Below are 71246 nucleotides of genomic sequence, written 5' to 3' on the forward strand. Positions count from 1 at the left end.
CAGGAAGTAGCGCCAACATCATCACAAAGACGGTCTTTGAGCAGCTAGAGATCCCGTCATCATCTATTCGACCTACCTCCAGCCCGTTGATGGGATTCGATGGCACAAGAGTAGATCCCCTTGGAGTAATAGACTTGTCTGTAACTGCGGTGAAGAGGACTCTGAAGGAGAACTTTGTTTTAACAGAAATCCATCATTCTTATAATCTCATCATGGGAAGAGACTGGATACACCGAATGAGATGAGTTCCGTCCACCCTTTACCAGGTGATGCGGTGCTTATCTCTGGACGGAAAAGAAGTGATTAATCTATGGGGCGATCAAGTCGCTGCGAAGGAATGCTATATGTTGACACAAGCTGAAGCAAAGAAGGTGTCTACTCAGCAGTAACCGGGTGTGGCTTCCAAAAATATACCCAAATAGCAATTACAGAGCCTTCTGCCCAAGTATCTTAAGGTAGAGGAGGAAAAGGAAATTGCGAAGCCCACCGAGGAGACCTTTGAAGCCGTGGAAGTTATCATCGGCGACCCTCAGAAGGTCACTTATTTAGGCCTTTACTCCATGTCCGAAGAAAATGAGGCGTTAATTGATGTGATTCGAAGCAATGTAGATACTTTTGTATAGGATCACTCGGACATGGTAGGAATCAATCCTTTAGTTTCCTGCCATAGCCTGAAGGTGGATCCAGAGTTCAAACCGGTTAAGCAGAAACACCGAAGGTTTGCCCCCGAACGCAACCGCATTATAGCTGAAGAAGTGAACAAGTTGTTGCAAGCAGGTTTCATTCGAGAAGTGCAATATCCACAGTGGCTGTTAAACGTGGTGGTCGTACAAAAGAAGAATGGAAATTTGAGGGTTTGTGTAGACTATACCAACCTTAACAAAGCCTGCCCTAAATATAGCTTCCTTCTGCCCAGATAGATCAGATGGTTGATGCTACCACCGGCTACGAGAGGCTAACATTCTTTGATTCATACTCGGGATACAATCAAATTCCTATGAACCCTGAAGATGAAGAAAAAACGGCTTTCATTACAGAAAAGGGGACTTATTGTTACAGGGTCATGCCCTTCGGACTGAAGAACGCTGGGGCTACTTGTCAACGTCTTGTCAATAAGATCTTTGACAATCTATTGGGAAAGACAGTTGAAGCATATATAGATGACATGGTGGTCAAAAGTGTGAAGAAGGAAGACCATCCGAAGCATCTCCAGGAAGTTTTCAATACCTTGAAGAAGTACAACATAAAGCTGAATCCATCCAAGTGCTCTTTTGCGGTATCATTAGGTCAATTCCTCGGCCACATAGTGAATAAAAGAGGGATAGAGGTAAGTCCAGCTCAGGCTAAGGCCCTCATCCAGAATCAGGAACCAAAAAATCGTAGGGAGGTACAAGTTCTTCCTAGTCGGATCGCAGCCCTCAGCCGGTTTATATCCCGATTGTCAGATAAGTGCAAACCATTCTTCGATGCTATAAGATCTAAGAATAAAGATATATGGGGACCTCAACAGCAGGAGGCCCTCAACCAGTTGAAAGGTTATATGGTCAAACCACCAATTTTATCCGTTCCAAAACCCGGGGAAGTTCTTATTATGTATTTGGCGATTTCTAATATAGCGACAAGTGCAGCATTGATTAGAAAGGAAGGAAAGAGGCAATATCCAGTCTTCTACATAAGTAAGACAATGACAGATGCGGAGACACGATATAGCAAAGCAGAAAAAATCATCTTAGCCTTGGTTTATGCCAAAAGGAAGCTTCGGCATTATTTTGAATCTCACAGCATTGTGGTACTCACCAACTATCCTATACGGGGTATACTCTCTAAGCCTAATATATCTGGGAGAATTACCAAATGGGCTATCAAGCTCAATTCCTTCGATATAACTTATGAGCCGAAGGAGTCGCACAAGGGACAAGCCGTAGCAAACTTTCTTCTCGAATATGAAGACACTCCCAAAGAGCCGGAACCCCCTGAACCACAGTGGGAGCTTCGGGTCAATAATTCCTCGAATCAAACAAGTGCAGGGGTAGGGGTTGTTATGTCAACACCCGAAGGCACCAAGTTGCAAAAGTCTATTTGCTTGAAATTCCCTGCTACGAACAATGAGGCAGAGTACAAGGCGTTACTTGCTGGTCTTCGATTGGCCAGCAGACTCCAGGTACGTTGTTTAAAGATTTTTAGTGACTCACAGCTTGTTGTAAATCAAGTGACAGGTCAGTACCATCCCAAATAAGAAATAATGAAGGCATATAAAGAAGCTGTAGAGAATGTTACACAGGGATTCGATCAAATAGAATTCTGTCAAGTACCTCGTGTTGAGAATGCCGAAGCAGATCAATTGGCCACAGCAGCGTCATCCTTAAATGAAGATCTGACTCGGATTGTGTCGATTAATGTCTTGGATGAGCCCAGCATTAACCCTCAGCAAGAAGTAATGGTGATTCTAGTTATTCCTCGAGAACCATGCTGGATTGATCCACTGGAAGCCTACCTCAAGCATGGAATTCTTCCAAACCAGAAGCCCGAAGCACGGAATCTCCGACTCACCGCAGCTAAATATGCCATCATTAACAACCAGTTATACTGGAAGTCATTTTCAGGTCCTTACCTGAAATGTTTAAGCCCTACTGAGGCTCTTGTAGCGTTGAAACAAATCCATGATGGAGATTGCGGCAACCATTCTGAGGGTAGATCCCTTGCACATAAAGTTCTAACTCAAGGCTACTTCTGGCCGTACTTGGCCGGAATGCAGAAGAGTATACTCGGAGATATGATAAATGTCAACGCCACGGTCCCATGAAGCATCAACCTACTGAAGATTTGCATGCAATGGCAAATCCATGGCCATTCGTACAATGGGGGATTGATATGGTGGGCCCTTTACCCAAGATCGTGGAACAAAAGGAGTACGTGCTACTGGTTACAGATTATTTTACTAAATGGGTAGAAGCCGAGGCCTACTCAGAGAAATTGATCATCTGTTGAAAAGGAAGTGCATGATGTCTCTGTAAGTCCAGCTCCTTTCTAACCTTCAGTCGATGTTGACAAACCAAACCTTTCTTTAGGCTATTCCGCGAACCTCACTCTACTAATTGTTGGTTTTGCTTTTCTGGGGAATTCGCTTCTCTCTGGAAGAGATACGGTCCCTCAATCAAACACGGCTTCTATGGCAAGTGTAACCCATGAACAGGTAAAAAGTTTCCTTTGGAACAACATCATTTGCCGGTTTGGGGTTTTAAAAGTCATTATGATGGATAATGGTAAGAACCTCGACAATAAAAGTACAAGAAAATTCTTTGCTGAACATGGAATTGTACAAAAGTTAGCTGCAGTAAGTCATCAATAAGGGAATGGACAAACTGAAATAACTAATCGAACCATTTTCAGTTGTTTAAAGAAAAAGCTAGAGAGACTCAAAACAAAATGGTACGAGAATCTCCCTCAGGTGCTTTGGGCGTACCGAACCACACCACAGCGGCCCATGAGGGAGAGTCCTTTTACCATGGCTTATGGATCCGAAGCTGTGATCCTAACCGAAGCGGCAGTTCCAACCCTTCGGACATTTTTGTTGCCTGAAAGAAACAATAGTCAGCAGCTCGAGCATAGTCTCGATCTCCTGGATGAAAAAAGGGATGCTGCAGTAATTAGGCTTGCTTTATATCAGCAGCAGCTGCGCAACAATTATAACAAACGTGTCAGATTCAGGAGCTTTGTGGTAGGCGATTGGATTCTGAAGCAAGAGACAGCTCATGTAAAGAAACTGGAACTTAATTGGACCGGACCCTACAGGGTTACCGAAGTAGTGGGGAAGGGAGCATATCGTTTGGCCAAAGCTGACAGACGTCCCATTGCGCGTCCTTGGAATGCAATACACCTTAAAAGGTATTTCCATTAGATAAGTTTGTCAATTTTGTTAAGAATTCTTCACAAATAAGGCTGCATATGCCCACAGTCAGCCAAGCTTTTCTTTATTTTGCTTATATCATATTTAGTACGATTTTACTCCATTTGTTTCTTTCCATAAAAATGGGGGTCATACCATTCTATGATTATGCAATTTTGCGTCGCATTATGCATTATTCAATTTTTATGCAAATAAGTTTTCATACTACATTGTGATTATGCAATTTTATGCTTTTATGCAAAGCAATGTTGGAAGCAAGTTATTAAAAAGCATGCGTTTTGGCCTATGGTTAAAACTCTCTGTCCCACATCGACAAGAAAGTGTGAGTTACATTCTATTATAAATGGGAATATTTAAATAGTTGATTGCGGTGTAAGGAATGCCTCTGGTATTGAGCTTAACAGCACCAGTGGGCCTTCCTTACACTGACCTTTTTGACAAAATTTAGTTTATGTCCCACATCGGATAAAAATAGAAAAGAAATGTGGTTAATATATGCGTAGTCCATTACATTTGGTTGCCAAGAAGGGAGTATCAATGGAGGAAAGTCTCCAAAACAAACAAATAGGAAACTTCCCAGCCATTGTTATTTGCTTTCTTGGTCTCCTATCATTTTTGAGTCCTCGGCTTCATGATAAGTTGTTTGAAAAAAAAAGAGAAGAATATATATATATATATATATATATATATATATATATATGCAAACTTTTCCGCAGGATCAACGCCGAGGAGGAACCAACCCGTCTCGGACCCTAAGTGTCTAGCTCGACAAAACCTCTCCTCAGGCTCGGCGCCGGGGAGTAGTTCATTCGCCTCGGACCTTTAGTGTCCGGCTCAGTAAACCTCTCCTCAGGCTCGGCGCCGGGGAGTAGTTCATTCGCCTCGGACCTTTAGTGTCCGGCTCAGTAAACCTCTCCTCAGGCTCGGCGCCGGGGAGTAATTCATTCGCCTCGAACCCTAAGTGTCCGGCTCCGCAGACCTCCCATCGGGCTCAGTGCCGGGGAGTAATTTATTGACTTCGGACCCTACGGATCCGGCTCAGAAAACCTCCCCTCAGGCTCGGCGCCAGGGAGCAATTCATTCGCCTCGGACCCTAAGTGTACGGCTCGGCAAACCTCTCCTCAGGCTCGGCGCCGGGGAGTAATTCATTCGCCTCGGACCCTAAGTGTCCGGCTCCGCAAACCTCCCCTCAGGTTCGGCGCTGAGGAGTAATTCATTTGCCTCAAACCCTAAGTGTCCAGCTCGGCAAACCTCCCCTCAGGCTGGGCGCTGGGGAGTAATTCATTCGCCTCGGACCCTAAGTGTCTGGCTCTGCAAACCTCCCGTCAGGCTTAGCGCCGGGAAGTAATTTATTCGCCTCGGACCCTAAGGATCCGGCTAAGAAAACCTCCCCTCAGGCTCGGCGCCGGGGAGTAATTCATTCGCCTAGGACCCTAAGTGTCCGGCTCGGCAAACCTCTCCTCAGGCTCGGTGCCGGGGAGTAATTCATTCGCCTCGGACCCTAAGTATCCGGCTCCGCAAACCTCCCCTCAGGCTCGGCGTGGGGGAGTAATTCATTCGCCTCGGACCCTAAGTGTCCAGCTCGGCAAAACCTCCCCTCAGGCTCGGCGCCGAGAAGTAATTCATTCACCTTGGACCCAAAGTGTCCGGCTCGGCAAAACTCTCATCAGGCTCAGCGCCGGGGAGTAATTCATTCGCCTCGGACCCAAAGTGTCCGGTTCAACAAACCTTACTCTCACGCTCATATTCACTGATTCTAAGTTCGGTAATATGAGCCACGAGATTGTCCCACACCGAAAAACTACAAGAAGAAACAAGTATAAATATACTTGCTTCACACGAATCCATTTCAAGAAGGGTTCCCTTGACGGTTAAATCACCAAAGGAAAAAACAATCCTTTATTATCAGATAAATCGTTAGAGGATATCTCTTTTTCACATCTTATTTATTTTGCTTTGGACGAAAATAGATAAGGAACCTTCAGGCAGGGTACTTTCCTCAAAAAAAAAAAAAAAAAATCTCATCCAACAGAGTGTGTGCAATATCAAAAGCATATAAACATACTCAGTCGAAGCAGAATAAAAGTGACACGGCTTAAGAAACAAGGTTATATCATTCATGTTTATCATTCCCAATATTGTTTCATTACAAAAGAAAAAAGGAAAAAAAGTTACTCGATCCTACTCCCTCTTCGGATCAAACGGGGTAGATTCGAAAGCATCTACCATAGCTGGACTTACAGGTGGAGGATTTGATAAGCCAGTTGCAGGAGTGGAGACACTTGGAGCTGAAGGAACCTCAGGATGAGCTTTCACTATCTCAGCGAAAAGAACCTCAGCTTCCTGAGCCTTCGGACCCTCATCATAAAGGAAAGACACTCCCATATGAGCATCAAAAGCCTCGGGATCTGTTGTTTTTTCCCCTGAACCTTGATTGAAGCCGGACCTGAAGGCCTTGACGCTAGATAAGCGCACCAAACTGGAGTAACGACCTTGCATCTGCCTCCCGGCAATGATGCAGGTACTAAGGGCATCATTCAAACGCTGGACTTCAGCCTCCAGCGATTCCATTTTTGAGTCAGAAGCAGCCAGACGTTTCTTATAAACATCCCGAGCCTCATATGCAATTTGTGCATTTGCAATGGCATGGGATGCCTTCTTCTCAGAATTGCTGAGATCTTTCTCCAGCTTCTGAATGGAGAGAGATTGAGCCTCAACAGTGGCACAAAGAGCCATGGTGTGATACATGCCCTGCGTTATCAAGATAGAGACAATAACAATGTAAGAAAATTTGTAAGATAATTATGACAATGGAAAAGAAGGAAGGGGCAAACTTCTATGGCTCGAACAGGGGCAGATGGGAGTAATTGTTCCAACCCCATTCTACCAATAATTTCTTCATCCTTGGGGAGCTACATTCCCCGAGCAACGGCAAGCGCTGCAGATGGGTCAGTGATCATAGAATCACCAACATGGAGGATGGACTTGTCAGCCCTCGAGAAAGAAGGAGTCCAAGGTGCCCCAGCCTCAACAAGGACGTAAGCACTGACCTCATCTTCAGGGTTAATCTCTTCAGCTTTCTTCCTTTTGCTTTTTGGGTTGGAAGCACCCTTGGGTTTCGTGGTTGAAGAAAGTTCAGCCTCGCCTTTTTGTTCAAGGGGACTTCATCAATCTCCTTCTTCTGTTCGTTTGAGCGCAATATAGTCAACGGGGCACTCTCTGCAGCCTTCCTCTTCAAGGCTTCAGCCCTCTGTTTTTCTTCCTCAGTCATAGAGAAGCTGTCGAATGATGGAAGTGAGAGGTCCATGAGATCAGCGGCTACAGCTACGGAAACAACTGCTTTAAGATTTGCAAAAGTAAGCAAGTTCTCAACCGAAGGAAGGTCGTTCCAAACCTGCCCTTCTAGGAAGGAAAGCCTCTTCTTGGCAGCCGAATAAGGAAATGTCGCTAAAAAAATACCAAGAAACTCATAAATATATCGAAAGAATAAGACTCGACATAGGAAACAGCCAGAACAATCTTCATGAAGAAAGGGGGGATGTTCTATACCTAACTTCCCGAACTTGTGAAGGATTGGGAGTTTGCTCGATTGAGGCACGGCCCATCTCCCTTTAACGATTATCATCATCTCTTTCCACTTCTTCTCAGAAGTAGGGAGGTTTATACATATCCTTTGGTGCAAGGGGGAGGTGAAAAAGAAACGATCAGGTTCAGTCCAGTGCTTAGAAATGGAATAAGTAATCAGCAAGTCAGCTAGAGTCAGGTTAAAACTCTCCAGCCATCGGCGAATGAGGAGTGCCGAGATTACTCGAAGGAAGTTAGGGTTTACTTGTAGGGGTGCAATCCCTAATTTGTTAAAGACTAAGTGGTAGAAAGGATGAAGGGGGAACCTAAGAGCGTTGAGATGCCCAACAGAGAGGAGCAACTCATTTTCTCCGACACCTTCACCGGCGCAAAAATCGGCGCCCTTGGGGTATTCCGCAATTTCTACCCTCTCGGGAATCTCAAACTCTTCCATTACGGATTCAATAGAAAACGGGATACGACGAATAGATAAAATTGCATTCTTTTCTTCCTTAGTGAAGATATTATCTGATCCAGAGGTGGATGTTTCAGCCTGGATCGGGGAAGCATCCGGCTGATTAACCGAGTCATTTGCAGGCTTAAGAAAGTTCGAAACCCTAGGAGGGGGAACCCTAATGAGATTAGGGGAAGACGAGGGCGTGGACTCAGAATCTACGATCTCTATACGCTCAGGAGTAGTCGAAGTACTCATAATGTAAGATTAGAAGAAGGGAAAGAAGAACTAACCTGGAGATATGAGAGTATGAAGAATGTAGTAGACAAAATAAGCACACTGAGAACAAAAGCGAGTCTTGAAGAAGCCCTTGAGTCAGAATAACAATAGACGCGAATGGAAACGCCTCGTGCAAGAATGGCAACTACACGACTTCAATTCCCCTTTAATTAGGAGCCGTAACCCAATTAAAGTGGAATTAGGGGCAAAGTGTGGAGGGAAAAATTTCCCTCTAATAAGAATGAGACACGTCACCATTATACAAATCTACATTTAGGAGATCTCAGAAGCCCATCCGGATCAAGCCCAAGTTACGTTGTGCTTTAACCCATTATCATTTATATTGGGCCTCCAAAGCCAGACAAAAGTACCGATCAGCCCAACATCATCGCTGTTGAAGTTTTGATCCATTAATCAAGTCACTTACACCAAACCGCATCCGGCCCAAGTATAATTAAATATGGCTCAGTCCTATTTAACAAAGGAGTCAACCCAGAAGGAAAGTTTTTATACAAAGCAAATTCTACATAGGAAATATCATACAATGGAAAGAACTCTATTTGTAAAGAAAGTCATATATGAAAAGAATTGGAGGACAAGTAACGTGAGTCCTACCATAATTCTACCAACTTTTGTGTATAAATAGAGGCCTGACCTCCAATAAAGGGGCAAGCAATTCAATTCTTCAATAGACACTGTTCTTGTTAATTCTTACTGTTCGTTGAGTGTGTTGTGTTATTTTCTCTCAATCGTAATTGGTTGAGCGAAATTTTGCACCTACACTATTCTTAACAAAAAAACAAATTTTATTTTAGAAATTTAAAATGGGATATAATTGAAATTTAATATATTTTCCTCAAGAAAGTAAAATTTTTCTAACGAAAATTTTGTGGGAAAGTTAGGTGGTTTGGAAAGTTACTTTCCCATAATATTTCATTTCTATCCAAACTTTTAAAAGTTGAAAAAAAAAAAAAAAAAAAAAAAACATTACTTTTCCTTTCATGTTGTTTCCGTCTAGCCACGCTAAGGCAAAATAAAAATTAATTTCTTAAAAAAGATTTATAAATTTATAATAATACCCTTTCTTTTATTGTAAGTTTATTATATATGTTATTCAAACCATAAAAAAAATAATTTCTCATAATTTTTTTTAATATTTCTTGCTAAATAAATACATGATAGAAATTTATATATCGACAAGAATTGTTTACTCATTCATTATGTTAATGTTGTCCAATCACAAATGCACAAATAATAAAATTAGAAAAATGATAAATAAATAAATCAGAGAGAATGACTGAATTTATTCCAAAAAAAAGTTATTATCCTTATTTATTACTTACCTAATTTTGTACTTATGAATTATTGAACAATACTTGGGTTCAACTCAGGTAGAATAAACTTCATCTAACCTGTTAATGTGGCCCAATAAAATTGCCACAAGTGTTAAAATTAAATTAGGCATTGTCTAACTTTTGCTTTTAGACATGTGTTTTTAATCATAACTTTTACTTTTGGACACTTATTTTATATATCAGTAAGTTGGATGAAGTTCATTCAACTTCGGTTGGACCCAAGTATTGTTATGAATTATTTGTACATTTGTGCGTTACTAGACCACATCAGCGGTCACTATAGATGGCCTACTCACCACTGAGTAGGTTATCACTCTTCACCGCTGATGTGTCCAATCACAAAATTAGGAAAATAATAAATAACAACAATAAGTTCTTTTTTTGAAATAAATTCAGTTAGCCTATGTTATTTCTTTATTTATTATTTTTTTATTGTATAATTATAAATTATATGTGCATTTGTAATTGAACTATATTAACAGTAATTACTCAATAATTAGGCAAATAACAAGTCACATAAAGTGGGAGCGAGAACGAATTCGAGAGCGGGAGCGTAAGAGCGACATAATTTAGTCATATATAGTGAGAATTTGAATCATAATGCATACGGAACGTAAGTACGAGAGCTCGCTCGAAACGTAAAAACGATACCCATTAAAAAAAATTATGTGACTTAGATAACCTGTTCTCCAAATTTATTTTCAGTAGTAGTTTTCGTCAAATTAAGCAGAGAGCCCATTAATTATTTTATTCATTATTTTGTTTTGTACGTTTTCTTTCCTATTTAATGTTTTCTTCTTCTTCTTCTTCTTTCCTTTTCCTTTTTTTTTTTTTTTTTTTTGATTTGGGATAATCTGTGGTCGGTAATACTCCACTACTCCACTATTTTCAAATGCCAAAAGGGCATAAATTGTCGTACAATTTGTCAAAATTCAAAAAAAATCAATCACCAGTTGTTAAAGTAACAATTATATATGCTTTCATAATCATTACATACGTACAAAATGTTATATATTTATACATATGGTGCAGCCACACAATAGACTAGACAGCGAGCCCACAGAAGATAGTACTATATATATAGTTATATATAGCTATCCTTCGAAATGTATATATATATATATATTGAAGTTGATGAAGTAATATAAATTTACGTCCTTAAGTACTAATGTAATAGTAGTACGCCATGCTTGGCCAGCTAGTATTTACTTTAGTAGCTAGCCTTAAATCTAGGATTAAGCTAGCAGTATTTACTGTTCATGGCCATCTTAAATATATATTGTAATGGTACATGACTTTTAATTATTTCACGGAATTCGCCAAAAAAAAGTCGAAATAAATTTTCCAGAGAGATAAAAGTGAAAATTTAGTAATGGACTGTGCACTCACTTTCACCCATATATAACTATATATATATATATATATATTTATGTGGTGTACTGCCATCTTTCTCATTGATAGATATCTTGTCCTTTGAAAACTACATCAAAACTACCCCCGCCACTTCATGTCTCCCTTGAGAGAGAAAGAGAGCATTTGCAACTGAAAAGGAAATAGTGGAGAGGGAGAGTCAAATGGAAATTATCTAATGCAAGGACACTGTCTGGTAAGTGAGGTCAAATTAATAAAGAAGCAAAGCAATATATATGGATAAGATATACTCCGTATAACATAGTTTAATATGTTCAACCAATATAATGATGAGTTTTAAAAGATTTAGGGTGTTTTTTTTTTTTTTTTTGGATGATGATAAAGAATTATATCCTCTTGTTGTTTGTATCCCTAGTTCATCCTAATATAAGATAGTTTTTGTTAAATAAATAATTTAGTACATCTTTCAATTGAGGATTATGGAGAACTTACATATCAAGAGTCCTTTTGATAGCATAACTCTTTTACAAGAGTTAAAAATATCAATCCGAACTTAAGCCAATCCAAACTCGGATTTTAATATTATTTATATACTCTATCCGTTTCAAAATAGGTATCCACATATTTTTGGACGTAGGTAGTATATTTTTAAATATACCATATATAATATTCAAATTATGATCATATTTTTATTTCTAATTTTGTGTGTTACATTTTAATTTATTGCATGTTAATACTTTGAAAAATTAACTTTTTAAGAATTTGTTTGTAAATTTGTAAAAATTTGCATTAAAATTTTAAAACCTTTTGTGGTTTGGAGCATTCTAATATTAAACTAACTCAAGCTCATATTAAATTCTAATCCGAATTAAACTAACTTTCTAACCTGAAATCTTAACTCGAGTTACAAATCTGAATTTAAAAATTTAAAAATATATTGTGCTCGGATTAAATAATTAGGATTGGAGGTCGAATTGAACATTTCATATGTTAGATTAGGAGCCTCAGTTATACCCCCAACCTGCCTAAGTTGCCACCCTAATTGAGAGTTGACCAAACATATGTAATAAAGTAATTGATATGTGCATTATATACACTTTCATATATCTTTCTTACTATATATATATAGCAAATACGAGAAAAACATAGGGAGATCTTATTTGTGCTTCACAATTTTCCTCCAGTGGTACATCTCTTTTCCTTTGAATAACTAAAATGACAAATTTGTCCTCCCTCTCTTCTTACTGCAACTATTTTTAAAAATAATATTTGCAGTACACATTTTGTTCAACATTTACATTCCAATTGAACCATTTATAAAAATAAAAAAAAAACAAAAAAAAAAAAACAAAGTTATTCTTCAAAAGTGAAACAAAGGGGTATTTTTTTGCAATAGCTGCAGAGTTTTAATTTGTGGAATGACAATTATGTCACTCTCTAAAACAAAGTGAAGAAAATGAAATGAAAATATAATCTCTCAATAATGAGTTAAAATATCATTTCCCATCATTATTAATTATCATTCATGCTTTTGTCGCGGAGGATTGGGTGAGAGAGATGAGAGATGTGGTGGGGTTTATCTTTTAGAAGAAAGGGACAGTTGATGGCCACCCGAAGTCCACAATGAGCAATGGCTTCCATGGCACAGCTCAACTCGTTTGTCGTTTTCCTAGGGTTCACTCATAGACATACCATGCCACGTGTAGCCATTTTCACGGCTTCTACAAAAACCTAAAAGCTCTAGCGTTAACCCCTCTTCTCTGCACCATATATACTGGTATATGAAGAAGAATACCTACAAACTTAAAACCAATTTGTGCTCTCTCTCTCTCTCTCTATATATATTATGATTCTCTTTGTATTTGTGGGTTAATATTCATTTTTTGATCAATGCAGGTCTATACCTGTATATACACATATACATTATACAGTGGCTTGCCATCAATCTCCATTAATCCTCTACACTACTCCTACTTGGGCGCAAGTTTATATATATATATATATATCCGGTCATACACCTCTCTCTCTCCTCTTCCATAAAAACTGTAGCTAACTTTGTCCTCGATCTCTTCTTCCATTAACACTGTACGTAGCTAACTTTGCCCTAGATCGAGAAGAGATATAAGTGAGATTTGAACCCAATAAATGTTATCTTCAAATTAGCCTTCAGAAAAATGTTCTCTTCAAGCGACAGTGCTAATCCTTTTCCTCATCTTCCTTCATCTTTCCACCTCTCTCCTCCTTCCCTCAACAGCCATGAAATGTTTCTTCACCACCACAATTACAAAGATCTGCTTTTGGGTCACTACTTGTCATCACCAGCCAATGCTCATCAAGTCCTAGATAGAACTCTTTTTAGCATGAATGGTTCAAACCAAGGTGTCAATAATGGACTAGATGATGGTCATGACCTCTATGCTCAATATTCCAACTCATTCCCAAGGAAGAAACCTGTGAAGAAAGACAGGCATAGCAAGATCAGTACCGCCAAAGGCCAGAGGGAACGGAGAGTCAGATTGTCCATTGGGGTTGCTCGGAGGTTCTTCGACCTTCAAGACATGCTTGGTTTTGACAAGGCTAGTAAAACCCTTGATTGGCTTTTCGCCAAGTCCAAAACAGCCATTTCTGAGCTGGTGCACATGAATCACAGGATCAATGGTGGTTCCAAGAGCTCCTCCGTCGAATGCCTAGTAGTGTCGTCCAGAATCAATGAAGCTGCTGCTGCTGCTGACAATGGAGACACAGTGCAGGGGATGATAGCTTCAAACAACAAGCTGTTGAGTCGGGATAAATCCGCACTTCGTGTGCTTTCAAGAGAGTCTAGAGCAAAGGCAAGAGAAAGAGCAAGAAAAAGAACTAGAGAAAAGATGTGCACTAGATCAAGGGTTGATCAATCTGATGATAAAAAAATCTCCAATTCAAAACCCTCTATGTTGAACCAATTAGGTTCTCATAGAGACATCACAATATCTTCTATAAATCTGGATGCTGAAATTGAATGTAGTACTATGTCTCACCCACAAATAGTACTTAATCAATTAGCACCAAGAGATCAGGACATAATTGATGAATCTATTGTGATGAAAAGAAAGTTTGAGCCATCTTTGTTGTCTGATAATTATGAGCAAGACCTTTCAAACTATTCTTCAAATGTCGCGCAACGTTGGGACATTGGTACTGCTATTGCACGCTCTAGCTTTCGTGTTATGGCCAGCATGAATCTATCCACAGGTATCATCCCAATTATGTACATAAGAACCTACCTGAATTGATTCTTTGAACCATTTTATTATTTAATTTGTGTCACAATTAATTTGCAGAATTTCAAATCTATGGCAAACCCTGGGAGGTCTACAACAACCACAGTCAGCTCTAATATGGTACATGAACTCTAATATATATATGTATATTTAGTTCTTTTGAAGTGCCTTCAGATTGAAATTAATCTCTGAATAATTAAAAGTTGTATTATCTTCCGATGCTTATTATGGTTTCGGATCACCCATCAACTGCTGAGCAGTTAAAATGATCATGGGGAAGATATATGTATGTTTCTCTATTATTTATGTTTGTTAATTAATTTGTGCCTGCGTTTTATTTTTCTTCTTCTTTTTGGATATAACATATTTCTTACTACTATGGTTTTTGCTCTATTAGTACTACTTTCATTTTGCTTTAAAAGAAAATTCAACAATGAGACTTCTAAAAATATCTTTTAATTTATAGGAGTCTGGAAAAGAAATTAATTTTTGTTAGTACACCTACCTAAACATTAGAAAAACAAATTTGATGGTAGCAGTCGAGACTTGGCATAATGACCAGGATGATCGATGAATCTTACTACAGATAGCCAAGCATGATTTATCCAGGACAATGTAATCAAATAACATATTTTGAGAACAAAAGAAATTATGAGGACCTTTATTCTCAGTATATTTAAACCTAGTGTTACTGGTAGTACTAATAGGATATGAGGTAATATCCATGACTACATATAAGCATATAATCACTCTCTATATATATCTTTAACATGGATTTTAGGTTGATTTGTAAATCAACCTAATTTACACGAGGTGAATATTTAGATCATAGATTGTTTCTAAAACATTTATATCTCATTGTATCATAAGTAGCAAGAGTTCCAGAAACAACTTTTCTGAAATAAAATTATGTCACCGCATTGGATGAAAATATATGACACTATAAAGGAGAAATGGGAATGGTATATTACTGAGTATTCTTCCTTCACAACCTTGTATACTTGTTGAATGTTATGGATATGAATCTTAAAAAAATTCATTTGGTAAAAGAAGAAATGAAGTTAAATGAGGTTGATTTGAGTGAATGCATGTCACATTCAATTTTGCATTATTGCGAGTATGATCTCAATTAATCGAAGATGTTGGGAGGAAAATGTCACTAGGTTACAAAAGACACTCCCTACTTATAGACATTGGACAAGGATCCCCTCCAAGAAAGAAGAGGTCCCTATTGGTGAGTGTGCAAAACCTCTCATTTCCTGAAGAAGATCCTTATCTGTAGACATCCTCCCTACCTTCTCAGATCTATCCAGTACTCCATAACTCCACATCAATCTGGAATATTCTATAACTTCAGTCATGTCATTCCGCCAGTCCAAGACATGTAGATTTTCCATGCAACTTGACTAAGCGTGACACTGTGCTTACAAATATATGAATAAAAAAATGCAACCCAATGAGTGCTCAGGCACATGACAATGGCGAGGATTTATCAGGAAAAAGAATACGGAGATTTATGAGTTAATATATTAAGCAAAGAGTTTAAAGCTTAATACATATTTATGAGAAGCAACTAGGAGTTAATTCTTTGGGCTCACTATAAAATTTTGGGATTCTGCTATTGTTTGGGATATAATAATATAAGGAAATAAATCTTTTAAAATGTGATAATATAAGAAAATATTTTTAATTTTTGGGGATTCTGATATTGTTTGGGATCTAATAATTATAAGGAAATAAAATTTTTAAGAAAGTAACCATATATAAAGAATATATATATATATATATATATATATATATATATATATATATTTGGATTATTGGTTTAGGGGACTAAGCCTTGATAATATCTGTTAAGTCCCCAATCAAGAGTGAAGGCTATAATGATAACTCTGATATAGATTGAGAACAATTATTTAATAATCTCGATCATTTCATAAGCGGATGTTGAGAGAGAAAAATCTAAAGTGTATCTTAGTCCTTTGCCATGCTAATTGATATTAAAAGTTTTAATTAGCACCGAAGTCTTATGTTAGATCTCATTTTTCCAAGGTGCATAAGAATATGCAAGTTTCAGAAAGAACTAAATTTATAAATTAAGGGACTATCTAGGTTCGCTTACCAGAAGCTAGTTGTTCTGTTATATAACTTCATATATATTGCTTATATATGCTTGTTCTATGGTTATCTTTTTTTATTTGCATAAGAATAGGTTCCTGCCTCTCATAAATTAAATAGCTGATGATTTTTGTCTTCAATAGTGATCATCTAATAGCTTGTCATCTTTGACGAAAGAGTTGTGCTGCAGCTAGCTAGCTAACTTCAAATCCGGATGTGAAAGATATTGGGTATATATAGCGGGTATGCAACACTACTCAACAACTTAGGCTTTTGACGGAGAATGTAAGGGCCCGACCTGTTACACATATACAGTACTACATTGAGCTACATAACCTAAGTTTTGATCTTAGATTGTGGTTAAAGTAGTTTTTCTTTTCCTTTTGTGTTGTTAATTTATTTTAGGTAAAGAAAATACTAGTTTCATGATGAAGTAGCCACCTTAAAAGTAGGGGAAAAAATTTAGCCACCTTAAATCATTGTGCTAGCTGCTCCCACATAAAATAGTTTAGTATGTTTTGAGTCCTAATAAGTGTGAACTCCATGATTGAGACCTTGAAAATGCAAAATCTTTTTTTCATCTGCTTCCGTAGTATTAGAAAGCTTTTAATTTTGAAGTATTTATTACATTAGGCTTTCTTTTGTAATTATTGTTACCGTGCATATATATAAGCTAGCCTCGAGTACTGCGTATGGTTCTAAGCATTTGGATGATTTTATATGATGCTTGAATTTTCAAAGAGCTGGAGTCAATATCCATTGGAAAAAATCTAGTGTGAATCTGCATCAAAGAGGTAAATCACATAAGGTAGGAGGATACAGGAAGTTTGTTGAATGAGTAGATAGTTAAGTTCTCTGAGGCAAGTCCAGTTATATTTATATTGAATACTCGATGCCCTCAATAATGATGATCGAGCTACTTAATTACAGAAACAGAGCTCCAATTTGGAGTGTGATGAGTTCGTGTTTTGGTGAAAGAAATGATTATAGAAGAATTTGAATAGCGCGCTGTGTATAAACATGTCATTTTTCTAGTGAGTAATGCTAGCTACTTGAAAGTGAAATTCAATGTTGGTAAAAGCAGAATAAGATATATTGTGATGTTGCTAGTTACAATACACAAAGTTTTGAGTATATATATATTTTGCTTAGAGAACACAGGTTTGCAAGAAATACATGGACATGTATGGTTACGCATTCAGCTGAGAATTGGAGAAGATCTGCTTTGAGTGGAATCTGACTTCACAGAGAGAGAGGTAGGAATTAAGTCTCACACCCAAAACTTTGTACCCGGACAGAAAGGAGTTGTTCTGGTTATGCTGAGGTGGAAAACAAAAACGTTATTAATTAAAAATTTAAAATAGGTTTAGGTATTTTTTTGGTAGAAGATATTTTTATGACTAATACTGGGGTCCTTTACTTGGATTCTCTGTGATTCCTAAAATCACCTAATGTGCAGTGTACGTGGTATATGTTTCTCACTTATGATAAAGAACTGATTGAAATTTTCGTCAATATACCTGCATGATTTAGAGATTAATTCTGGCTTTTCATGTGTATCCATAAACTCAAAGAAAGGAGAATTTCAGATTAGATACAGAGACCTACCAATGGCAATGGATACTAGACCGACATGATTAGCGCTTCATTTTAGTCTGATTATGAAAGATTGTGCGACATTTACATCTGTGTGTGACATTCTTGAATAGGAGCATATTTTTGGTAGGTTTTGATTGAATATATATTAATCCCAAGATGGGCTATTTAATTTAATTTCTACACCCTAAAGTGGTAGGGTTTAAGTTTTCTCTAAATTTCACTGTCTTTTGAGAAATCTGCTACCATGACACATGCTGCTCTGATGGACTTATGCCTGGTACACTTTTCGACATTACTTAAGCCATTATTAATAAATACTAATAAATACAGTTTGCCTAAACATCACTAAATATTGGAAGGAATTATTAATTTTTTTTTGTTGGAAGGATTTCAAAATAAATTTCCAGGGTCCTGTCTTTTTTTCTTTTATTTTTTAGTAGGTAAACCACACACATCCCCTGCCCGGCCCATTGCATGTTCCATTTGGAATTTGAACCTTCACCTCTCATAAACACAGTTTGCTTGCTAGAGCATGCACATATATATATATATTGGATACAAAGCTAGAGCATATGATACTTGGTTGATCTATATGTATGCCACTTTCATGGTTTTGTTGATGAACAACTTTATCCTTAACTTGCAAAGAATTGTAATAATTTAAAAAAAAAAAAAAAAAATTTAAATCCCATGCACAAATATAAGATTATCTATAGGCCTATTATCATCTTTTAAAGGGTCAGTGACCTAACGGTATTAGGTCCTTACTTTTTAAAAAGATATTAAGGATTCAAGCCTCCATAGAAGCATGTGTGCATGAATATCTTATATATATCTTATTAAGAGAGAGAGCTAGAGAGAGGAAGTATGTGAATAAAATATGCAGTCTTCGCAGGTAAATGCAGTACTCTATTATCACTGGTTCCAAGTTTAAACTTTTATATGTCAGACTACCTCTCTCAAGAAAGTAAATTTTACAAGAAGGAGAAAGAATATATATATATATATATATATATTGCATCACTTACCTGCTGCTGCATGAACTGGAAGTCTGGAAATACTTTGACTTTAGCTCTCAACAAGGGAAAATGGCTGTCTTGAAACAATGTAAACATGGTAAAACTACATAATTTGAGAAATAGACAGTGAAGAATGTCATACCCAAACATTCATATATCTGTTAAACAAAAAAGTACACGCTGAAAGAGGTTTTAGTTTTATAATTTTTTTTTTCTTTTCTAATCATCATTTTTCTCAAAAGCCAAACAAGACATGGTAAGTAAAAACGTGTCGATTGATGAATGGTCCATGCACGATCAATTCCCTTCAAAGTCATTGGAAAAGGTAATACAATGAGAGCAGTAGCTTAATGGTGAAAAGCTGCAACATTAATATTATTCACTGTACACTGCATGAAAAATAGTGAAGAAAAAGGGTCAGGAGAGAGAGATGCATGAGATCATCAGCGATGTTACTAATATATATATATATATATACACACACACACATATATGTTTGTGTGTGTAAATGGCAAGGCCAAGTGGCCTAGATTGCCCCGCAGGAAGCTGCTAGTTGGTCGATAAATTGTTTGACCATTTGTAGGCCAGGGTGGTTATATTAAAAAAAAAGGTACTGTCAAGAATCTCAGACTGCAGGCAGGCTTGCTAATTGCGTGTTGAAGTAGTTGAAAAGGACTACTGGGACTCCTCTACTCCTTTATATGGAGAAATCAATAAATCTTACAATCCCCTATCAATTTGTGTATGTATATATATTTTGTAAATACATTCACACCTATATTGACAACATTTTAACAACTCTCTTAAAAGTGAAAAAGTTGTCCAGAATATGCAATTTTAATTAATTTAGAACTTGTACAATGCACTTCTCTTTTATGCAATTAATATGCATGTAATGTACGCACACTTCCACTTTTCTTGATCTTTCTAAGATTTGATATGTACTTATAGTCAAAATAACAAATCTAATCCTCCTTATTTTAAAGGATCTTCTGTGATGCATCTACCCAATAAATTTCTAGGTGTGTAGTAGTACCTAAATGAGGGTGACAAGATGACTCAGTTTAATCATCAGCAATTCAATTGACCTTAAATAGTGGTTACTTAGGGTCTATTTGACTTTCGTATTTTGTGTTGTGTTGTAAATTGGTGTATTATAACAAAACAAAACAACTCAATACGCAACCCTTTTTTGTTACTGAATCATGCAATACCTTTTTAGCAAACATGTTTTGGTGTTATTGTTTCAAAAAAAATTGCAACAAATTTTTATTATCAAACATACTTCCTATCACAAATGAACATACTCCATGATAAATATATAATTTTTATTTTAAAAAAAAAAAAACAAAAATGCAAAACGGTTTCCAAATAACCCAAAGATAATGGAAAAAACTGATAGTTTAATTTGATAAGATAATTTTTAAAGTTATTTTTACCATTAAACCCATCACTACTTTATCACATATTTATGATGGGTGATGTAATAATTTAAAACTTCTATAATAGGTTCAGTCATCTTCTCTCCTATCTTTCGCCCATATTTGAGATGAAAATTTGTAAAAAAAAGATGATTCATCCTTCTATTATACTTACTTTCCTTATATCATCTCTACCTAAAAAAAAAAAAAGTAGATTTGTTCCTCCCTTTTTATTTTTCTTCCGGTTCTCTTCTTCTCTAGCCATTTGGGCTAAAAGAGGCCCATAATAAACCTTGCGATATCAAGTAGCGTATCCATTTCCGATTTCCATGTGTTGGTAGGTTTTCCTTTACTAGGGCCCAAGGCCCAAAATTTGGCCCAATAAAACAACGACGTATTTGCTTCTTACTTGCTCTAAATTCGTCTTCATTTCTTGTCTAGAAAGCCAAACGCATCGCCGCTATAAAGTTCAAGACAGAAAAGAGTCCAACAGAGAGAAATCAACAAGAGAGACATAACAATGGAAACTCCAAAGACAATAGCGCACGAAATCGGAGGAGTCCGAAACGATGCACTTCGTTTTGGAATTCAAGGCGTCAAGAGTGAAATCGTTGAATCTCATCCCCTCCAATCTGCCTATCACTCTGTACTTTCTCTCTCTAAAACTCCTCTCTATATAGATGGGTATATATTTATGTATAGGTCGTCTAATTTGTATGCTTCTCTATATGTATTTTTGATTAGGCAAGGAAGACGCAGGAGGAGATGAAGAGAAGGATCCTCGCGAACACGTACGGGTCGGCTTTTCCGATGAAGATGGAACTGGATCGTCAAATTCTTTCTAGGTATTAGTTTTGAGTCTCCTCGTTTTAATGTGTAACCACTTGGTCATTGTTTTGTTGTTTGATACGATTTAATTTCTTGCAAAATTAGAGAACCCTACTGGGACTTTGGCTTTGAATTAGGGTTTTTTTCTTTTGGGCTTTTATTCTCTGTGAACTGGTGAAATTGATACTTTTGACTGGTTGCTGATAAAGTGTAGGAGAAGATGAAATTGGAATATTGAAAATCTGGGATTTCATAGTAATTGGGATTTCTGAAAACATAAAACAATTCTACTGATTCAAAAATTAGTTGGCATCTGTCATGAGGGCTATGAGCTTTCCTCCTATTAGTACATTTAGAGCGCTAAGCTGGAGACACGCACATAGCCTGGTGTTGGGCACATTGTAACTTCCTTGAAAAAATTCATTAAAATGCATTAGTCATACTTGCTGGTCGAAGTTAAGGATAGTTTAGTGATTGCTCCAGCAAAACTTAGTCACAGTAGAGAGGATAAATATTTAACAAGCATGCATTACCTTTTTTTTTAATTGAAATTTGATACATTGAATTGTCATACAGTCCTCTATTTAACGCCAAATTTTAGTTGGTTAACCCAATTTCATGAGTTGATGTTTGTCACAATATTCGTGCACTACCAAATTAAAATGGAGGTGGAGGTGCTCATAAATACCTTACATTAGGTTTCCTTCATGATAGGGTTTTTGGTATGATTTTTTTTTTTTTTTTTTTTTGCCATTTTGTTTTCTTGGGAAGTCGATGGGAGGTTTAAGTTTGAGTTGGAGGAAGGTTGCACAATATCCCAGGTTCCCTCTTTGTTGCATTAGCTTATTGGGTTTGCCACTTCTATAATGTCAAGTAATAATGTTTACCTCTGATGTTAGATATTTGAAAGAGTCATGATATGGAGTCCGACTGTTTTGATGCGAGTGAGGGTTGGCGTCATGATGACGTCAGCCACATTACAGATGTCAAACAGTCAGATTAGTCCGACTATCGGACCACAAATCATTTTCCTATTTGAAGAAGCAAACAGATAAGTGGTTAATGTACTATTGTACTGAAGAAACAATCAAGTTTTTGTTTGCAGTTTTAGTAATTCTTATCATATATTCAACGTCATTTCATATGTGTGCATACAGGGAAGTGAATTTTGACATGTAACCAAAATGCGCAAATAAAACATTGGGTTAACCAAATTTGATTTGGCATGTATAAGTAGGCTTGTCAACGGATTGGATTTGATCCAAATCCAGAATGAATATTTAATAATCCTTTAATGATTTGAATTCGGTAATCTATTAAAAGTTTAAACTTACAAATCAGATATCAATAATGGTCAATCTAATCCGATAGTAATACGATTGACCAAATATAATATATAATACTCAAACACCAAATTACATCTCTTAAGAAATTGGGTTAGTGCATTGAAAATCCGATAAACAGGAAAAACCGGATATGGATTCAATAACAGATAATCTGGGATAGGATTACATATATTCCTTATCGGATTAAGACCATATATCAAGATTCAAGCCAAATCCGATCTGATTCGTCGACAGATTTATGTATAAGAACTCCAAAATAGATTTCTGACATTTTCTTTTTTGTGTAACTAGGAATAGAAGCTGATCAAGCTAGGAGAGTCACTTAGTTTTGGCACCTTAAATAATGGAGAGTAGATGGTAACTAAGTTTTTTTAACTTTTTGATTAATTTAAATAGTTAAATATAAGGGGCTCTACAATTTCTCCTTTAATTTAAAATGGAGATTGAATTTGGAAGTAGCCATCCTTCATAGCTGGGGCAGTGGGAGGAGTGGGCGAGGGGAGGCCATCGACACTTTGGCAACCTTATTTATTGGCTGTCAACTATATTCTCTCCATTTTTTCTTGTCAGGGTCTTAAAAATATACATCTAAAGTACTGCATGTGCCACATGTTTGCTCTTTTCTTGTTCCATCCAAGGCCCAAGCTGATTGGATTTATGCAAGTAGCAATTAAGCTAGTGGTATCTGGTCTCTCATTTGGCTTAATTTAGGATTTTATTTGCATGTTGAAGGTTATGTTGCTCAGACACTTCAAAAGCTGGTAAGCGCCCATGTCCGACACACATAGCTAGGTGTAACAAGGGTCATTGGTCCCAACCCCGTAACACTAGGGCATGCATTTGAGATATGTATCGGACACTTTTGGTTGGACATGCACCTAAAGACCATGTCTAGTAAATCAATTTTATTATATTATTGCTTCAGAATGAGTGAAATGCCTGTATCGAACACTGTGTTACATAAAGACATTATTTTACTCTAGAAAATAAAATAAAAAATTATTTTACTCTTAGCAATTTTATTATTTTATTGCTTCAAAACATGTTCGTGTTTCTTTTTGTTTGATATTTTGACACATGTCTATATAACATAGGTTGAAGGTAATACATTCAGCATTTTTGGGTGTTGAAAGAAAATACCAAAGTGACGGAGGCATATTACTAGTTTACCTATTTAAAATAAACAAATATATAAAGAAAATTATTCTTTGGAGGATGCGCATCTAGGGATTATTTTGTTTCTTATTCATGAGGTCTTTTTAAACAATAAGTTTAATGTGAAAATCGTTTGAGTTTCATTTTGATTAAGGCCATGCTAGAATTTCAATGAACAATATTAGGTGAACATATTTGGAGGATACAACGAATGCTATACTGGGAATTATTCTAGAACTAAAATGCTTTTTTTGTATAAAATTTAAAAGTACTGGTGACTGGTTTTAATCTGATGTCACTATTAAATACACCGTCTGCTGCTCTTTGCCATTTTTGAAGAAAGCGAGATTCCAAGCCATGGTATTCGTTTCAATCCAAGGCCCCATTTGAGTTATCCTAGCATTTGATTTAGCATTTTTTGAGTTATGCTAGCATCTTGCGTCTCCATGGGTGAGATAGTTGTTATAAAGCAAGTCCATTATTGAGACGTCTCTTACTGTGAATTCGGGCTCTTAGGCCTTGGTTTGAGAGTGCCCCCTTGCAGCCTTTTGATATCGGGATACATGATTATGAGCTCTTTTACTTCTTGTTTTCAGAACTAATTTCCATTTCAAAATTTTCCTATTGGTAACAATGAAAGTTCTTTAAATGCAGCGCTTCTTGTGTTGTTTCTATATTTTCATGAACTTGGCTCTTCACATAACATGGAGAAGTAATTTGAATAGTTACTTGAGAATAGCCCATCTTGAGAAAAAAATTCAAACTTGCTCCACGGACATGCCTTTTATGTTGTATTCATATTTTTCGATTTTGATAAAACTGATTTAAAAGGCTTCAATCTGGGCCTTATGATGTCAGTCTTAAATATTGGTAGCAGGAAATCGTGTATGCTTAATTTGCTATTCTTGATTCTATGATTACATTAGGCACTTGGGCACTCACTTCTGCAAATTTTCCATTAACAGTTGTTTATTTTATGAAATTGCAGATGTGCGAGCATGTGCACATGCGCCCTATGGGATTGGAACGATAGATTTGTTATGTCAATTATAATATTGCATTAGTAATTATGGTAAATATGTACAGCATGCTTTTGTTTTAATGAATTCAGCATTCATATGAATATACCATGTAGATTGTTACAATTGTCATTATTGTCATATCCATGTACAGTGAGTTTCAACTTTTGACCTGAACTTCAATATTTTTTCCTTAGCTTGTTTATATGCTAATTTAATTGTAATAATGTGGGAAACAATTTTTTTTTTTTGCTTAGTTGTGCATAAGTTGGATTTAAATTCTCCTCACATTTTTTCCCCTTAAATATTTGCAGATTTCAAAGGCCTGCAGGAGCTATACCATCTTCTATGCTAGGATTGGAGGCTATGACAGGAGATTTGGAAGACTTTGGTTTTGAAGATTACCTCAACGGTAACAAAATACTAATTAAATACAAATCAAATATTAATTTAATTTTTATAGTTCCTTATTAAATATTTTTGCATCAGTTTTTTTTTTTTTTTTGGAATAATTAAGTGTTAGGATTCTCTCCTTTACTGCATATATGTCCTTCAAATTATTCATTGAACTTATCTTACAATGGTTGGTAAACTTGTTTCTACTTTTCAAAATTTTATACTAGACTTTTACTCCTGAATACCAGCCAAATTTGCCTTAATAAGTTCTGAGTTGAAATTTATTTAGTTAGCCATTTATCGAGATGTTTGTAAATAACGATAATATATACATATCTGTGTTTGTGTATATATGAATAGTTTTCCTTTTACGTAGGTAAAATTCTAATTCGACTAGTAGTATGTGGCTTAGTCGAGATATTTTCTCAATTGTTTGGACATTGAAAGAGGTCAAATCAAATTTTCAAATTTTGTACTCTGTTCAATTTGGTCCCACATGCTAAGTTGGTGGTGAATTTTAGATACATGCTGATAGACAAATTTTTGTTCATATTTCTTTATTTGATGCTTCTTGCAGACCCACGTGAGTCTGAAAGTTTCCGACCTGTGGACATGCATCACGGAATCGAAGTTCGTCTTTCCCTCTCCAAGGGACCAGTTTGCCCCAGTTTCATTTGAAGAATTTCATCAATGCTTCCAAAAGCCTATTATGTGATGGTGCTTCATGAATATTTGTTTTCTTTTTCTGAATTCAAATGTATAAGACAAGTAAAAATGAATGCCTCCCGTGTGCCTGTACTTCTATTAACTTGCAACTATTTACAGTTGGGACTTTTTTTTTCCCCTCTTCGGGAACTTATGAGCTTGTTAGGCTTCGACAGGATAAAAATCATATGGAGGATCGTTTGAGTCGCCTCTTTGATTGTTCGGGTTTTCATAATAATGTTGTGAATACCAGAATGGTGACAAGAAAGACCAAATATAAACTCAAACTGGTATATACATATACATATATATATACATATACATATATATATTGGGATTACTTTGTTTTATTAACCCAAACGACGGGGAGGGGCCTTTTGAATCACTTTTCTTAGTTACATGCAATGTTTGGTTTTGAAACTAAATGGCAGGGGAGCGGCGTTTCAGTTGACATCACTGTTGAGATGAGTGTAAGTGGAAAAAGGTGCTAATGGTGGCATTCCAATTTACATTATAAAACACAAATTTAAAAATAAATTTTAATTTAAGGAATAGGGTTGGAAAAGGAAGAAGAAAAGGTAAATACCAATCACGCCGCTGCTATCTGCTATTATTTGAGAAACACTCTCCCCGGGGAGCTCGTGTTTGCCTTGCACCCTCCCCCTCCTCTCTAATCCTTAATATTCTTTGCCCTTGCCCTCCATGCAAGGAAGAGGCTAGAAAGTTGCAGCAGATTACAATTTTTGTTTGCCTTTTTAATGACAAACAATTAAAGTTGATGATAGCCACCTTTTGAGATGCTCAAGAAAATCAAGTTTTGTCCAATAGCCAAGAGATTCAAAAAATGGAAACACAATATCTCACAACGCCCTACCTGTTTCCGGATTAAAACTATAGCTGTTATCGGATGCCGTGTTTTTGTCAACCGTTTACGGATTAAAACTATAGCTGTTATAAGATGCCGTGTTTTTGTCAATTTTCCTGTATTTATTTGGAAATCAAAGAACCAGTAAGGGGAAATTTTATTGAATTTCAATTCTGTTATATCCAAATCTTTACCACTGCAAGCCCCACAACTCAAATGTAAAATAAGATTCTCTGTCACTGCTGAATCTGGAGAGACACAGGCTTGTGCCTATTCGATTGACCCTCTGGGAAGGTCACCTTTGCCGTTCACAGGAGAAACAACCGCAAGAATAACAAAACCACCCAGGGCAACAATCAAGATGCCCAATGAGTTCACCAACAATGCTTCAGTGGAATAGCGTGATATTACCTTGTTGGTTTGAAGGAAGGTGGCTTTTTCTAAAATACCAGTGGTGCAAGTTGCAACAGCGAGGGCATAGATATAGACCCCAAAGAATACATGCCATGGCAACAGGGTTGCCCTGCCGTTTCTTGAACCACCTGGATACCAAAAGGTCACAAATCCAGAAGCCCACTGTTCAGATGAAACAGTAGAAAAAAAGGTTAGATTCAAGTTTTTTTTTATAATGAATTTCTTAATTTTATTATAAGAATGATGTGATTTTGGAAGCAAGTGGTTATCCTGGGAAAAAAAATATATTAAGAGAGAGAGAGATACAGGTAAGAGGGCATTTTAAGAAAATGACCTGGATGCTAAATAGAAATACACAAGCTAAGCCTAGCCATGAATGCAGGCTGTAGAAATTGTCGATGCCTTTATCGTTGTGAAATTTCAAAGCCGCCCATACGCCAATTATGCTTAAACAGAAAGCCAGGAATTGCAGCATTAGATGAACCAACTTTTTATAGCTCTTTGTTCCTGACACTGTCTTGTATGCTAGCATGGCTGCATAAATCCGAACCAAGCATTTAAAATAGGTTTCTAAAAAGTACCAGCAGGCAGAAAGATAATTTGAAATCAAATTTACAGACCAGTTTTGGAACTTATAACTCAAATCCATAACTCATGTTTTACTTCTGCGTTTTGAGGGCACATATAAATCGTTTATATATTACTGCAACACTTCCTCGGGTGTACAAAGCCAGTGAGCAACACAACAAAATAAGCATTGTATTCTCACAGAAAAGAAATCAAGGAAACACGTATTTAAACTAAAAAAAAAAAAAAAAAAAGAAGAAGAAGAAGAATTAGAATAAGCTCTTAGGGCATAATTAGCAAAGAGAACTTAATTTGTTTAAATATATGCCGAGTATAAGTGTCCCATTTTTTTTATATTTGCATTGACCAAAAATAACAATCAATTTTAAGATCATCAGAACAATTCTCGTATTCAAGTAAAAGCAATATTAAGGATAAACACATGAAAGCAATAAATAAACAAATATAACAATCTGTTCTCAGTGTTATCAAAGGTCCAAGGCGCACTAAGGCTCTAAAGGTCCTCTGGATCCTAGGCGCCAGGTGAGGTGAGCGCCTGAGTTAAGTGAGGCGCATAATGGAAGAATATTAAATTACTACTGTATTAAAGTATTCATATTCCATATAAAAAGCGCAAATGTTGTCAAAGGCACCACTGGGCACACAACAGGCGCAAGTCAATGTTGTCAAAGGCACCACTGGGCACACAACAGGCGCAAGTCTTGCGCCTGGAGCCTAGATGCCTTTGACAACAATGTCTATTCTCAAATTTTTTTGAATGCTGAACTTGATTTGAATTTATAAAAATGCACCTGTGTTCTCGGGAATCTCTATCAATTAAAGGTAGCTAGACAAAAGCTATTTGATCCATGAAGGAGATCATTTTAAAAACATTTAGACTCCATTAATCTAAGGGCAACTAAATTCAGGAAATATTTCTACAAAAGCCACACTAGTTCTTCGTAACCAGCACATAGGTTGGACACATGATAAAGTGGCTTTCTTTCCAAATAAAAGTTATTTTTCCTGGAAATAGGTTAGCTTGTCAAAATTCATTCAACACCGTACGAAAATACTTCAAAATGTATCCTTGTTCTTAATACCAAATCTTTTTCCCCCTAAGTTATGTAGAGCCTTATTTTTTTTTTTTATAAGTAATAATTGAATTAAAAAGGCGTTCAAGAGGGGAACGCATCCCTTATACAAAACTTATGTAGAGCCTTATAAAAAAAACATATATAATAGAGGACCATAACCTTTAATAATATATGGTAAAATTGCTGAAGAATGATACGCCTTTAAGCTTCCTGTAATAAGGTCTAGAACCACCACTCGTTCAAGTGTGCTAAAAATCTCCAAACTAGAAAACGGAGAGAAATTGTATTGCAATCAAGAATATAGTGAAACTTCATCAAATCACAAACGTCAATAATATGTCAAGCAGTTCATCACATGCCATATAAAAAAAGGTCTAAAGAAGCAAAAGGAATGGTAAGGTAGAGAGGAAAAGATAATATAGCTGATAGCATAAAGAAAGATCCCACAGTAATAGCAGTGCAGATTTCTTGAGCTAAGAAAAGTGCATTAAGCTATCCCAAGAAGTCCCAAAGCTCCCAAGTTGTCCAACTACATAGATAAAAGATGTAGGACAAGGAGGATAGAAGACTACTATTTTAAAAATAAAAAATAAATAGAATAAAACTATATAAATCCTAATACTAAGCTAATCAAGAAGAACAAAATCTATTATATCCTTGGAGCCTAAAGAAGGTTTATTACAGTAGAATATATAAAAAGAAGAGAAATAAGAGAATTGCGTAAAGGCTTGAATGATATGAATTACTCATTCACAGCTCTAGTATTTATAGATAAAATGAGCACATGCTCATATTACAAGAAAGGAAATTAAATCAAATCAAAATCAAATCACAACTTATTTTAAAGCATATTCTATGACATATTCTATAGCATAGTCAAATCTCTGCTATTATAGTAAGTCATACCATAAATCGTAGTAACATATATGCTAACATATGTATAGTCAAATCTCTGCTATAATGGTAAGTCATACCATAAATCGTGGTATCATATATGTTAACACTCCCCCTCAAGTTGGTGCGTGGATATCTGAAACGCCTAACTTGGACAATGTATTCTCAAACACAATCTTGTTGACGCCCTTTGTAAAAATGTTTGCAAGCTACTGAGAGCTTGTGACAAATAGAGTGCAAAATTGACCAGAGATGATCTTCTCTCGAATGAAGTGACGGTCCACCTCTATATGCTTAGTCCTGTCATGTTGAACAGGATTTGCTACTATGCTAATGGCAGACTTGTTGTCGCAGTAGAGTGAGAATGGAAGCGACACTGGAAGGCACAAGTCTGTCATCAAGGTTTTCAGCCAAAGCAACTCACCTACCCTAAGAGCCATAGCCCTATACTCTACCTCTGCACTAGATCGAGAGACAACATCCCGCTTCTTACTGCGCCAAGTAACCAAGTTACCACCAATAGTGGTACAATAACCTGAAGTAGACCTCCTATCTGAAATTGATCCTGCATAATCAGCATCTGTCCAAGCCTCAACACGTAAGTGACCATGATTGGCAAACAAAATACCACGGCCTGGACACCCTTTTAAGTAGCGAAGGGTCCGAATAGCTGCATCAAGGTGAGGGGCATGAGGAGAGTGCATGAATTGACTCACGACACTCATGGCATAAGCAATGTCAGGTCGAGTCATGGATAAATAGATGAGCTTCCCCACAAATCGTTGATACTGACCAATATTTGACAACAACTCCCCCTCAGAATCAGTCAACCGATGATTCTGCTCAATCGGAGTATCAGCAGGACGAGCGCCAAGCTGACCAGAAGCAGAAAGCAAGTCAAGAACATACTTACGTTGAGAGATGAAAATGCCAGTCTTGGAGCGAGCCACCTCAATGCCCAAGAAGTACCGTAGGGGACCAAGATCTTTAATCTCAAACTGACGGCCAAGATAGCTCTTAACCTCATCAATTCCGGTAGTATCATCGCCGATAAGAACAATATCATCGACATACACAATGAGAGCAACTGTCTTACCGCTTGAATGACGTAAAAACAAGGTATGATCAACTGCACTTTGATGGAAACCAAACTTGAGCATAGCAGTGTCAAAGCGATCAGACTAAGCTCGAGGAGACTGCTTAAGGCCATACAGAAAACGACGAAGACGACATACCATACCAAAATGAGCAGGAGAACGAAAGCCTGGAGGAGGAACCATGTACACCTCTTCCTGCAAATCACTATTGAGAAAGGCATTCTTGACATCTAACAAAAATAAAGGCCAAGATCAAATTGCAGCAACAGAAAATAATACACGGATGGTATTCATCTTGGCAACAAGGGCAAAGTCTCCTGATAATCTATGCCATAAGTCTGAGCATAACCCTTAGCAGCCAATCGGGCCTTTTAACGAGCAACTGACCCATCTAGATTATGCTTAACTGTAAACACCCAACGACAACCCACAGCCTTTCGTCCAATATGAAGTGGAACCATGTCCCAAGTCTAATTTTTCTCAAGTGCTTGTAGTTCTTCTATCATAGCTTTACGCCGTTGTGGTTATGCTAGTGCATCTGCAACACTAGAAGGAACAAGAACCGAGGCAACAGAAACAAGAAAACTCCGATAGGAGGGTGAGAGAGCATAATCAGAAACAAAATTAGAAATAGGGTAAGTACAAGAACGTTTACCCTTTCGAAGAGCAATGGGGCGATCATCAAACGAAACAATAGCTTGAGAAGGCAGAGCTGGTGCCGAAGGAACAGGGCAGTCGATCGTGGGAGTAGAAGCTTGTACCTGTTGTCTCCGACTATAAACCTATGAAAAAGGAACAATTCCCCCTTGCTGGAGGGGTATCACGAGGAGGAATCGTAGAAGAAGAAACAGGTAATGGTAGAGGAGTTGAAGACGGAAGAAGGTGATCATCCATTATATTCAATGGGAACCATTCACTCTGAGAACCAATTGAACCACTATAGTATGGTGTATGCTCAAAGAAAAAAACATCCATGGATATAAACCGCCGACGACTGGGAGGATGGTAACACCTACAACCTTTTTGAGAGTCAGAATAGCCCAAAAACACACACTTCAAAGCCTTGGGGTCAAGCTTTGTACGAGTCTGCCCCAACTGCTGAACAAAGCACGCACACCCGAAGACTCGCGGAGGAATAAAAAAAAAGAGATGAATTGGGATGTATGATTGAGAGTGGGGCTGCAAAGTTAAGAATCCTAGAAGGATTCCTATTAATGATGTAAACAGCGGTAAGAACTACATCTCCCCAACTTGGGAACATTCATGCCAATGCAGATTGCTCTGGCTAAGTCAAGGATGTAGCGATTCTTTTTCTCAGAATGACCATTCTGTTGAGGAGTTTTAACATTAGCCATCTGATGCTCAATCCCAAATTATGTACATAACCATTGTACCTCCCCATAAGTGTACTCTGTACCCTGGTCAGATCGGAATTTTTTAATGGTACGACCATATTGAGTCTGAACCATTGTCATAAAATTTTTAAAAATAGTGTATACCCAAGTAACACGACTATGATCATCAATGACAAACACGAAATATCAAAATCCAAGACTAGAAGTAACTGGGCAAGGACCCCACACATCTGAATGAACAAGATCAAAAGGTGTTAAAGCAGATTTATTACTACTAGCAGGATAATTGGAACGAATATGTTTAGCCATATGACATGTTTCACGGGATAAATCTGACACTACCACGTTACAAAATAAGGAAGGAAATAAATGTTTCAAATAAGTAAAAGAAATATGTCCTAAACACATGTGCCAACGCATAAGCTGGGCTTTATTAGATGAAATAATATTAGAAAATGAAGCTGAATGTGCTTGAGGTGACAAAGGAGTATCCAACAGGTATAAACCGTCCACTTCACGCCCACTGCCAATCGTCCGTTTCAACACCAGATCCTGAAAAATACAATGAGAGGGCAAGAACGTTACACTACAATTTAATTGTTTGGTAACGCTACTAACAGAAATAAGATTTGTAGTCGACTTTGGAACATGAAGTGTATTTGACAAAGTTAATGAAGTAGTAACTGATATGTGACCCTTCCCAGCAATGGAAGATGGAGAACCATCCGCAAGGCGGACCTTGCAGATACTATATTGGAAGAGTGAGGATATACCAGTCATATTGTCTGAAGCACCAGAATCAATGATCCATGGTGTTGAAGATGTAGATACGTTATGTGCAGACGCAATAGTACCTGAGTGGGCATAAGTGGAGGTTGGTTGAGATGATGCCTCCATTTGGTTGAAGAATTGCTTGAACTTGTCCAAATCAGCTTGAGTCAAGGTAACTGTGGCAGAAGATGTAGAGGTAGGGTTGTCCGGAGTTGACAACGAGACTGGTTGTGTAACAGAATGTGCAGAGGATCGAGGCTGTTATTTCTGTTACGGTGGACGTCCATGTAGAGCATAACAACGAGATTTGATGTGACCAATTTTTTCGTAATGGTCACACCGTCCATGTTGTCGTCCCAGAGGAGGACCGGTGGTAGTGCTCTGAACTGACTGGGATGGTGAAGTTCCTGAAAGGTTGGGAACCCGAACTGCCATAGCAGAACGATCAACAGAAGCAACACCTAATGGATGAGTCCGGCAGCTCTCATCTGACAACACATAGGAGTATGCATCCTCAAGAATAGGGAATAAAGATAAGCCCAATAAATGAACACGAGCATACTCAAACTCGTCGTTCAACCCGGCAAGAAACTGAAACACTCGATTCTTCTTCACAATTCCTGCATATAAAACTGCATCATCTGGATCCTTCCAAGAGTGGAAGGAATCATAATATGGCATCTCCTCCTAAATAGCACGAAGCTTGGTGATGTAACCTGAAACTGTCAAGTCACCCTGAGAAATCCTGGTGATATCTCGCCCCAGCTGGAAAATTTGTGCATTATTTTGCCTCTGAGAATAAGTGCGTTGAACTGAATCCCAAATCTGCTTAGCAATCTTCATAAACATATAGCCAACAGCTATGTTTGGTTGCATCGAATTGACTAGCCAAGACATAACCATAGCGTTATCTGCAAACCATTGTGGATATGCCTCCGCTGACTCAGCTGGCTCTTTCTCAGAACCAGTAATATAGCCAATCTTGCCTTTGCCACCAATGAACATCTTGGCAGACTGTGCCCAAATCAAATAGTTGGAACCATCCAACTTCACTGTTTTGAAGTCCTGGATTTTCTGATGAGTTGGTGGGAAAAATGGCACCACCACCCACAAAACGTGAGCCAAGAGAATTAACAGTCGAGGACCCTGACTCTGCCATAATCTATCACACGACAATAAAAAAAACTCCAAAAACACCACGAATTCTGTTAATAAATCAAAAGGTCTCCTTAGACAATAAACAATAACAATGTCTCCTCAGACCATTCCCGAAAAATCCAAATACATACCTTTTTTAAGGAATGCTGCCCGCTTACATATAGCCAAACAACCTCCTCCTTAATATCCGAAACCTCTTTCTAGACTAATTTTTTTTTTTTTACCCGAGCCCTTCTAGGTGTGGGAAACCAACTATCCCAATTTACCCAACCCTAGAAGAGTGAAAAATAAATTGTAAAACTGAAAAATACCTGTTTTCGATCACAAAACAGCAACACAAAAAAACATGTGTAGCCAACGTCACACGATGTCACAAACAGCCTAAGGTAGCTGTCGCACAAGTAGCAAGGCTGCTGAAAGGTGTGGAAAGGTGTTGACTCTGATACCAAGTAGAAATATATAAAAAGAAGAGAAAAGTTAGAATTGCGTAAAGACTTGAATGATATGAATTACTCATTCACAGCTCTAGTATTTATAGATAAAATGAGCAGATGCTCATATTACAAGAAAGGAAACTAAATCAAATCAAAATCAAATCACAACTTATTCTAAAACATATTCTATAGCATAGTCAAATCTTTGCTATTATGGTAAGTCATACCATAAATCGTGGTATCATATATGCTAACAATTACACACTCACTTCTTAGGAAACATGGATAAGACCAGTCAATAGAAATACTCCAACACTATGAGCTATTCTAGTAGTTGTTTGGATCTGAAGGGCGGGGAAGCAAGACAGAAATTAATCCTCTTAGTTGGCCTCTTTAGAATTTGTATTCCATATTCACTTGAATACAATGGCGCAAAATGGAATTATATTCCAAGTTCAATTCATAGGATTTGTAGGTGCTGCAAAAAGACTATCTGAATTACCTTCTTTCCTCAAAGTTGACGGTTATACTTGATAATCAGTAACTCATCAAACAGTGGCAAATAGGCTACTCTTTGCAGACGTATGTATACATTACTGTAAGGATAATGACTAAAATGTCAATCAAAATGGACATTAGTAGTAAAGCATTTTCTTTGGTAAATGCTCAACTTAATCTGACAATCCTATAAACACAACTATGATGGCTGTCAAAACATTTGAGCAAACATAAGCAATAGAGCTGTAAGTTACTAAGTTGCATAGACACTAGCATGGCCACCTAGTCAATCGCAAATATAAATGTCTCACATGTAAGTTGTCTTCCATTGTTGCATTGCCCTATAATGCAACAATGATATGATCCATTTCAGTTCCTTTCCGCTGAAAAAACATGCAATTTTTTTTTGTTTAATCTCTAGAGAGAAACAGCATATAACATTTTTTTTCTTCAAGAGAGGTAGCCTAATTTCATGTGTACAATAAAATCCTTGAAGAAACTCTGCACGGTAAAAATTATTCAAAAAGTTTCTGCACATAATAATTACAAAGAAAACATGACTTCTTTCATTATCAAGCATGAATGATGAAATAAGGTTGAGGTATGAACATCTAACAATTCCATTCTTCAACTTAAATTAGATACTTAACATATAAACATTTTAACATCAACTGCTAGCTCTGAAGATAATTTGAATTATCATAATTCTTTTGCTTAACAAGGAAACACTAACAGAAGGGTGTCCATAAATTATAGGGAAAACTACACATAGATAGAGTTGGTAGTCCTAAATAACAAATTGATCTATTTTAAAGTTGATTTTTCACTTTGATTGAATTAAGAAAAATAGTTACAAATGCATCAAGAACTATTGTTGAGGTCCAAAATGTCTTCTAAGCTCTTATTCCAAAAACACCAAAACTTCCTTTTTTAAATTATAGAACTTTATAATATTGAAATAGATAATTGAGAACTAATTTGACTAGCAACAAAGTATTAGATATTTGATGAGATTAAATGAATCCGTAACTAAAGTACCTCGTCCTATCATTTAATTAAAATTGCTCAAGAATGTGATGCATTTAAGATTTTTATTCAAAAAAGTAATGATAGCTCATCTTTTACTTCTACAGAGATGATGTAGAACAACTTGCTCACCATTATCTGAGCATACAGGATCATTGCAAATCAGGGAGGCAGAAAAGGTAAGGAGTATAGAAGAAAAAAATAACCCTCAGGTTTAGCCAAATATCACCCTCAAACATCTTTCGAAAATAACTATCACTTAGGTCCATTTTCACTTATCCGTCACAATTTTTGTTAAAAATATGTAAAAGACAATTATGTCCCTAAATACTCTTTGACTTGGTCAAAAGTGCTTTATATATATATTTATAGATATGTATGTATCTATATATATATATATATATATATATATATATATATACATACATACACACCACCACCAAATTAGTGAGAGTAGCGAATTTAGATTGACGTCAATCCTAATTCAAGGTTCAAGATTCGTCGACCAGGGGAAGCTAGGATTCATTGAAAAGGAAGGTGTCATTTATTAAGGAAAGCTGACGATGAGGAAGCTGGGATTCACTGAAAAGGAAGGTGTCATTTATTAAGGAAATCTGACGATGAGCAGGTTTCAGTAGATCAATTCAATTGCCAGTTCCATGTATCTCCACCAGTTGTGCCATATCTCTGTTGTTATGTCACCGAAAAATCTGACCCATATATCTCCCACCGCAAGTTATGCGTCGCCGTAATCGGCGGCCCCGCCAGTTCCTTCGTGACTACGACCCTCGCCGCCAACGAAATCTGGACTTTCCTCTTCGAGACTCGAGTGCAGCCCCGTCGGCGCCATACCTCACTCCATGCTCGACGAGTTCTCCATCCCGCCGGAGCTCATTGACCAGAAAGTGACCCACCATGGATATCTTACTCTAAACCCTTTCCTAGCATCAATCTGGTATTCTTTACAATTCCAACACAAGGCGCTCGATCTTATGCTTGAAACTCTTCCCCAGTTCATTAGTCGACCCCGTAGTATAGGCTTTGATTCAGACCCTTATGCCATTTACGATACAGGGAACATGATCTTGTATATATATGTGTGTGTGTGTCTGTGTATATATATGTATCTGTATATATATATATATATATAATTTGTAAATTTACAATAAATTGAGGGATATTTTAGTCTTTTAATATAATTATTTATGTTAAATAGTTGTTTTGACAAAATTAAAGGGTATTTAAGTCATTTTACATCTTGTCATAACTATTCAACTAACGGTTGGGGTGTGAGTGAAAAACGGAACAAAAGTTTGTAATGTGAGTGATACTTATTTTCGAAAGATGTTTGAAGGTGATATTTGGCCAAACCTGAGAGGGTATCAGTGAAATTAACCCAAACAATAAATAATTAAGGAAAAGTTAAAAGGAGATTTGGTATAGTTGCCAACAATAGAAGATATTATTCTCCATTGCAAGAATTAAGGAGGATTCAGAAAATAAATAAGAAGACTTGGTGTAGTTTCCAACAATAGAAGATATTATTCTCCATTGCAAGATTTAAGGAGGATTCTACTCCATCAAATCTCAAATTTCCCCTTTAATATTATTTCAAGCATGCTTTCTTTTTTCTTTTTTTTTTTTGACTTGCCTATATAAAGGCATGAGATGTAAGTCTACAACATCATCATTATCAATATAATTTCAATTTCTTTCTTGTGAGTGTGTTCTTTGTGAATTCAAGGGTTAAACTCTTTTCTTTATCGTTTCCACTACGTTGTATCAGAGCAAGATTCTGAATCCAAGATTCGCCTTTGTTTTCGATGGCCGGTTCACGAGATCGAAGCAACCCCTCCAGCGACGGTGATCGTGATGGAGTAGCTCTTTTGAGGGCTGAGTTTACTGATTTCCAGACCAACGTTAATCGAACCTTACTTGATATGCACGAAACTATGCGTCAAGTATTGGCGAGATTGACAATGGTAGAACTTAACCGCGAGAACAACAGGCTGCCCAACGACGGTGATCGTGGACGTCCGAATAGGCTGGTAATCGCAACACAAACCCACCGAATAGGCAACCAACCTATGAGGAAAATGTCAATTTTGGTAACAACCGAGCCGTACAGGTGTTTAGAGATAATCGAGGTCGATGGGAAATTGATGAAGCTGAACGTTGAATGTTTCTTTGACCATATGAAAATCCAGGAGGAGAAGCAAGTCAAATTCGTGGCCTATAAGTTAAAAGGTGGCGCATCAGCATGGTGGGATCAAGTGCAAACTACCCGCGCACATGAGGGTAAAGATCCGGTACGTACATAGGTTAAGATGAAGAAATTGATGAAAGCTCGATTTTTACCCCCTAATTATGAACAGGTTCTTTATCAGAAATATCAGTCCTGCACGTAGGGAAGTAGAACGATTGTTGAATATGCTGAAGAATTTTATCGGTTGTCATTCCGTAACAACCTAGTGGAACCCGAATTTAGCATGGTGACCCGTTTCAAAGGCGGGTTACAATGGGATATTGAAGAGAAAATGGCGCTGCAACCGTTATTCAAACTGTCTAAGATTGTCATGGCGGTAGAGAGAGCAAAATCATTACTGGAGAAGTCGAAGAATCGGTCTCGTGGTTCATATAATACCCCTCGTCCTACACGTGACATGGGTAAACAGACCGCGGTAGCCTTGTTCCAATGACATGGCGAGGCATTGGAGATGGTCCAACAAAGGCCAAACCCGCAGCACCCATAGGCCCTGTTGGAAGGGGAGCCCCAGTTGTGAGAGAAAATCCCTATGCACACCCAAGTATGGGCAAGTGTATGAGGAGAACCTGGCCATAAATCTATAAATCCAACAATTGCACCAAGCAACCGACAGCAAATTTGGTCAAGCATGAGGAAGGCGAGGGTAAGGAAGGTGAGTTCCTAACCTTTGAAGAAGAAGAGGTGACTGAAGGAGACAATGGTGAGTTGTTGTCCCACTCTTTAGTCGTAAGGAGGTTGATGTTCACGCTAAAGAAGGAAGAGCACCCGCAACGTCATAATATGTTCCGTACACGTTGCACTATCAACCATAAGGTATGTGACGTTATTATTGATAGCGGTAGTAGTGAGAACATTGTTTCCTTAACAATGGTTTGAAAATTGGGGCTTAAAACAGAGAAACATCTCCATCCATACAAAATTGGATGGATCAACTGAAACCTGCACCGTCCCATTCTCAATTGGGAAAGCATATGCATAGGAGGTGCATTGTGATGTAGTCAACATGGATGCATGCCATATGATATTGGGCAGACCATGGCAATTTGATGTCGAAGCCACTCACCGTGGTAGAGACAATGTGTATATTCTATACAAGAATGGTCAGAAGATATATTTTGGGTCCGCTGAAAGAAGCCGAATTTCCAATTATGTTGATCAACAGTAAGGAATTTCTGGGTGAAGTAACAACTGCCCCTGAAATCTTTGTTGTTATGTGCAAGGGGGAAGTAGTTGAACAACCTCCTTTTACACTACTGCAGGAATTTAGTGAGTTGGTGCCGAAAGACTTACCTGATAGTCTCCCTCCCATGAGAGACATTCAGCACCACATTGACTTGGTGCTTGGGGCGAGCCTGCCAAATCTCCCGAATGACTCCCAACGAGAGTCAGATCTTACAAAAGCAAGTGGAAGAGTTACTACAGAAAGGGTTGATTCGGGAGAGCATGAGCCCATGTGTTATTCCGGCCTTGCTAGTACCGAAGAAAGATAGCAGTTGGAGAATGTGCGTTGATAGTCACGCAATTAACAGAATCACTGTCAAGCACAGATTTCCCATTCCACGGTTGGATGATATGCTGGATATGTTGGCGGGATCAAGTCTTCACCAAAGTGGACCTCAAGAGTGAATACCATCAAATCAGAAACCGCCCTGAGGATGAGCGAAAAACGGCATTTAAGACAAAATAAGGACTGTACAAGTGGTCAATCATGCCATTCGGATTATCCAACCCGCCAAGTACTTTTATGCGGTTGTTGAATCAGGTACTCAAACCATTTATTGGTCGATTTGTAGTTATTTATTTCGACGATATTCTGGTTTATAGTCAAACAGAGGCAGAACACCCTTTGCGCTAGAGAGATGTATTAACAGCTTTGCAGAAGAATAAACTGTTCATTAATATGAAGAAGTATAGCTTTGTGACCCCAAGGAAAAACTGTCAACAACCCCAATCTTAGTCCTTCCAGATTTTGAGAAGTTATTCCAGGTGGATTGTGATGCTTCACTAGTGGGAATCGGAGTAGTTCTATCACACGAAGGAAGGCCAATAGCGTTTTACAGAGAGAAGTTGAGTGAAGCACGCAAGAAATGGACTAACCATGACTTGGAATTCTATGCGGTGGTGCAAGCTTTGCATACGTGGGAGCATTGTCTTATCCAACGAGAGTTCGTGTTGTTTACAGATCCCCAGGCACTGAAATCCATGACTTGGGAGGGCTTGGAATTAGGAGATTGGCCACTTTCAATTGTGCTCTTCTTAGTAAGTGCCTTTGGAGATTTGGTAAGGAAAGACATAGATTATGAAGAAAGGTTATCTCATGTCGCTTTGGGGAGGAGAGAGGAGGGTGGTCTGCTGGATCAGTCAGGTCTGTTGGCGGAGTGGGGGTGTGGAGGGCCATTGGTAAGGGGTGGGATGCCTTTTCCACCATTGTCTTATCCAACGAGAGTTCGTGTTGTTTACAGATCCCCAGGCACTGAAATCCATGACTTGGGAGGGCTTGGAATTAGGAGATTGGCCACTTTCAATTGTGCTCTTCTTGGTAAGTGGCTTTGGAGATTTGGTAAGGAAAGACATAGATTATGGAGAAAGGTTATCTCATGTCGCTTTGGGGAGGAGAGAGGAGGGTGGTCTGCTGGATCAGTCAGGTCTGTTGGCGGAGTGGGGGTGTGGAGGGCCATTGGTAAGGGGTGGGATGCCTTTTCCAAACATATTAGATTCAGAGTTCGGGATGGAAGAACTATCCGGTTTTGGGAGTATCCATGGTGTGATGATAGGCCTTTGGCCCTTTTGTTTCCCAGGCTTTTTAGGATTGCTGTCGACAAACATGCAATGGTTGCTGACTATTATCGCCTTGATAGTGGAAGGTTGTCTTGGGATGTGCGTTTCCGGCGAGCTTTTCAGGATTGGGAGCTGGATGATGTCACTGGGTTTTTGGCTCTTCTTTACGGACAGGAGGTGGAGGGGTCTGGGGCAGATTCTTTGATTTGGGTGCCTTCTTCTCAAGGGATGTTCCAGGTCCGGTCTTTTTTTGTGTGCCTTTCTGGTTTTCATGGTACCTCATTCCCATGGAAGATGGTGTGGAGGTCTAAGGCGCCTCTTAGGGTGGCCTTTTTTGTGTGGACTGCAGCTTGGAGTAAGATTTTGACGTTGGACAACTTGAGAAAGAGAAGACATATCATTGTTAATAGGTGTTGTCTTTGCAAGATTAATGGGGAGTCGGTGGATCATCTTTTGTTACACTGTCCTGTGGCTCATGATTGTTGGAGTTTGATGTTTGGCCTGTTTGGTATTCATTGGGTCATGCCTCGGACATCTTGGGAGTTGTTAGATATGTGGAGGGGCCAATGGGTGGGGGCTCAGGTCAAAGTTTTTTGGAGGGTGATCCCTTTTTGTATTTGGTGGAGCCTTTGGAGAGAGCGTAATGGAAGATCTTTTGAAGGAAAGGAATCCTCCATTGGGGTGTTAAAATTTTCTATCATTTGTAATTTGTTTTGTTGGGGTCAGGGGAGAGACTACTCCTCTCTTGAGGAGATTGTTGACTTTATGAGTTCTTTGAATTCATAGGCTCCGTTTTGTCTTTGTATAGTTTGGGTCGCGTTCCCCTTTTTGAACGCTTTTAATACAATTTACTTATCACAAAAAAAAAAAAAAATGCACGCGTGATGGGCGGCTTATATCCAACGATTCACCTTCTCGCTAAAACACAAGTCAGGCCAACAGAACAAAGTTGCAAATGCACTAAGTTGGAGAGTAGCTTTCTTAGTGACTATGAAGGCTGAAATCACAGGGTTTGAGTGCCTGAAGAAGTTATATGAAGCCGACGAAGATTTTGGCCAAGCCTGGGCAACGTGTAAACGAGCCAATCCTTTAAAGGGTTGCATATGCAGGAAGGATTTCTCTTTAATGGCAATCAGTTGTGTATTCCACGGAGTTCTTTGCGGGGAGCAAGTGGTTCTTGAATTGCATGGAGGAGGATTAGGAGGACATTTGGGGCGTGATAAGACATGAGAGTTGGTAGAAGAACGGTATTATTGGCCGCAACTCAAGCGTGACGTGGAGAACCATGTGCGGCGGTGCTCAATCTGCCAAACTAATAAAGGTCAATCTCATAATACTGGTCTTTATACGCCGCTGCCTATTCCAGATGCTCCATGGAATGATTTATCCATGAATTTTATTCTAAGGTTGCCGAGGACGCAGCGAGTTGCAGACTCTGTTTTTGTGGTGGTTGATTTTCCAAGATGTCCCATTTTATTGCATGCAAGAAGACGAACAATGCAATTCAAATGGCCAATCTGTTCTTTAAGGAGGTGGTTCATTTACATGGGGTGCCACAGTCCATTACCTCAGATCGTGACACCAAGTTCTTGTCTCACTTTTGGCGGACTTTATCGAAAAAATTTGATACCTATCTTAATTTCAGTAGTACTAGTCACCCCCCACCCCATACTGAAGGCCAAACAGAGGTGGTGAATAGGACCCTTAGAAATCTAATTCGCTGTATTTCAGGAGAGAAACCAAAACAGTGGGATCTTGCTCTTGCCCAGACAGAATTTGCTTATAATTGCGTGGTTAACAGGTCCACGGGCAAATCCCCATTTGCGGTTGTGTATTGTTGTCCTCCAAAAGTTGTTTTGGATTTGGTAATCCTTATCGAAGTTGTTGGGGAAGAGTATTGTTGTAGAGAAAATGGTTGAGCACATTAAGACCATTCAGGAGAGTGTTAAGAAAAATCTAGAGGAAACTTACGGCAAATACAAGGCTGCAGCTGACAAGAGACGAAGGAAAAGAGTATTTGAAGAAGTGGACCTGCTTATGGTGTATCTAAGAAAAGAGAGGTTTCTAGTGGGAACATACAAGAAGCTGAAGGCTAAGAAATATGGTCTATACCAGATTCTAAAGAAAATCAATGACAACGCCTATGTAATTGATTTACCTGTTGACATGGCCATTTCTTCTACCTTCAATGTGGCTGACATACATGAATATTATCCGCCAAATTCGAGTAACTCGGGGACGAGTTCTTTTTACGCAGGGGAGACTAATGTAGAACAGCTTGCTCACGATTATCTGAGTATACATGATCATTGCAAATCATGGAAGCAGAAAAGGTATGAAGAATAGAAGAAAAAAATAAATAAATAAGGAAAAGTCAAAAGGAGATTTGGTGTAATTGTCAACAATAGAAGATATTATTCTCCATTGCAAGAATTAAAGAGGATTCAGAAAATAAATAAAAAGATTTCGTGTAGTTGCCAACAATAGAAGATATCATTCTCCATTGCAAGATTTAAGGAGGATTCTGCTCCATCAAATCTCATATTTCCCCATTAATATTATTTCACGCATGCTTTCTTTTTCTTTTTTTTTTACTTGCCTATATAAAGGCAAGAGATGTAAGTTTACAAACATCATCAATATCAATATAATTTTAGTTTCTCTCTTGTGAGGGTGTTCTTTGTCAATTCAAGGGTTTAACCCCGTTCTTTATTGTTTCCGCTACATTAAGAGGAGATAAAATCCAAGGATTTGTCTTCCAGTAAAGTCTTTCCTTATTAGGTGAGGACATCCGGAAGGTTGCTTTCATAATCTCATTGTAACCATATGTGTGTGTGTGTGTGTGTGTGTGTGTATTTTTTAAATTTATGTTCCAACTTAAAACAAAAAAGTTCTTGCATGAATCAAAAAGGTAGATGGATGCCATTTGCCTACTTAATAGATCAGAAATGAATATTTGCTACAATTATTGCGAATTTTTTTCCAATTATAAATTCATTCTTAAATAATTTGTTTTTATCTTACAAGTATTCACCATATTATGTAAATGGCATTCTTAATCATGCCTTATTATGGACTCAAGATCTTTAACTTATATTTATAGTAATTAACATCTTTTATTTCAGCTTTGGTAAATGTCAAACTTTTGGTAGTAATTAGTAAATGTCAAACTTTTGGTAGTAATTAACCCCTGTTATGTCAATAAATAATTCCATATTTGGACATAAATTTAGCACCTTAATATCAACTATTATTATTGAGCAAGGTTTCGATAGTTTCCTAATTTTTTGGTATTTTGAAATTATATGATTATAAGAAGGTTATTTTGATATTTTATAATAAGGGATTGGAGGATATTTTGGACCTCAACAATAATTCTTGATGCATTTATAATCATTTTATTTGATTCAATCAAATTGAAAAATAAACTTTTAAAATAGACTATTTTGTTATTTAGGACTCCTAACTCTACTTATATGTAGTTTTCCCTAAATTATATATAGCAAGACAAACGAATGCAATATATCTTCCCACTTCTATTATATTGCGCCATCATATAATGCATATTTGCAGCACAAAATAAATCATTGTACTTTCCAGAATATGGACAAGAACTCCAAATCATATTGAGATAACTAAAGCTAAATCAAGAGCTAGAAGATCACGTGTACCTTCACCATTCAAAAGTACGAGGCCAATCACCATTAAAACGGGGTGGACCTGCAAAACAAAACAATAAGATTACCATATAAAATCACAAGAAACAAAACTATCTTCCACTGCAACATACTTTATATTTGAAGATCGAGAAAAAAATCCATATTTCAACCACAAAATCAGTTTCTTTTTCACAGTTTCCCCTAAAAAAGGTCAAAGTAAGAAACAAAAAGAGTTGTTTAGCAAATAGCTAAAGTTCTAATCTTACACATCCATATGTTTACATGTATGCATGCATGTAAGTATATACATAGTTATTCAAGGCCCAAGGCGCTAGAGGTCCTTTGGAGCCTAGGCACGAGGCGCACGGTGAGGCGCGCGCCTGAGTGAAGTGAGGCGCACAATTGAAAATTTAAACTACCATAATAACATTCATATCTCATAAGTTATACCAATATTCTAAAAATTAATATCAAATATAAAAAAGTAAATCCATCAACTATACAAACATCCAACGACCATAAAATAGAGTACAAATTTGTTTTCTTACAAGGCAAAGCAAAATGTGTTTTTTGAATGGCAAAACAAAGAACAAAAAGAAATAAATATGTTAACAAACAAAAAAAAAAAGAAAAAGAAAAAGCAGAGCGAAAAAAAAAAAAAACAGAGAGATGAGAGAACTAGACGAAGAGAAAGATGTAAACAAAGATAAGAAAAGAGGAGATCTCAAGGAGAAGAGAGAAAAAAGAAAAGAAAAGAAAGAGCTGACGTGGCTTCGTCGCTCATCTTTGCAACTAGGGCTTCATCTTCGTCTCACAATCTCATTCTATCGTTGTTCGGTTAACACTTTGACTCTTGGGCTTTCTTATTTTTTTATTCTTTTGAACAAAAGTTCCTTATATCGTATGATTGAGCTTTCTTTTTTGTTTATGAAGTTGCCAAAAGTAACCTTTTTGGCTTAAGAAATAGAATAATCATATTTTTTAAAACAAATATGAGTGAGGCGCGCCTAGGCGCACCTCATAACAAGACGAGGCGCAACCGAGGCGTGCGCCTAGTAAACATCAGTGAGCCTGGGATGACAACAGGCGTTAAACCTGAGCCTCGAGCCTAGGCGCGCGTTTAACAACACTGAGTATATATGTATGCATATAACTAAAACGTTGAACAAGATAATGTCCATGCAGAACCTAGGTGATGCTCCCTTAAATCACAGTTTATATACTAGTGACACACTGGTGTAACGCACGGGACTGAGGAAATAATTATTTTACTACTATAATGAGAATGATAACAATTTTAGCAAACAGATATGTAAAAGTACGTAGAGAAATTGACATGCCCGTCATGGTATACTTAAAATTGAACCTCGGTCATCAATAGTGAAAATAAGTCTAATAAATATGATAGACATAAAAAATTCAACAAAATGCAAATGATTTAACATTTTTTTTCCTAATAAATTGGTTCCCATAAAATGTAAACAGTGAGGCAAGTTTGTTATTCACAAAATTAAGAAATTATAATCAGACCCATGACCCATCATAATAATTACAGTTCAATGTTAAATACAATTAGGTTACATTACACTTGACAGATAGTAGCCATATAGTTGCCTTCCAAGGAAAAAAGCCTCAAAAACAAATAAAATAGTGAGTTAAGTACATAAATGCAAATATATACAAAGAAAATAGTGAGTTAAGTACACAAGTGCAAATATATATCAGTTCAATGTTTGATACCTTTAATTTAGTATAGAGAAAAATGAGCAAAAACATGGTAAACAAAAAAATATATAAATAACTGGACCTTTACACATTCGCAGAATCAAGAAAATCACCTTCAATATCTTCAAATCACATAAACATAAATAGATAAAGTAGCCTTTGGTTGATAAAATTGAAAATAAAATATTGAAAACTTGAAGTACTTAAATTTCATGCACTAATCATATAGTCTTTTTTACCGGTCTACCTCTAACTTGGTGGCTTTGGGTCTTAACTTCTAAGCTCCGAGTCAAGGTTTCATGACTGGAAGAGAGAAGAAAAAAATTATATAGTTTTTTAAAAATTTGCTTGAACTTAAAGTGTTCGGGTTTAAGTAATAAGTAAAGTCTCCTTCACTTGCATTTTTAAGCAAAACTTATTATTTTAAGTGGCATCTGAATTGCATTATAAAATGCACTTATGTTATTTTGGGAGCATCAATTCGGTGTCTTGGATTTGGGAATGAAGGAAGTTTAGTTTAAATTTTGTACTAAATTTTTTCCAATCCCAAATCCAATGCGCAAATTCAGTGCCGCCAAACATAACATTAACTTATTTAGAATCAAGTGTGAATTGAGTAGTCAAACAACCCTTTAAATTGCCAAGCATAAGGAAAGAGAGAGGTTCTGATAAAGACAATGATAAAGTCAGTAATAAAATAAAAGATAAAGCTAGTTAAAAACAAAAAAAAAAAAAAAAGGCTCCAATCTAAATCTGGCATAAGAAAGAAATCGCCCACAATACTTGCATTTAGAAACCCAATAACAAAGATATGGTGCTACTATCTCAATTAAGCAGCCCTAAGTATTCACACCAGCAATGAATGATCGATCATAGTTTACCAACACAGACACATATTCAAAAAATGCACTTAAAATATACCGATACATATATAAGTGAGTGTTTGTATGTGCAGTTAAATAGTCAGGCAGAGGCATTTCCATGGTGAGATTCGGAAAATGATAAGGTAATTGAGATGTAAAATGAGACAATTAAAGATTAGGGCACGAAAGGGTTAAGAAAATACGTTGAAGATGAGATCTTTGTTGTCGGAGATGAGAGATAATCCTCCTCTGTAATGCACAGTCCATGTAAGAACCAGAGTTGTCACCGTAACTCCAATGATCCTTATCAGAAGAAAGATCGGGAACTGAACCACGGGAACCGCCATCGTCAACTTCTGGGGGAGAGATAGAGTTTTAGAGAGAGAAAAGGGTGTTTTTATTTTGATTTTGCAAGGAAAAGGTGTTCTTTAATGGTGATTTACAGTCGCATGCTCTGAAAGACTTATCAGAGAGAATTCATAAATTAGGGTTTTATATTTAGATATCTTTTTCTAATTTCTACCCAATTAAATGATAGATCAGTTTAAAACGTTGAATCGGACTGCCAAATCAGCACGAAGTCCACGTCAGACGCTGAATGGTCAACGATGCCAAGATGGTCTGGTCTGTTGGCACACTGAAATACTGAATGACAAAAAGTTGCAATGGATTGATATATATATAATTTTTTAACAACCAGCGGATTGATTCACAACACATCAATTTTGTTTTTTTGTTTTAACTTCACAGCACAGAATTTCTCATTCAAGAATGAGACTTTTTCATTGAGCAAGTAAAATCTTTAATAATACTCTCTCTTTCACCTAACAAATAGAATGCTATAATTCAAAAATGAGTGTGTGAATTTTCTTTTTATCATAAACATAAAAATAAAAATAAAATATAGAATTTAATTTGTTTAAATTTCATGATGAATTCATTTTAAAGTTTTAAAACCATTTTATCTAATGGATTAAAAATAAAAATAAAAACCTCTATGCAGTACAACATTTTTTCTTCTTCATTATTTTGGTAATACTTAATAATGGCATTTTTTTTTCTTGTGAACTTGATACAACATATTAATTTTTAAATATTATTAATTATTTTTTGACGACTTGATTTAATCTGTTGTACACATTTTGAAGATTCAATAATATTAGTTTGAAAATTCAACACTATTATGTCAAATTTATAACTTGCACTCGATGTAACTAGTTCTTTTTTGAATATAGCGTAAGAGTATCATTCCATATCGAATTCAGATGGAAAATATAATTAGTATAAATGGATTGAGTGTTAGCTTCACTTAATACTTAAGTTTTTTTATCTGATCGGGAAGCACCCAACCTGTTACAATTAATATCAAACAAACTCGATCTTAATTTCATGTCACTTTAAATGCTAAGCCGAAACGTGCCCGGAGCCACCTGAGCAGGCAGCCCCCAATATAATGGGTATAAATATTTAAGAGCTTTAATTTACAATATATAGATGTATTTTTATTTAGCGGACAGTGAACGATTATGTACTCATTAAAATCCCCAAACTAGAATGAGATGCTTTCTCAACCAAGGTCCTATGACTTTAATGATACAGTCATAATCCTAAAATACAGTAAGTAGTAACACCAGCCAACAAAAGCAGCACTGGGGCGAAGAGTGGAACATGTACCTTCAATTAGGAATGGCATAGGTACAGGCATTGGGTGGGTTTGGGTACATCTTATTTCGTTTTGTTAGAAAATTTATTATATCAACCCTGCCTTTATTTCAAAACGGTTTATAATTGTTATACTATTTTCACTCTTATTTCGGTAGACAAAATACCAATTTCGCCTCTTATATTCTATTTAATTGCAAATTGCTGTGGGAATGGAACGGGTTATGCCACTTTTATTATATTGTAAAAAAAAAAAAAAATAGCCTAATACGCTCGAATTGAGCTAATAAATAAGTTGTCCAACTTTTAAATTACTAAGTATTGAATAATAATATATTAACAGACATTTTCAATAAAGTAGCAAGAGTCTTAAAAATATAAAATATATATTTTATATATAAAAACAATTTAAAAGATACATATATAATCGTGACGGAATCATCACTAAATCCGTCCCCGCCCCAAACTCGTTTCGGATTTTCAATTATTTTATCATACATGTCCCAAACCCATTTAAGGATCACTACATTCACCCTATTTGGGACGAAGCGGGACAAAAACCGGTCGGATTGGAGAAAATTACCATCCCTACCTTCATTGACTTTTTGTAAACACAAGAAGGTCTCCTCCAAGTATGCAAATGTAAACAAATTTGAAACCAAATAAATAAATAAAATTTAAAAGCTTATAAAAGAAAAAGAAAAAAATATATATATAATTAAAAAACTTTTTATTTAGTTTTATTAGTGATGTGAAACCTCTTAAAACATCCATAATTCATTTTATTAGTGATGTCAAATCTCTTAAAACATTCCTAATTTATTATGGAACGCATCTAAATTTCATAACTCGCTACCAAACACACATAAGTCGGTCCCACATGCTCCTTTCCTAGTAAGCAGTGAGCACCCATCTCATCTCCCATGCTACGCACCATGTGGGTGGCCATTGTGACAAAGGGCGCCAGTGTGAATGTTCTGCATATAATCGAGAAAGCATTAATAATGACAAAAAAAGAATCGGTAATAAAAGTTTTTAATTGCAACAATAAATGACCAAAAATGGTACCTTACAATGTTAAAAAAAATGAAACATGCATCTACTCACTTCGTCACTCAAACATACTAAATGCTGTTTTATAAATTTGAAAATTTTAAGTTTTAAGTGCTGTAAAAATAATAATATTTTTTTGGATATTCTTTTTTAATGTTAAAGTTTAACCAAAAATTGAATTTGCTAGTCACTTACAATCTTCCTCTATTTTAGGTGTTGTAAGTACACTTCTTTAATGTAATTTTTTTTTATTCAACATGTATTTCAATTTTTATTATCAAGGTAACAGTAAAATTTGAACTCTGTAATCTTGCGTGTACTCATTTTAAATACATATTCGTGTTGTGTTTATTAAATGTATTTAATTAAATAAAATTTTAATTCGATTAAAATGAAGTTTTTGATTGGATAATTAAACCGTACTTAAAAATTGGTACACGAGGGCACTAAAATTGACGACTGCACCAACTAGCATGTAAAGGACAATATGGAAACAAAAAGTAAAGATTACGGGAGTAGCATTTTTTACATGGCTTGGCAAATTTTTTTATTTTTATTTTTTTTTGGGGCACTGCAATTTTTTATTTCACTTATGTGAGTAAATTTCTTTAGTTTGTATATGTACTCTTTTACACATATGTACTTATTTACTCCATAAATTATACATACACACACAGTCACGCATCATACATAAGCTACCCAATTCATGTCTAAACAAGTTTCTATGTCTCTGACAAGTTTATTGTATGATACGAGTGAAGTTTAAGTCACTGAACTTTTGCACAACAAAATTAATTAAATTTTAATGGGTGGTGATATCAAGGAAAAGAGAAGAAAATATATATATATATATATATATATATATATATATATATATATCATAAATGAAAAAATAAAAATAAAATAAAATAAAATAACTTGTCAAAAAGTTGGATGGTAAGATGAATTTTATTCAGATGAATCATATTTCTTTCGATGTTCAAATGAAAACAATTTGTCTAGCCCACCGTATAGACGGTTGCCTAGAGCCTCCAATTTGGAACGGCCTTAAATTTAGGACATGGACCAAAAAAAAAAAAAAAAAAATTCTCGTAGATTGAAAAGTCAATCATAAAAATTATCATTAATTCGTCTTTCTTATTTTAATAGAAGCAACTTAATTATTTCATACATCTTTCTTTTACTTCCACCAAATTAGCTAAACTTCTTCTTTTTTTATTTTTTTATTTTTCCTCAATTGTCATTGGATTCTTTATCGGTAATTTTTAATTAAAGTAATATTATAGGATTGAGTTTTAGTTAACATAAAATTATTGAATTTTAATTTAGTTATTATTATTATTATTATTATTATTATTATTATTATTGGTTCATTAGTGAGAAATTTACATACCCACTTTGCTCTTTTTAGAGAACCCTCACCGTCCACTTTGAATTTTAATTTAGTTAATGCCTAAAAGAGAGATGAAAATGATTTCTTAATCCATTCATAATATGGTTAACTATAATATATATATATATATATATATATATATATATAATATAATATATGTTTGTAAACAAAGAAATGGAAAGAATTGTAAAAAAAACAATAAGGAAATGAAAGAAACGAACTATTCACGTGCGGGTTTATTAATTATTTTTTTTACCTCTTTAATATGGATCTAGAGGGAGGGAATAAACAGAATGAAAAAAAATGAAAGAATGAAGGTTATATGTGTGTGTATATATATATATATGGAGCAGTGCTAGACTTTAGGGAAGAAAAAATAAAAAAATATTCAAGATTGTATCAAAAATGGTAATTACGTTCATCAAAGTCACTATTTCTTTATTTTTAGGCTAGTTACTCTCTCAATATTTTATTTCCAAAAGTATAAAGATCCATATCCTTCTTCTACCATAATCATCGCATGTCAACATTAAAGCTTACCAAAGCAGTCATCATCTACAATGCATCAAACAATTATCCACGACTAATTTCATTTATAGATGCTTTAAATTTTTTTAGTAATCATTTATAATCTCAAGCTTTTACTATGCAGAAGAGATACAACACATAATTTTAAATTTTGGAGAGTTATTGTTTCATACCAACACATTTAGAATTATTTTTAAATTTTTCGTTAATTATACATAGCTTCAATATATGAATATATACACACACTATATTCAAATAAAAATCTAGAACTAAGTTGTGCGATTGTCGGAAACTTCCAAAAGGGAATCTAACAATGATTCAAGAAAAAGAACATTAGCTCCCAAAAGGAAATTTGACCAAAAAGAAATTTGAGTGATAGTTTCTCCCTTCTCTGAAAGGAAATCTAATTATGTCACGTCAATTTCAAAGGTAATTTGGTATAGGTAGGAAGAAACAAATTTTCTTTGTTCAGCAGAGATAATATAAGGAAAGAAAGGATAATGTGAATGATGCTTCCTTCATAAAAATAACTTAAAATTTTATCTTTCCTTTTATCCTACCGATCAAATTAAATTGTAAACTTTTTTTATTAACTTTTCATCTAACTAAACAAAATTTTTTTCCTTCTTACTAAATGAAATATTAAAGTCCCAACGAACAAAAATAAGAAAGATGGATTAAGTATTAATTTTATGAATCAATAAGTGGAGGTACAGTTCCTTGTGCGACTCCATAGCACTTCCTAGTTCCTATAAAATAAAAAAATAAAGAAAATACGAATAAAGGCTCGCTTTTGAAAGTTCCTCAAAATTTTGGGCAGCCTCGAGTGTGTGTGTTGTGTGAGAGAGAGAGAGCATTGTGCCACAATGATGACTTGGAAAACACATGGAGGAAAGACTACAAATGCTTATCTTCAAATGTCAGTCTCGACTCATTCCCAAGTTATTAACAACCCAAACACACCGTGGCATTCAATTCGGTATATTCTGTTTTATCACAAACAAACTCCAATTACTAAAACACCCATACTATACTGGGACACACTAAACACCTGAAACCCCCGCTCCGAGCCACCAACCTTGGGCAATTCGGTCATTGAAAAGAACACTTCCGAACTCCCACGTTCCATTGAAAGGCGGCCAGATAGTTAAATACCAAAGATACCCTAGGAAAACGGTCAAAAAGATGGAAAAATCAAGGGCTGTAAGGTAATATCACAAGAAAGAGCCGCTGTCACAAACCAGTAAATTAAAATAAAGAACGTGAGTGATCCCCGCAAAGCACCAAAGGTGGCTCTGAAAAAGCGAAGTGAGAGAGAGTTTAGAGAGAGAAAGTAAGAGAGAGAAGTTCGTTTCGAGACGTTATCGGATTTCACCGACCCAATTCGCCGGAATTTGGGAATTCTTGTTCACGTCCGGCTAGGGTTTCTCCATGTTCTTCGTTTTTTGCTCTAAAAATTAGATTTATGTTTTTCTTGATGCGAGTATGAAACAGTGCCCTAATTGTTGATTGCTCTTAGATTTCGTGTTCTTATGACAGTGACTCTGCGATCTGTAAAATTGGGCTTTGTCAAGGGTTTGATTAGGAAATTCTTGTGATGTTTACTCCACAAAAGAAGGGGTGGTCTGGTTGGTCCCTCTCACCCAAGAGTGCACTGGCCCAGAAGAACGGTTCAGGGTCTGATTCAAACCCTAATTCAAATATCAGGAACGCTGAAACAGTTGCGAAGGGTAAAAGTGTGACTTTTATTGAGTCTACGCCACAGCCGCGGCAGATGGGTTCATTAGGCGAGAAAGGTGGAAATATGGTGGTGAGGTTGGACGATGCGGCGGTGGACCAGGAATCAGTGCTTGAGAAGGTTTCGAACCTTGAAAATGAGGTTAGTGCAATCCGGTTTATTACAGTATACTTTTTCTGTACGCCAGTTATCTTAATTTCGTTTGCCTCATCTTTCATATTTTTGGCTTTTTTACTCAAAACATTCAATGTGAAAATTTTCAACCTGCTATGTGCACAAACTGGTCTCAACGGGTTTACTTTGTTGAGAAATTTGGAAACATGGCTTAATAGGGAAGAGAAGGCAGTGGGTACTGTAAGAGCATGGGAAAAGTAGACTTGTGATTGTGGGTGTAGGTTTCTTTCAATTCAAGAGTGTAATTTTCAAATCTGAAACGAGTGAGAACTGAGGAATGTGAGAAACAACTTCACAACTATGTAATGTGAGGAAGTAAACATTTTAACGGTGGAAGCATTACTGGACTGACAAAAGATTTTGCGGGATGGAAGTTTAAATTGAGCACTGCTTCACGGTGAAGCACTCCAGATTTGATATGAGTGGCTGCATTGAATGAATGGAAATGTCAGCTGAATTTTTAGATGCATGATTTATGTTCCATCAAAGCTGTTTACTACAATTGTTGGGCTGTTTCCTACATTTAAGCTTGACGATAAAGTCCTTCTGGTCATTCATGCTCTTTGGAAAGTTTAGGGTTTCATTGTTTTTCGATAAAGTCCTTATGTTCCATTGATTTACTTTTCTAAATAGTTTAGGGTCAGTTTTAGAACGCTTTAATTTCCTTAATAGTTTAGGGTTTGCTTATGCCTATAAATACATGCTATTGTAATAGTTTAGTGATCAATTATCTCTTTAATTAATATCAGAAAATTGAGAGCTTATATCAACCTTTTCTTGAGTGCTTAAAGATTACATGTAAGTAAATAGTTTTCCCCTTTCCTTTTTTGTGCTTTAGGATACTCTCTTTCTTTATTCCTCTTTTTTTTTTTTTTTTTTTTTTTTCGTTCTTCTTCTTTTGGTGGGGAGGACTTTGGATGCGGAGTTGTGGTTGTCATGAAGTTTTGGTTTGTATAATTAAATATATGTGTGATTCTTTATCTGACATAATGATTTTGGAAGCAGCTTTTTGAGTACCAGTACAGTATGGGCCTTCTTCTGATTGAGAAGAAGGAGTGGACTTCTAAATATGAAGAACTTGGACAAGCATTAGCAGAAGCAACGGATGCCCTCAAACGAGAACAAGCGGCACATTTAATCTCAATATCAGAGGTAGAGAAGCGAGAAGAGAATTTGAGGAAGGCATTGGGTGTTGAGAAGCAATGTGTGCTTGATGTATGAATCCTACTTCTTTCTTTCGCATTCAATTTGATAAACACTGTGGATAACTTGAGCTATTTCTTATATCAATAACGGATGCTATTTATTGGAGTGCATTGCATGGTTCAAAGGATCTATTGGTTACTTATTTATCTTAAATTATAGTGGAAGGAGTAATTTATAAAGGAAAATTTAGAGGGTGCAAAAGGAGATTATGCTCAGCTATTCTATATTCATACGAAAATTTTATATTTGAATTGGAGTTGCTCTAGTGTTTGCTTTTAGGATCTTATATTTCAGCACATGGTACATTGGCCATTGCGTGTGTTGGTGAAGCAATAACAATTTATCACTTAATCTATGTTACGTCGACTCGTGTAGGTGCAGGTATGTTTAAGCGTTGGAGTTGTGAATTCCTTAAATCCATGAAGTCAAGAATGAATATTTCAGTTTTTTGTTGTTGCAAGAAGAACATAATAAAAGAGTTTTATATATAATTGTATATTAAGTTTGAATAAATGGATATGCCTGTTAGGTGCGGATCTCATACCTATGTCCGAGTGTTGTCAGTACTTTCACATATTGTTTTCAGTGTCCTAAAGTAGCACTTCACAATGAGTAAATAACATTCTAAGGTTAATTATCACCATAAGTTCTAAAATTAAAATTTGAACTTAAGAATCATGATTATTAATGCTCACTTTTATCGCATATATAATAGATTAAGATACAAGTGCATGGTTTGTTTGTTTGTGTGCGCACGCGCACGCATGCATATTTGGTTTTGTGTATTTATGCACATAGTTGTAGCGGTTCCTTCCCCACTCTCGGGCTCACTTTTTATAAAACCACCTTTTTTGTTAGTTTTTTATTTTTATTTTTTATTTTCTAAAATATGACGGGTACTTGTAAATTTAGAGAAAAAGGAGGAGGGGGGGGGGGGAACCTTTATTTTCGTCTTTTTCTTAGCGTTATATTTTTTCCATGCTTAAAGAGAGTCATATCCCACTCCAAGGTTCATAGGACACATGGTGGTGAGTGTACAGGAAGAGTTACCCATTTTATTTTAAATCAGGCCATTTTCAAGATGCGTTGAATATGTGTCAGGGAGACTTGGAGAAATGTCAGTACTCGACAAGCGTGTATATGGACATATTTTCCCCATAGAAGCGTTTGTTTCTTAGGGGTCATAAAATAGTTTATCCTTAGAAGTGTTTATGTTTCTTAGGAGGCCATAAAACATCAATAACTTATTTATTTAGGATATATTTTATCATTAATAATTATACCCTGAAGTTAGAATAACAGTTTATCTGTTTCCTTATTTATCTGCTTTGTAAGAAAATCCTTTACATAAAGATATGCCTCCTTACATTAACATGTAGTCCTACCTATCCTAATGGTCGATATCAGACTATAACAAAAGTTATAATGGGTCATACAGCTGCTATTTTTGACTTACGGATGTTGATCATAATAGTGGTGAAGGCGAACCACATGGCTGCACGACAATAACCCGTAATAGTATCAGTTGATTTTATTACTTTGCTTTTGTGGTAAACGATTTTGATTGCTATTTGCTCTCCATGTTTTTGATCTATGCACATGTTTTGATCGTGTCATTTTTATGATTGTAACTGCTTTTGTCTTGTTTTCATCATCACCATCAATCTATAGGTGAGGTGGAAGCTAAATTGCATCTTTGTGTTGTAATGCCTTCTCATCATGTTGTACTACAGCATAAAATGGACTCTTAATAATTTTATTTAAGAATTACTCGATGAATTATTGCGGAATCTAATTCTCCCAGACAATTTAGTAGTATATATCGAGATAGCATTAGCTTTTCCTACAATTAGATAATATTGGTTTGCAGGTTGATGAGACTATTAAATTATGTCCCAGTATATACATTTGCATGTGTGCTGGTTTGGCAACAAAGGCACATACTTTCAAGCAAGAAAACTATCTGCAGGACCTTAGTATAATATAAACTATCTGCTACAATTCTAATAAAATTTGAAGGAAGGCTAAATGCATAATTGGTGGCTATATGCTTTCCGCCTCTCCCCCACCCCCTTCTATACCCTTAAAATTTTGATCGTCTGATATTTGGTTCTATGATACTGCTTGGTCCTTTCTTGATCTTACTTATAGTATATATTGACCTACTAGTAGTGATGTCCAATATGAATTACTGATTGCCTAACAAAGGTAGGTAATGTGTGGGCACGTATTAGATTAATATTTTTTGGTAAATGTGTGCCTGATTGTCTTATATGTTATGTGAAATATAACCGTAGTAAATAATAAAAAAATAATAATAATGGCCTCTCTCTCTCTCTCACTTGGGCCTTCTTATCATCTTATGTGCCCACACGGAATATATAATCATGTGATTCCTTAGTTGTTCATGAGAATGGATGCTTGTTGAGTTGAAGTTACTAATGTCAAGTAATTTGCTTGCTAGATTTTAAATTACATGCTGTTTAGTCTTTGAAGGGCTAAATATTTTAATTAACTACAGCGTCTCTTGAAAAGTTGAGGAATCTTCTTATGGGTCAATATGTAATAATATTATTTCTTTGTGGGTTAGTACATAATTATTTCTGTGAATGTTGTGCTTGCTGCAGTTAGAAAAAGCTTTGAGAGAGATGCGTTCAGAATATGCAGAAATTAAGTTTACATCTGATTCAAAGTTGGCTGAAGCAAATGCTCTGGTCACTAGCATTGAAGAGAAATCTTTGGAGGTGGAAGCGAAGTTGCATGCTGCTGATGCCAAACTTGCTGAAGTGAGCAGAAAGAGTTCAGAGATTGATAGAAAATCACATGAGGTGGAGGCTCGGGAAAATGCACTTCGAAGGGAACGGTTATCCTTCAATGCAGAGTATGCATGCTCATAGCTCTTGACTCGTTTTCATTTATGTGAATGTTGCCTTCACAATCTGTTTGCATTCATTATACTCGGAGTATTCATTGGTGTTGTGGTTAATTATCAGTTTTTTTCCTAGTGTTATATCAGTTCGATTCCAACTCAAAAAGTTTTTCATTTTTCTCAGTCGAGACGCACATGAGAGTGCCATATCTAAACACAGAGAAGATTTGAGAGAATGGGAAAGAAAATTGCAAGACGGAGAAGAAAGGCTGGCTGAGGGTCGAAGATTGCTTAATCAAAGAGAGGAGAGGGCAAATGAAAATGACAGGATCCTTAAGTTGAGACAGAATGAGCTTGAAGAGGCACAAAAGAAGATTGACACGGCTAATTCAATTTTGAGAAAGCAAGAAGATGATATAAGCAGCAGGCTAGCAGACCTAGCTGTTAAAGAGAAGGCAAGTGTTTCTCCTGATGAAGATGCTGTTAAATAAAATATGTACTTCTTTATTCTTTATGGTTATTTATTTGTTTTTATTATTTTTTTAATTTTTTACTGCAGGAAATTAATTCCTTGAGAAATAGCCAAGAGATGAAAGAGGAGGAATTACACGCTTTACAGGAAAAGCTTACTGCGAGGGAAAAAGTGAGTCCTTGCCCTTCATCTGTTTCTGTAATAGATTCCACCTTTCAATGGCATAAATAAATGGTGCCAGTAAACATGGTGATTGGTTAATTGATCGCATACATGCACAGGTGCAGTTGTATTACCATTTATATGCTTGTGACTGAGGCAGGTATGCATAAATGTGTCTATTGTGACTCCCAAGTACCTGGTTAGGGTCTTTAAAGCCATTATGTTTTTTAGCTGGTGTGGTTTGGCAATTAACAAAACCAACAGTATTACTTCGTGAAAATGGTCTATTTGTCAATTAAAGTATGTCAGGTCTGAAAAGTTGCTTATTTCTGGATTAATTTGGCAGCAATATAAATTTTTTATCTGCTCCCTTCCCCAACCTTTCTTTATTTTTTTTTTCGTAGTTGATACTCACACACCCATGCCTCCATTAAGACTTGAACCCCTGACGTCCCTTTGGGAAGTAGGGACTTGATACCGCTAGGCCACTGGCGTGTTGGTATCCCCAACCTTTCTATTTACTCTGTTCTTTCTTGTATTTGTAGTTCATCCATTCATCTGTGTTCTGTTTCATCACTTGAATATTATCCACTGGTTCTTTTGTTTTTTAATAAATGCAGTGAGCAAGGACATGTAGTGATTGCAAAAATCTGTGTATCATTCAAAACCATAACCATGCTTCTGATGCTTATTTTGCCATGCTTCTGACGCTTATTTTGCCATGAAACTCATACAGGTTGAGATTCAGAAACTTCTTGATGAACATCAGACCATCCTGGATGCAAAGAAACATGACTTTGATATGGAAATGGATCAAAAGAGAAAAGCCTTAGATGAGGAGTTGAAAAGCAAGGTAGTTGAAGTGGAGAAGAAGGAAGTTGAAATTAACCACATCGAGGAGAAAGTTGCAAAACGAGAACAGGCGTTTGAAAAAAAACTGGAGAAATTTAAAGAGAAAGAGAAGGACTTTGAGTCGAAGTCCAAAGCTCTGAAGGAAAGGGAGAAGTCCGTCAGGGTTGATGAGAAAAAGTTGGAGAATGAAAGGAAACAATTGCTTGCTGATAAGGAGAATTTGCTTATTGTCAAGGTTGAACTTGAGAAAAAAAGGGCTGACATTGAAGAACAACAGTTGAAGATAAGTGAAGAGAGGGAACGACTTATAGTAACCGAAGAAGAGAGGTTGGAACATGTCCGTTTGCAGTCGGAATTGAAGCAGGAAATAGACAAATGCAGACTCCAGAGGGAGATGCTTTTGAAAGAAGGTGAAGATTTGAGACAAGAAAGAGAGAAATTTGAGAAAGAGTGGGAAGAACTGGATGAGAAAAGATCTGAGATTAAGAAAAAGTTAGGTAACATTACTGAACAGAAGGAAAAGTTAGAAAAACTGAAACGTTCTGAAGAGGAAAGGTTAACCAACGAGAAGCTGGAAACGCAGAAATATATTCAGAGGGAGTTGGAAGCTCTCAAACTGGCTAAAGATTCTTTTGCAGCTAGCTCGGAACATGAGAAGTTGGTTATTGCTGAAAAAACTCAAAGTGAGAAAAGTCAAATGCTTCATGATTTTGAGCTGAGGCACAGGGAACTTGAGACGGAAATGCAGAACAGGCAGGAGGCCATGGAGAATCTTCTGCGTGAAAGGGAGAAGTCATTTGAGGAAAAGAGTGAGAGGGAACTAAACATTATTAATAACTCGAGGGATGTGGTCCAAAGAGAAATGGAAGAAATGAAACTAGAAAGACTAAAGATAGAAAAGGAGAAACAGGAAATTGATGCAAACCAGAAGTATCTTGAAGGGCAGCAGCTTGACATGCATAAAGACATTGATGAGCTTGTTGACCTTAGCAAAAAGTTGAAGGATCAGCGTGAACAACTTATCAAGGAAAGAGAACGCTTTATTGCATTTATTGAGAAGCTCAAAAGTTGTGAGACATGCGGAGGGATAACTTGTGAGTTTGTTGCTTCTGATCTTCAATCCTCACTTGAAATGGACTACACAAAGGCCCTATCTCTGCCAGCACTAGCTGACAATTACTTGAATGAGGCTGTCCCGGGTAACCTTGATGCTTCTAAGAGGCAAAATGGTGATGTCTCTCCCGTCGCTGTTAATTCAGGGTCTCCTAGGGGATCCATGTCTTGGCTCCAGAAATGCACTTCAAAATTTTTTAATTTGTCGCCAGTTAAGAAGGTTGAACTTGCTGCTTCTCACAATCTGGCAGGGGAGGCACCACCGTCCAAAAACCACGTCGCAGTAGAAGTACCATCAAAAAGATTGAGCACTGAAGATGAACCAGAAGTATCCTTCGGTATTGCAACTGATTCTCGTGACATCCATGGGATTCAATCCAACAGCCACATTAGAGAGGTGGGAGCTGGCCAAGATGTATCTGTTGATGATCAGATCAACATAAAGAGTAATGCACAAGAAATTCACGAAGATTCCCAGCATTCTGATCTGAAGGGTGATCGGCGCAAACCTGGGAAGAGAAGCAGACCCAGAGTAAATAGAACACGCTCTGTGAAGGCAGTTGTTGAAGATGCTAAAGCTATAGTTGGGGATGCATTTGAACAGAATGGGAGTGAGCATGTTAATGGTACTGCTGAAAATTCTGCCCATATGAACGAGGAAATCCGGGAAGAATCCAGTCTTGTGGTCAAGGAAAAAGCAATAAATAGTCGAAAACGAATCCGCGCTACTTCTCAAACTACAGTGAGTATGCAGGATGGTCATTACAGTGAAGGACATTCTGATAGTATCAAGGCAACTGGGCAGAGGAAGAGGAGACAAAAAGTTGCTCCACCTGTACAAACTCCTGAAAACCGATACAATCTCCGGCGATCCAAAGGGTAAGTTTTCAGAATCTATATTATGTGATGTACTACAACGTCAATGCTGAGTTTGCAGGGCCTGGTCTTTCAGAGCACCAATTCCTTACTAGCAAATTTGGTGCATGGACTCGTTGATTGTATTTGTGATTTTTAAATTGAAGAGCATTTTTGCAGCTCCCTGATAGAGTTCAACTAGAAACTAGATTATTGAATTAAAGGGCACTTTTGAATTCATGTAATTGAACTATGGAAGATACTTTTTTGCTTCGTATTGTTTACATGTTGCTAATTGTGCAGGAAGATTTCCAATCCATTTGTAGTGGTTATTTATTTCTAGACTTGTAGTTTCTGTGTGACGTTTTTGGAAATTTCGAATGCTTATTAAACCTTGTGCCTATCAGTGCGGCTACGGTGGCGGCGGCTAATGGAACCTTGTCTCAATCAAGCAAAGGAAAGGGGAAAGTAGATGATGGTGGTGTTGTGAGGGTAGAAATTAGCGACTCTAAAGCTGCACCTGCTGCATCATCAGTGGGGGTGGCTAGCGGAGATGGGGGAAGTACACACTCAGTGCAGATGAGGACATTTAAAAGCACTGTGGACGTCTGTGAATTCAGGGTACTCTCTCTCTCAAGCACAACATATGTCACTGTCTCAGTGAAATTCTTATTGTTTAGATATTTTGATTCAAAAATAAAAATGCAACTGAAAAAAAAGGGTAAAAAAATAAGAATTGGGTTGCGCTTCGAATTGTTGATTAATCGCCAGAGATGGCTTGGAACCAATAGTTCATTATCTAATGTATCTTTTGGTTCTAATACTCTATCAAATAGTTATCAGTATCTATCAATTATCAAATCTGTTCCTATAAAATGGAACGCTATTGGATTAAATGACAAAAGATATTGTTGAGAACCACATGTACTAGTTTGTTGAATACAAACACATTCATACGATAGATTTGTTTTTTCAATCTAAAATAGTCAAGTTCACCATTGATGTGACAAAATTCTGTGTGCTTTATCTACTTAAAAGATTACCTACTATCCATTGATGTTTGGAACTGCAAATGTCAAACTTTGCATTGATAATTAGTTGCATTTTAGTTCTCCAAAGTTTCTTTATTGTGTACTTATATGATATATATCTGCGTCAGTTTGAAAATGTGGCTGAGCCAGAGAACGGAAATGTTGATATTACAAGCAAGTTAGTTGATGACACCATTTTGAGTGAAGAGGTGAATGGGACATTGGAAGGGGCTAGGGAGTATGTCAATGATGAGTGCCGAAGTGAAACCCCTGGGAAAGATGTGGTTAGGGATGATGAGGACGACAATGACGACGGGGAGTTCGAGCATCCTGGTGAAGTCTCAATAGGAAAGAAGCTTTGGACCTTTCTTACCACTTGATCATGTTAAACCGTACTCGTGTCTTGGCTTCGCTTTAATGGTCTGGACTCTGATTTTTCAAGTATGCTATTAGAGGTACTTTTTTTGTTTTTTTGGCTATTAGGAATTCTCTGATGTGTAGTAGTGTGTATTAATTTGAAATGTAATTATAACCACTGAAATCCAATTATGGTGGGGAACTTGAATTTGTGTCTTCTTTAGTTTCCTTCTTTTTTTCTTCCTTTCTAGTAGGAAATTGGGGTGGTTTTACCACAATTCCAGATGATTCATTGTAGTTGTTTGGACAGTGTCTTTATTAAACTGAGACTCAGTTTCCTCTATTATTTGTGTATTGTGTCAACTATTTCAATTTATGCTTCATTCCTGAACCGTACATTAATAGGGTCAAAATGCAGAGTGAATTATTGTCGGCTTTTTATGGGTGTATATATGTATATTTTTCATTTAATAGAATAATATGCAAGTTAATGTGCTCCATCATTATTTTTTGGAGAAAATTTCAAACATTGTGTCTGTTATCTCCCTTAGAATAGATTTGACTTGGATCAAAAATATTGAGGACTTCATGTTCACACTGCCCTTGTGGAAACTTAAACTTCTACTTCAAAAGGAGAAACTACCAGAGGCATACAAATTTATTTGGCTATTACTGTATACTTCTTAATGACTCTTGATAGTAGGGATTGAAAGATTCCATGACCTTTCTGTCATTTTATATTTCTTTACTACTACTATCTAAAGGTGTAAGCTTCCTTAACCTAGTTTAACCACCGCCAAATTTGTCCCACTAAACATCTGCATGATGGGAAAAAAAAAAAGCAAAGAAAAAAAGAGCACCCATACGCAAATATACCCATGTCCCTGCTGCAACATGAAGAGGAGGCGTCTTTGACTTTCCAAAAGGGAGAAAGAAAAAACATGATATGCGACTCCCCCGTGTCTTTACAGAATCCCATGCACACAATGTGAGTTGAAATAGTGATGGAAAATGAACCAAATAATTAAAAAAACAAAAGCTAAGAGAAAATATTAGTGTGATTACAATCCAGACCTGTAAGATCGTCCAATGTTTTCAAATTCATACATCAATATCCACATATTGCAATCATCTTTCCCCACTCTATGCTTTCATATAAACCAAGTACTGTAAAAATAAATGCAATCTGAAAGACCAACTGGTAAAGAAACCTCATTGACCGAACCCATTGTGTGTAAAAATGGTAGGTGGAGGAGGATTCTCGAGATTATTAGCAGAAATTTAGTCAAACAATTCTAATCAAGATGATTGCTTGGTCATATATCTGAAACTAGTATCTTGTTTCAAATAAGATCCCAGAATCAAAACGAAATGCTGCATTGGTCCATCACGTGCATGTTCTCCCTCTTCATCCTCTGCGTTTTCACCTTAACCACCATCTCTGAATGGCTGAAATTGGAGTGTTCAAGAATGGGACATAACGGTGGAGCAGTGGATTAATTGTCCTCCCAATCTTAGCCCACACGCTTCGATGGTAACCAGCAGTCGCTGGGCCATGAAACATGAGCTTTAATAGCTGCCAGAAAATTTTCCAAAAAGAAAACAATGTCAGAATAGGTGGTGGTGTTGCAAAATTGAACACATGACAAATTTATGATGCAACTTCAGAAAAGAAACCTACTAGAGACCTTCCACTTAAGGCAAAGAAAACTCGATATAAGCAAATGAATTGCTCATGCATATTTCTTAAATTCAAATCCAATTAGACAATAAAGTGCCAATGCACTCCAAGAGTCCAAGCCTGAACCTTAAACCCATGTAATAAAGAAATTTTCTACCGTTAGAGAGATTCATAGTAAAACTTAAAATGATCGCTTCTGGTATATATGGCAGCATGGATGTTTGGAGGCGTCAACTCCAACACAAACCAGATTACATAGAACATTTGTATAAAATTATTAGGTTTAACACATTTCCAATTCCAAACAATCCCGAGCAGGGTAAGTAGCTACTTAGCCCTGAAACCCTCAAGTCCCTGGCGAAAAAAAACAAAGAGGGGAAAAGTGAAACATCGAACTTTTTCTTTTTCTACCGATTATGAAACTGGTCAGTTCAGCAAACAACTACTATACCCATATCTGTAGAGGGAGGGAGGAAGGGGGGGTTAGAGGGGGAACTATAGGATGATCAGGATGATATTATCAAACCTGCCAGTACATGAAAGTCTGTATTATGTTCCGCTGCCACCTGCATATACAAATTTGCTTTCAGAAAGTATATTTTTAAATATAATAGAAAAGTAATCAGCAATAACAGGAAAAAGAGGGGACATAAGCCAAGTACTCACGTGAACAGGGAAATAATAAGAAGAAGTCCAAGTCCTATCTCAGCTTGTGAAGATAGGATACTGAGCGTGGTTGTGTTAGACTCTACCCAAACACATGGTTCTTCCAAGTACTTCCTGTGAACAACCCCAGAAAAGTCATGAACATGGGAGGTTAAGAAAACAGAAAGTAAGTACAGCATTTGGCCAGTCTAAAACATAAAACAAAAGACAATTTCACCGCCAATATCCATTACAGTGATTGTCATATTGGTTATGCATGCAGCATTATCCACATGATCAGGCACGGACCTAAAGAGGAGGGAGGGGGGGTAACAATTGTCTCCCCTTTTTTTTTTTTAGCATTAACTACTAGTAAATTTTTCAATTTTCAATTATATACCTGTGAAACAGAAGCAAATCAGTCACGTACTAAAACATTTTGATGAACTAGGTTATGAATGAAAATGCATATTTATGAATTATAACATGAGCTGATTCCAGACACTGGGTTTATGACTAAGTAAACATAACAGAGCACCCATCAATGCATAAAAGAAAATGCATATTTTTGAATTATAACATGAGCTGATTCCAGACACTGGGTTTATGACTAAGTAAACATAACAGAGCACCCATCAATGCATAAAAGAAAATGCAATCTCATACAGAGTAACAGAGGTATATTGATGGACTAGAATTAACATGGACAAAGTTGATAAGTCAAATCAGTAATAAGATTGACTACACAAGGAGAGTTCTAGATAAAGTATAGATGCTTATCTTGAGGCCTTTTGGTGGTCAGCTACTCTAAAAAAGACATAAAATTTAAGACCGTTGTTCTTCATTTAAAGCCTTATATGCTAATTGCTAAATCCTCAATTATAACACAACTTAAGAAGAACCACAACACAAGGGAGATATAATTAGGGATGCAACTTGGGAGGGTTGGAAGCTCAACTCAGTCTCAATCTGAGGTATGAAATCTTCAACCCTAACCCAAACCGACCATCAACCTGAGCTAATCAACTTGAGCCCAACCCATCCTTAATTTTTGAAGCTCGGGTTGAATTCGGGCTTGCAAGTTCGGTCTGAAATTTCAGGCTAAATTCAGGTTTCCAACTCGGGCTAATATTTATGGGTTAGAATTCGGGTTGTTGTAATAACAAATGAAACAACCTCAAAGTTTTCACAACTGAAAAAAATGAAGATATTGGCATAAAAAAATAAAAAAATGGATGAAAAACTAGTGAGTTCAATATGTCACTACATAATACGATCCATAGACAAAATCACCAAAAGCTAAAAAGTGCACTATTGTAAATGTTAAGAACAAAGCTAATAAGTACAAAGTTCACATACAATACATATTGATGGAGAAACAGATATGGTCCGAGAACTTGAAGTGCACATGTTTCGCCTTTATTATTGGAGACGTGAAAAAAGAAAAGAAAAGAAGAAGATAGAATTAGGGATTTTGTCCATTTATTATTATTTTAGTAATGTTTTTATTGTAGGATATATTGATAATTTAGTATTTTAGGATTCTATTTTTGGTAGTAGGAATTGATTAGGGTTTTCCTTGATGCCTACTTATATGCGGATTGATACATTGTGAAGACACCTTTTTTATGAATTATTGATTATTGAATAGACAAAGATTGATTTCCTCTCCCTATTTCTTCTTCTTCTCCCTTATTATTCTTCTTCTCTTCTCTTTATCCTGCTCGATCAATTTTGACATCGAAGCGCCCCTGCCCGTCTTGCATCACATATATATAATATATGATATAAATATCTGGTTCATAGTTCGGGCTTTGTAATTTGGGAAAGGCCTTAAATGAAACCAGGTTCTTACTTATCAACCCAAGCCTGGACCGAATTGCAAATTACACAGCCCGAGACCAAAAATTTTCGAGCTGCACTCAGGCTGGTCCATGTTGGGCCCACCCAAGTTGCATCCCTAGATACAATGCCTATTTGCAGTATCCAATTTGTCAAATCAAAACCCACTATGACGTCATACCAGGTAGAGTAATGTCACAAATGTATTAACTGTTAAAATTATAGTAGAAGGATAAATTAACAACAGCCTATAAATAATTCAATCAAATTAATTTCAGTAAAAGAGAATAAAAAATCTACTACGTGTACAAGGAGGAACGACTAAAATTACGCCTAAGGAACTTGGCAACATGTTCAAGAGTTCGGCATAAAATGGTGATTAAAGCAACTGCAACAAATTTCAAAACATCAGGAAACACAGTGTGAGAAGGAAATACAGGCCATTGATCAAGCACAATAACAGAAGAAATAATATAACAGAGGCCTTGTGATACTAACATTTGAGGCAAAAATGTGAAGTGACAAAAGTAAGGCAGTAAATGAGGTAAATAAAATCCTTGGTTGAAATGACAGAATGAAACCACACTTGCACAGCCTGCATATTCCATGCCCTAGGTTTCTGCAGACAATGAATGGTTACTAGAAGAAGAGGTCACAGCATTGTAACTGAAAAAGTGTGCTGTATCAAAAATCTGGATAACTGAAACTGCAGGGTTACCCCATATAGAGAGTACAAAGAGAACAGAGAAGAACATGCAGTGCCCATAAAGGAAAGCCGATATGCCCTATTTGAAAGATTTCTAGGTACAAGAGGAAAAATTGCAAGCAGAGCCACAACAAATACCTGCAGGGAAATGTAAATAAAATAGCGTTAACAACACGCAAACTAAGAAGCAAGAAACAACATAGCATCAGAATTAATAGAACTTGCAGGATATCTTAATGGTTGTTATTCCTGTAGCAAATAATGTTCCAAAGTGGAAGAAGTATGGCCTTTTCAACCCAAAAATAGAAAAAGCTAATTAGATATTATAATCAAATGGCTGGATTACGAACTTCGTTATCACTACTTAGAAGTGTGATGGTTTGCTTTGGATGTTTTATTGCAAACACCTTTAGACTCCCCCATTTTTTTTTTGTCCAGGAAAGCATACTTAATATGATGTAAATCAAGACTTTTCGGAGTCAAAATCAAGAGAAAAGTATCAAAAATAACTCAATGACACTGTAATTCTACCTTTTTGTAAGGCGCTTCGGTAAGGGAAAAAAAGAAGAAGAAGAAAATATACAACCTTATATAGGGAAATATTAGATTAAATAATAGAAAACCCAATACTTATTGGGTAAAAGTGCGAGAGATGTGGCATATCAAGTGGGGAAAAGGGGGCATAAAATTTTGTAGATCTACATCGTGTCATATTTAGATCATATACAACAAGCTAACATTAGTGACTTCATGTTTTGAAGGAACCATAGAAGTCTACTGCTAATGATCTCCAACAATCTAATTTTGTTGATCTACATAGTGTCATATTTAAATCATTTACAACAAGCTAACATTAGCGACTTCATGTTTTGTTAAAATTTTGAAGGAACCATAGAAGTCTACAGCCAACCTACTGATCTCCAAGAATCTAAGTTCCCTGTAGCATTCAAACAAGTGGCTCTACCATCCAATTGTGTAAATTAAATAATGGGAAGCTTTAATAACAGCTTTTAGGCCTTCTGCTATCAATTTTGTTTGCTTAAACGATTTAAGATAATTTTAACACACATGAGAAAAGCTCACTTGGAGGGGGGGAAAAAAATTGAACAGCAAAGTCAAAAGAAGGCATGGAAATCAAAGTGAGTCAGCAACAACTTAATGTCCTAAATGAAAAGCCACAGATCCCAACATGGTTACACATCAAGAGGTTAAAAATAACGAGAATAATAGCAACATTCATGTGGACTATAGAATATCCCAGCTGGGGGCCTTGGGGCTATGAAAATCTGCAACGAGGACAAACATCCATTCATAGAGTTACCCAAACTGAATCATGGAATGGATTGGCTGAGTTGAGAAAAATGACCATCACATATTTCAGTACAAGCTGCAAGTAAGCGGGGCTTTTTATGTACTTTGTACCAATACATAAATCTCAAATTTTAAAAAAGAAATAAATAAGTTGAATAAAGTAATTACAGAGAAATTAATTGTCCACTTAAGTAATGGGCCGGATATCAAAATGAAGGTGATGCGGTCAAGAGGAGAAACAATTCTAAATATGCTCCAGTGGTTAAAACCGTTAAGCAACAAATTTTGAATTATCATAGTAAATGACCAATCTTGCCTCTAGGATTTTGAACTCAAGTTACCCAAATTTCAGTGCAAGTGATGGGTGTTGCACCAATAATGTCTTGATAAAAGTGGTATTAAGACAGCAGCATTGCATATTAGATCAATATTATTTTATATAACTAAACAATAGAGCTCCTTGTCATTTTTCAAGCGAGTCAGTTTTCCAAATTTCAATTAGCCAGCTAGCAACTTTCCGAACTACACTCAGGCAGGGCAAATTTCATCCGAAAAAATGTTCACATATTAGTTCGTGTGCATGTGTGGATTCATTTATGTAAGTATGAGCTGTACCCAAGCATTGATGGAAAATTGTATTGTTTGTTGATCCCAGTGTAGAGATGTTGGATTTGGAGCTGGACTTGTCGACGTTCCTGAGGTTCTAGTAGTTGATCCTACAACAAAAAATTGACTTCAATTCAATAAGAAGTGTAAAACAACAGATCTCACTAGTGAAGAACAAATAGAGGTGGCTATATCTTTACTCCAAATGTAGATGTACCAATTTTCCCTAACCTTTTTTCACCATTAATAGTAAAATTTTCTACCTGAGTTACGTAATCGTGTTTGGTCATCTGTAGTTGATGATGATGGTGGTGCTGAAGATCTAGCTGGTGGAGAGGAACTGCTTGAAGACATCGGTTCGACAACAAGATCTGGATCCTGCTCATCAGAAAAATAGCCTTAGTACCAAAGAAAATCAAACATCAAAAACCTAGATACATTTTGTACAGTTCAAGTTCATGAGAACCAAAAAAATAAAAATGTAGAGACAATATATATGAACATATATGCAAAATGGTATATATATATCTATGAATGACTTATGACCCTAATGAATAAAACAGAAATAGATCAAATATATATACATAGAGAGAGATAAAATAAAAATTTGAACTGTCCAATAATGATGTTGTGAACTCAAAGTCAAGCCAGACTAAAACCCCAAAGATCCACCCCGCTTCCAAGAAAATAATGTAATCAAGTAAATCATGCGGAAAAAAATAAATAAATAAAAAAAGCAGAAAAGGTTTACAAAATAACCTAAATCATATATGAAAATTCAGAGGATAATTAGAACAAAAACACTGTCACATTAAAATATATACAAGATATAAATTCAAAAAAACCCAGAGAAGATCTCCAAGAATTTAATGCAAACCAAATATTAACCTAGATAATATTCATTTCAGTTCAGCACTTATTTTGGAGCACAGCAAGAAGACCGAGAAGCAATATCTTGGATGCCCAAAAATTAAACCAAAAAATCAAAACCAAGATTCACAGGGTACAAATCTAGTGATTAGAAACTCACACGACCAATAAAATAGATAGAATAAACAGACAAACACAGACACAGTAAATAATGCAAAAACTAAATATGCAAAATCCAAAGGACAATCATAGAAATTTATTTAGAAAATAGATGAAAAAGTTTCAACAGCCAGAAAATGATATCCCAAACTCAAAGCGAAAAGTAGATTTAGAACCCATTGTAATTCCATGAAAAAATAATAATAAAACTATAAAAAACGAAAAATCTAACACCCAATTCTACATGACCAAAGGTCAAAACTCCAAGGCAAAACACCATCCCTAGTAACATTCATAAAGCATATATCTGCTCCCAAGAAAATCAAACAATTAAGGACAACTTGGGAAAAAAATGTATGTGAATACTAAAGAATCCATTAACTAAATCACAAAATCCGAAAAATAATGAGATAAAACTCTACAAAAACAACAAACAAGCCTTTCCCCAACTACTTGGGGTCGCCTACATGAGTCTCATGTTTCCATTCCACTCTATCATATCCTCAGTCAAACCACGTGCTAACAAGCATATTTAGAGGTAGTCTTTGCAAGTGTCCAAAGCATCTTAAGCCATTCTCTCTCATTTTATCTCAATTTTTTGCTACTCCAACCATCTCTTGAATGTGATCATTTCTAATTCTATCATTCCTACTCTTACCGCATATCTATCTCAACATTTGCATTTCCACCACTCACTT

General features: G+C 36.5%; 7 protein-coding genes across 9 annotated transcripts in view; 4 read left to right on the forward strand and 3 right to left on the reverse strand.

Moving 5' to 3' along the window:
- LOC132282165 (uncharacterized) overlaps window positions 1-245 on the forward strand; it is a 585-nt gene extending 340 nt beyond the window's left edge. Inside the window, exon 1 of the mRNA XM_059783787.1 lies at window positions 1-245. This exon is cut by the window's left edge and continues 340 nt beyond it. Coding sequence (XP_059639770.1) covers window positions 1-245 — 245 coding nt within the window.
- A 12499-nt stretch (window positions 246-12744) lies between these two features.
- LOC132285081 (transcription factor CYCLOIDEA-like) lies at window positions 12745-14500 on the forward strand. The gene is made up of 2 exons (XM_059787249.1): window positions 12745-14161; window positions 14251-14500. Exons 1-2 carry the CDS (start codon window positions 13105-13107, stop codon window positions 14304-14306), a joined length of 1113 nt encoding a protein of 370 aa, XP_059643232.1. The 5' UTR covers window positions 12745-13104; the 3' UTR covers window positions 14307-14500.
- Window positions 14501-20773: 6273 nt separating this feature from the next.
- On the forward strand, window positions 20774-26006 carry LOC132282402 (cyclin-B1-2-like). The gene is made up of 4 exons (XM_059784073.1): window positions 20774-20993; window positions 21092-21192; window positions 25010-25107; window positions 25669-26006. Exons 1-4 carry the CDS (start codon window positions 20868-20870, stop codon window positions 25767-25769), a joined length of 426 nt encoding a protein of 141 aa, XP_059640056.1. The 5' UTR covers window positions 20774-20867; the 3' UTR covers window positions 25770-26006.
- A 793-nt stretch (window positions 26007-26799) lies between these two features.
- LOC132282401 (transmembrane ascorbate ferrireductase 2) lies at window positions 26800-47768 on the reverse strand. Its single transcript, XM_059784072.1, has 4 exons — window positions 47467-47768; window positions 44688-44736; window positions 27410-27609; window positions 26800-27237 (listed from the first exon to the last, which is right to left on the reverse strand). The coding sequence occupies exons 1-4, from the start codon at window positions 47608-47610 to the stop codon at window positions 26932-26934; spliced, it is 699 nt and encodes a 232-aa protein (XP_059640055.1). The 5' UTR covers window positions 47611-47768; the 3' UTR covers window positions 26800-26931.
- Window positions 27618-34319, reverse strand: LOC132282400 (uncharacterized mitochondrial protein AtMg00810-like). Its single transcript, XM_059784071.1, has 2 exons — window positions 32940-34319; window positions 27618-32637 (listed from the first exon to the last, which is right to left on the reverse strand). Exon 2 carries the CDS (start codon window positions 30791-30793, stop codon window positions 29843-29845), a length of 951 nt encoding a protein of 316 aa, XP_059640054.1. The 5' UTR covers window positions 30794-32637; window positions 32940-34319; the 3' UTR covers window positions 27618-29842.
- A 5410-nt stretch (window positions 47769-53178) lies between the features above and the next one.
- On the forward strand, window positions 53179-63071 carry LOC132286911 (nuclear matrix constituent protein 1). 2 transcript variants are annotated; one of them, XM_059789340.1, is made up of 9 exons: window positions 53179-53322; window positions 53439-53778; window positions 54817-55026; window positions 57645-57898; window positions 58071-58341; window positions 58446-58529; window positions 59257-61364; window positions 61748-61961; window positions 62500-63071. In XM_059789340.1, exons 2-9 carry the CDS (start codon window positions 53497-53499, stop codon window positions 62749-62751), a joined length of 3675 nt encoding a protein of 1224 aa, XP_059645323.1. In that variant the 5' UTR covers window positions 53179-53322; window positions 53439-53496; the 3' UTR covers window positions 62752-63071. The 2 variants fall into 2 exon arrangements, with proteins under 2 accessions (XP_059645323.1, XP_059645324.1); XM_059789341.1 differs by having other exon boundaries at window positions 53179-53311.
- A 659-nt stretch (window positions 63072-63730) lies between these two features.
- Window positions 63731-71246, reverse strand: part of LOC132286912 (uncharacterized) — a 9918-nt gene continuing 2402 nt past the window's right edge. Inside the window, exons 2-9 of one of the 2 annotated variants that reach the window (XM_059789342.1) lie at window positions 69783-69897; window positions 69529-69629; window positions 67615-67740; window positions 67395-67515; window positions 67200-67284; window positions 65076-65189; window positions 64936-64975; window positions 63731-64304 (exon numbers count right to left, since the gene is read on the reverse strand). In XM_059789342.1, the coding sequence (XP_059645325.1) occupies window positions 64152-64304; window positions 64936-64975; window positions 65076-65189; window positions 67200-67284; window positions 67395-67515; window positions 67615-67740; window positions 69529-69629; window positions 69783-69897 (855 nt within the window). In that variant the 3' untranslated portion in view covers window positions 63731-64151. The remainder of the gene's footprint in view (window positions 64305-64935; window positions 64976-65075; window positions 65190-67199; window positions 67285-67394; window positions 67516-67614; window positions 67741-69528; window positions 69630-69782; window positions 69898-71246) is intronic. The other variant, XM_059789343.1, reaches the window with a different exon arrangement.

The sequence above is a fragment of the Cornus florida genome, unplaced genomic scaffold, assembly GCF_030987335.1.
Source record: "Cornus florida cultivar Cherokee Brave unplaced genomic scaffold, ASM3098733v1 CherokeeBrave_3.0.0_Hap2_Chr11, whole genome shotgun sequence".
Taxonomy (NCBI): domain Eukaryota; kingdom Viridiplantae; phylum Streptophyta; class Magnoliopsida; order Cornales; family Cornaceae; genus Cornus; species Cornus florida.

Coding starts and splice junctions, on each gene's coding strand:
- LOC132282400 (XM_059784071.1), bottom strand. CDS start 30,793: ATGCTCAAGTTTGGTTTCCATCAAAGTGCAGTTGATCATACCTTGTTT.
- LOC132286911 (XM_059789340.1), top strand. CDS start 53,497: ATGTTTACTCCACAAAAGAAGGGGTGGTCTGGTTGGTCCCTCTCACCC. Junction 53,779..54,816: donor TTTCGAACCTTGAAAATGAG/GTTAGTGCAATC, acceptor TTTTGGAAGCAG/CTTTTTGAGTACCAGTACAG. Junction 58,342..58,445: donor ACCTAGCTGTTAAAGAGAAG/GCAAGTGTTTCT, acceptor TTTTTACTGCAG/GAAATTAATTCCTTGAGAAA.
- LOC132282402 (XM_059784073.1), top strand. CDS start 20,868: ATGGAAACTCCAAAGACAATAGCGCACGAAATCGGAGGAGTCCGAAAC. Junction 20,994..21,091: donor TCCAATCTGCCTATCACTCT/GTACTTTCTCTC, acceptor ATTTTTGATTAG/GCAAGGAAGACGCAGGAGGA. Junction 21,193..25,009: donor GATCGTCAAATTCTTTCTAG/GTATTAGTTTTG, acceptor AAATATTTGCAG/ATTTCAAAGGCCTGCAGGAG.
- LOC132282401 (XM_059784072.1), bottom strand. CDS start 47,610: ATGGCGGTTCCCGTGGTTCAGTTCCCGATCTTTCTTCTGATAAGGATC. Junction 44,737..47,466: donor ACAAAGATCTCATCTTCAAC/GTATTTTCTTAA, acceptor TTTGTTTTGCAG/GTCCACCCCGTTTTAATGGT. Junction 27,610..44,687: donor CGTACTTTTGAATGGTGAAG/GTACACGTGATC, acceptor GGATTTATGCAG/CCATGCTAGCATACAAGACA.
- LOC132285081 (XM_059787249.1), top strand. CDS start 13,105: ATGTTCTCTTCAAGCGACAGTGCTAATCCTTTTCCTCATCTTCCTTCA. Junction 14,162..14,250: donor CAGCATGAATCTATCCACAG/GTATCATCCCAA, acceptor ATTAATTTGCAG/AATTTCAAATCTATGGCAAA.